Source organism: Crotalus tigris, unplaced genomic scaffold (assembly GCF_016545835.1).
Source record: "Crotalus tigris isolate CLP2741 ecotype Arizona unplaced genomic scaffold, ASM1654583v1 scf7180000024397.1630199, whole genome shotgun sequence".
Classification (NCBI taxonomy): Eukaryota; Metazoa; Chordata; class Lepidosauria; order Squamata; family Viperidae; genus Crotalus; species Crotalus tigris.
The window spans coordinates 246,408-318,496 of NW_024100565.1; the positions used below are offsets into that span (position 1 = coordinate 246,408).

At 40.0% G+C, this 72,089-nt stretch overlaps 2 protein-coding genes across 2 annotated transcripts; one reads left to right on the plus strand and one right to left on the minus strand.

Annotated features, from left to right (window-relative positions):
• Positions 1 to 16,527: 16,527 nt before the first annotated feature.
• LOC120301799 (gamma-aminobutyric acid type A receptor subunit pi) lies at positions 16,528 to 50,628 on the plus strand. Its single transcript, XM_039329433.1, has 10 exons — positions 16,528 to 16,760; positions 23,439 to 23,538; positions 29,185 to 29,300; positions 30,579 to 30,646; positions 37,564 to 37,781; positions 39,918 to 40,000; positions 45,004 to 45,141; positions 46,245 to 46,397; positions 48,473 to 48,666; positions 49,553 to 50,628. Exons 2-10 carry the CDS (start codon positions 23,483 to 23,485, stop codon positions 49,856 to 49,858), a joined length of 1,332 nt encoding a protein of 443 aa, XP_039185367.1. The 5' UTR covers positions 16,528 to 16,760; positions 23,439 to 23,482; the 3' UTR covers positions 49,859 to 50,628.
• A 15,020-nt stretch (positions 50,629 to 65,648) lies between these two features.
• Positions 65,649 to 71,218, minus strand: LOC120301809 (actin cytoskeleton-regulatory complex protein PAN1-like). Its single transcript, XM_039329450.1, has 3 exons — positions 70,033 to 71,218; positions 69,502 to 69,613; positions 65,649 to 65,883 (listed from the first exon to the last, which is right to left on the minus strand). The coding sequence occupies exons 1-3, from the start codon at positions 70,714 to 70,716 to the stop codon at positions 65,804 to 65,806; spliced, it is 876 nt and encodes a 291-aa protein (XP_039185384.1). The 5' UTR covers positions 70,717 to 71,218; the 3' UTR covers positions 65,649 to 65,803.
• Between the last annotated feature and the right edge of the window lie 871 nt (positions 71,219 to 72,089).

A 72,089-nucleotide genomic window follows, 5' to 3' on the forward strand; every position in this document is an offset into this window, starting at 1 on the left:
CCTGGTATCAAGAGAGATCCCTAATGAACAAATAGCAACTCCTTACCTGGGTCAGAGTCAGACTGTTCTGTCCCATCCAGACACTTGCAGCCTCAAAGCAGCAAAGTTAAGGTGACCAACTTTTTTACAATGAAAAGGAGGACACAAATAAATTGAAGAAAAAATATCATAAATAAAAGAAACATTTTATTCATTGCAACAATAATACAGACAACTTGCATGTGCAAAGTTTGCCAGCCAGGTGTTTTGGCATGCTCAGCAGCAATGGGAGTAGCACAGCTCATGCAAAAGTTGGAAAAAAAAAATCATCAAAAAAAGGTGCCGGAACACCGTTCTGAGCGTTCTATGAGGAAAAAAAAAAAAGCCCTGCAGATTAGTCTTCAAATATCGAAAAGGAGGACATGTGGGAGGACACTTTTCAAGGGAGGACAGAACTTACAAAAGGAGGACTGTCCTCCCTAAAGGAGGATGGTTGATCACCTTAGAAAGTACAACATTGATGGCATCCCCTCTTCAATAATGGATAATTGGGTACAATTAACTTACCAATGATACCACACTCAAATTGCTGGATGACCTGTCCCAGTGGCTATGTAGACATTGAAAAATGCAAGGAAGAGTACAAATCCTGTAGCTTCCACAAGTCAGAGTCCACCAATCACTTCTCATTCCTCACCAGAGTGAACGGAAACTGCCCACTGAGAAAAGAATGGAACTACTACAGAATAGTCTCCAAACCCCAGCAAGATACAATGGTTGAAAGCTGCCAAGAGGTTCAAGAAGACATGGGAAGGCAACAATTCCCCTATATGAGCCCAAAATGCAGGAAAGCAACCAGGGCCATCTCAATTCCATAACTGGGCCTGAATAAGAGCCCAAATAATTTGATTCTTATAGGGTGCTCAGGGAGCTGAAGAGCTGATATACTCCAACTGAACAGCTTTCTCTAAAAGAAAGGATATTGGGGGTTCTTGAAGAGCTTGAAGGGACATCTGCCAGCCTCTTAAAGTAGACCAGGTCAGGAAACAGATTCCACAACTTTGATTGTGGAATAAACTCTAGTTGACTGATATAGGCTACAGTAGTAACAGAATCCTGAAAATCCAATTGTGTTTTCATTCCCTGCCTCTTATACGAAAGAAAATTAAGATTAATCTCATGCAGGATTCTTTCTAATGTTCCATCTTTTCCCAGTCTTAAATCCTGTTTTGCTAAACTATCACATTCCTTCTCCAAAGTCATTTAAGTGGTTTCCCATACCGCAACACAGTTTATTTCAAAACTGCTGATAGTTCTCCCTCTCATAAAGAGGTGTTGTCTATCTCCTGAACCCAGATGGTCGTGTCTCCACCTGCCCCTTGCTACAGCCAGGATTTTATAATTTGTATAAAATACAGTTATACAATACATATAATTTACTCTGAGATGAAAACAAGATCTAAAGTATGACCATCTGCCTGTGGTGGGCCATGAACCTCCAGACTTTACTTGAGCTGGTTTTCAGGGCATGGAGATTAAAGTCTCCTGGCATCAAAAGACAGGTTGTTTTGCCTTGCTAGCCCAGATACCAATTGTAACAACCAGGAATGCTCCTGCAGGTGAGCAAGGCTGACAATATATCAACAGGTGTCAGTCCTGAGAGATAGTCCAGGCAGAAAGCACACCCAGATGCACTAATTCTACTTTATTATAAGGTTACATTACAGAATCTTGCAAGTCTGAAAGTATATTTATCCCCCTTGGCTTTTACAGCCTAAGAAACTATAGAGCAGGGGTAGTCAACCTTGGCTCTTTTATGACTCGTGGACTTCAACTCCCAGAGTTCCTGAGCCAGCTAAGCTGGCTCAGGAATTCTGGGAATTGAAGTCCACGAGTCATAAAAGAGCCAAGGTTGACTACCCCTGTTATAGAGGATCTGTTCTGAGACATTTGCCACGCCCACAAATTTTTTGCAGGCTAAGCTGCCTCTTATCTGACTATTCCCCTGGCTGTAGCTCTTTTCCTGCCTCTCAAGGTCATTCTACATGCCTATACAACACGATCCCAAGCTTGTTTCTATGGCCCAGCCCAAAACACAGGCACTCCCATCCTGATATCTCAGGAACAGATTTGTTAATTATAGGCAAAGTTTCCCTCACAATGGAAGGCACCACCATTTCAGCTTTGGCTAAAGGATCCAAAAATGAACTGGGCAGATTTCACACAAAGTAGCATTTGTTACCTTCTCCCAATGAGGATTCAATGATATAGGCCTCAACCATCACCATGTTGGGAACAAAAGTGTTCTTATTGTAGATAAATCTGGCACTGACCATCATTACCTTGAAGCCAAGGTCCCCAGCTATCTGGCTGCCTGGCTCCCTGGATGGCGCATTGGATTTTAAGTTGGGATTGCCAGCAAAGTGAAGGTCTCTTTTCCAGTAAAATAGCCCATTTGGTGCTCCCTGCCATATCTCCCTCAGCCTGCTTATCCCTGTCTATCTCCTGCCAAAGTGGATAAGTACTCCATCAGAAAGGAGCCTTCATATCGCAGCTAGTCCAATCACTGAGGCCTGCTGTTTGAATACTACTTAGCTGGGTTTTACAACCAACAATATATATCATGGGTCTTCAAACTTGGCTCTTTTATGACTTGTGGACTTCAACTCCCAGAATTCCTCAGCCAGTGTGCCTGGCTGAGGAATTCTGGGAGTTGAAATCCAGAAGTCATAAAAGGGCCAATTTTGAAGGCCCATGATATATAAACCTGCTCACATACACATATACTTGCTATAATAAATTAATTTTTCACATTTTTAACCACCTATCTCCCTCAGACAGGGACCCTGGGTGGTGTACAATAAAAATTTAAACTATAAAAGTAATATACAAAAAACCAACACTTAGAACAGTAGTTCTCAACCTTTTTAATGCCACGACCCCCAACCGGTCGTAAGTCGAGGACTACCCAACCGGTCGTAATTCAAGGACTTTCCCTGCCCGGGAGCGCTGCGCATGCATGGTGCAGCCCCCTGAGCCGGCCGAGGCGTAGCTGGCAAGGGGCAGCGATGGCGCAGGGTGACCACCAGCTGGGGCACCAGCTGGTCCAGCCCAAGGGAGGTAAGGCACCCGCCGGGCCCCACACGCACCAGCAACCCTCCCTGCGCCCGCCGGCCTCCCACCTTCCACCCCTGGCCCTCTTTTACTTACATTTTTAGTAGTTGTTCAGCAGGGAGGGGTGGAAACTTCCAGACAGCTCGCCTTCGCTGGAGACAACTTGCAGCACCGTTTGCAGAATGGGACTTTTGGCGAGCTCAGCAGGGCAGAGACAGCCTGGACAATTCCTATTGGCTTTTGAAAGCCAATAGAATTAGACTATTCAAGAGAGTCTATTCTATTGGCTTTCAAAAGCCAATAGAATAAAAGGGAGTAGCACAGCTAAGGAAAAAGGGGAAAAAATGGCGGACTGCGTTGTTTGGCGACCCCTGTGAAATGGTCATTCGACCCCAAATGGGGTCGCAACCCACAGGTTGAGAACCGCTGACTTAGAAATTTAAAGGGAGAATGATTAAACACTGTTAAAATTGGTTAAAAAACGAAGGAAGGTCTCTCCAGGCACCAGCCAGCCCCACAGCTGGATGCTCCTCTCGGCTTCCAATGTAAGGCTGCAGAGCCACGTTTTCACTCCTTTCCAGAAGGCCAGGAGACTGGGGGGCTGTTTTACCTCCGGGGGAGGGGGCAGAACATTTCATAAGGAGGGGGCAACATAACCTCTCTGCCTGACAGGGTGGGACGGGCTTGTCACATTAATACAAAAGTGGAAGCTCTCTACCTCCTAGACACTCTCTCACTGGCATCTGGACACCTGGGCTTCAACACCAGGTGGCTCTCACCATAGATGAGATGGGGCCTCTTGTCTCCTGTCTCGCCTTTCTTAACAATTTCATGGCAGGAAAATCTAGGAGAAGCGCAGTCCCAGGAACTTATTATTAAGTATTGCTCCAACGCCCACTGCAGGTGGAAGGTAGTAAAATGGATTATTACTGCTTGTGTGTTCTGTTAGATTAAAAACTGGTCCTAAATTCTAGCTGATGACCATGAATGAAAATGTCTTGAAGTCCTTCTCAGATAGGGTTTTTTCTTTCTTTCTGAAAATAGCCCATACTTTTGTAAGCCTTTCTTGCCTGCCAGAGGCCTACAGGAGGAGAAACTGCAACAGCCACAATTGGAGAGATGGAAAACAGCATTACACATGAGTAAGTCTCTGTGTATGGGTGAGCATGAGAAGGAAAGGTGTAGTATATTGGGGTATGAGTCAGAATGGCTGAGGAAGGATAGGTGGGGGCTGTAAGGGTGTATGCCAAAATTTATGGAAAGGATCATAATTAAGTTAGAAATCACCAAAAAATATGTTCATAGGACATGGGTTACTATGGTTTACTAATCTAACTCAGTTGTCTCAGTTTACATATATAATTTACCTATAAACCAAACAATTATATTTTAGCCTAATGTAGGGGGTATCCATGTCAGAAAGAAAAGGATAGGCACCACATCATGAATAGGCTTTGCAAATGTGTCCTCTGGGGATGTTGGGTCATCAGGATAAGTAAGTCTGAAAGTTTTGAAGTGTTTTTTAGAGGCTTAACATAACTATTTTGTCTTTTAATTCTCCTCCTTCCCCCAACTATGATTTGAAATATCACTTCTCTTTCCACTTGCATCCAGGAAATTTTCTTTCTTGAAGCCAGGATTGGAATGATACAGAGAATTGATCTTTCAGTGCTATGAAAAAAATATCACAGTCTTATAAACAATTATAGTAAATGTCACTGCAGAAATCTAGTCTGTTTTGGAAGACAAAGCGTCTACTTCCTTGAAATGGACATTTTGGAAAGAAAGCAAAAGCTCTGTGGGGATTGAAAATAGGAGGTGAAATTGTTTTCAGCTTTCCCACACTCAACATAATGTGAGAGAGGCATTTTACTTTTTAATCTTAGTAACCAAAATGTCACATAACAAAACTCTCTATTGATGTTTGGGGGCATATGAAGATTTATTTTGGACATCCATCTTCAAGATTGTTGCCTCCGAATGTTGTGGTTTCTATGGTGTTTACTACGTGATCTCTTGGAGGTCGTGCCTTGGTTTCCCTCAGGCACTGTGTCCTCTGCATATGGTGGTTTGGCCCATTTCCAGATATAGCAAACATACCGACATTGTGAACATGTCATCCAGGGACGGTAGATGAGTCATATGCTTACTTGGACAGAAAGAGAAAGAACAGTCAACGTGTCCCAAAGGTGCTTTTTCAGGAGGCAACTGGACTTTCTTGTTTTTCTTTGCGGACGTTTCGCTTCTCATCCAAGAAGCTTCTTCAGCTCTGACTGGACGATGGGGAATGGAAGGATTTATATTCCTTGCAGACAGCTGGTCATTTGCATTCTTTTAGAGAGTTGTTGAGGCCTTTTCTCCTGAGACTAAAACTGTGGTACTATGTCTGAGAGGAACCTCTGAAAGTTCAAGTACCGTATATGCCGCCGTATTAGGCGACCCGGCGTATAAGACGACCCCCGTATTTATAGCCAGGTCGCATTCCTAGAACGTCGTCTTATACGCCGGAAACTACCAGTATTTCCGGCGTATAAGACGACTCGGCGTATAAGACGACCCCCATCTTTGGCGCCGATTTCAGCGCTCGCGGAAGTCGTCTTATACGCCGGCATTTACGGTAGATAAATCAACAGTCTCTCAAGCATAAAATGATCACAACTGTTTTATCATTTTCAGGTAAGAGATTAAGATATTAAATATATTCTTTCTAATTTTTTTCTACAAGTTTTGTATTGGAGAGAAAGGTTAGAATCCTACTCGTTTGCATCCAAAGATGAAAAGCTTCTCAAAAAAATAAAGGATGCGATTTTTAATGATTTCCCCTCTATATTCTCCAGATTTATCAGGAATCTTTTGGGAAGGATTGTGAGGAGGGGGTTGTGGAGGGGTGAAGGAAAGAAGAGAAATTGATGAAAATTGACCCTCATTAGGCTGAACTAATCAGCAGAAAAGGCTTAATTTGATTCTATGGCAAGAAGTATTTTTGGGAGTATTGAAAAAAACAGATTGATGTTACTAGACTGCTTAGTATTTAATGACTTTATGAAATTAAAGTTCATGAGCCACTGTTTCCTTGAAGGATTCCCACCCAACTAGGTCAAGCAGAATGGGCATGCTGTAGATCCCGTCAGCCAAAGAAGGTCGGTTGGTGGGGACCAGAGGATGGGATTTTTATGTGGTAGTACCTGCTCTATGGAATATCCTCTCTTTGGAGATGGCCCCAACTCTGTAAACCTTTTGTAAGCCCTTAAAACCCCGGCTACGTTCCTGAGCCAGAGATGCTGAATGTGCCAAGGGCCTGGTTTCTTGGCTATATTGCTAAGAGGTCAAATATCTTGCTCTTGTGTATCTTGAATTGGATTTTTTAATGTTTTTTTTACTGTTTTTATGGTTTTAAAATGTTTTTTAAATTTTAATTGTAATATGTTTTATGAACTGTAACATGTCCAGTCATTGACTAAGATGGGTGGCCAAAGAAATTGAACAAATTAAAATAAATAAATAGATAAATAAACAAACAAAAGAAAGAAAGAAAGAAAGAAAGAAAGAAAGAAAGAAAGAAAGAAAGAAAGAAAGAAAGATTTCCAAGCTTCAATTGCAGACTTCGCTGCTATTTATGCAACAGTGGCAGTGACTGTAATTCATCTCACAATTATAGCAAAATAATGCATATGAAACACTTAGACTCTATGCATTTAGTGTTAGTTTGGAGCTTGCAAATTACATTTGAAGATCCTTTTGCCTTTTCTTTCTCATGATGACACCCAACTCTCCGGACAGAATTACCATCAACTAGAAATCGCAAATGGAATTGGGATCAGATCTGCCCTATTCCTCCCTTCTCAATATATCCTCAATAGATGTTCATTTTAAGTTATTTTGGAAGCAGATTTCGGTGGAAAAGACAGATTTAATATGATGAAATAAATGTAAGTTGGAAGCTTATACCACCTGTTTAAAATACAGGAAACTCAAATCAGAAAGTTTAGGGCACCACTAAGGGCTGGAGCTTACTTCGTGGGAATTAAAAATTGTTATGTTAACATGAAACATAACATGAAAATTGTTATGTTAACATGGCCTTTAAGGCTGAGAAACAAATGCCTAAGCATCTGTTAACTTAAAACAAATTAATCTTCCGTGATTATATGACCTCTCTGCAGCCGGCATAAAAGCTGCTTAGCTAGCATGTCCTTGAAGCTTCTGAACCGGGTGGTGGGGAGGAGATTGAGTTGCTGAAGAGAGGAGATTTATTGCTGGGCCTGAGACATTCTAATTTCAGAATGGTATGTAATAGTTTGCAGGATTCATGAGATAGGAGTTCAAATGTTTGGCACCATCACTCATCGTGGATCTTCTTAATGCAATCTTCCCAATGTATGTTACTGAGGTAGCTGATAGCACTATGGGAAGAAGCACTGGTTCAATGTGACCGCACAGAATCACACAGGTATAAAAATGTGATAAATGAATAAATAAATAAATAAATAAATTTTACTTTAATACAGTACTCTGCTTGCATTTTTAAACATAATAGTGATGTCGTAGGATGGAAAGAGCTTACTTCTCCTGCTCACCAATGCTATGCCTGCTAAATCAAGCTGATGGCAAAATCTTACCGCTATTCCAAGGAACTATGGGATGTCTTTATCCTGAAAGCAACAGCTACCTCAATTCTTGAAACGCAAAAGAAAATTTGACATAGCAGTTTTCATTTAGGTGACCCTAGAACAGGGGCAGGGGAATCTTGGCTCTTTTATGACTCGTGGACTTCAACTCCCAGAATGCTGGCTTAGGAATTCTGGGAGTTGGTCCACGAGTCATAAAAGAGCCAAGGTTCCTCTGCCCCTGCCTTAGAACATATCTTAGGAAGCATCTGAAGCACTCTATAATTATAGTGTTGCAATGTTATCCTTTCTGAAATCTTTTTAACTTTCTTTCTCACACCCTTAAACATTTTTAAAATAAGGGACATATTTTGTGAAAAAGGGCACATCATGGAACTGCTAAGACTGCCTCCTTCTGTGAAGCATTTGGATCTTATAGTTAATTCTTTAAATGGTTATGGACATGTTTTATTTCCCATTATTCGTGTGCTCCTTTTTATGTGAGGAAACAAGACAGTTGCTCCCCTCTTAGGGAAATTGGGCCCTGGTTTTGAGAAAGTGCTTCCTTGTTCTCTGTGCCATTTTACTAATACGAGAAGCAATGCAAAGATTCTGTCAAATGTCACGTGTCATCTACTTTGAGTAAATTTATGGTTCCCAGCAGTAAAAAAAAACACCATGGGTGTTAAAAATGGATGCGTTGGTGAGTTGGGTAGACTATTCGCTTCTCCAAATGATATAAATATTGATCATACAACTAAAATAGTTTTGATCTAAAAGCCAAGAAAAGGATTCCACACTCAACTGGCTTATGTGAAAACTATGGAAGTAAAACCTGATACTCAGTCTTAGAAACCCAGTTTTTTCTATGGCTCTCAGAGTGTGGTGTCCGAAACTATTTTGAAGTAAAATGTTCATTTAAAAGAAGAGGGGGATGATGCTGGAGTTCTTCAACAGCTCTCCTTAGGCCTTTCTCCATTTCTCAACTGAGGTGCGCTTCTACTCTTGTTTGCCGAAAACATTATTGTCATGCAATTTATTTGCTTTCATTGAGGATCCCTAACCCTATCTCTAAATGTTAATTCTGAGGCACCACCAAATGTTGCAATACTGATTAGGAGCTCTCAGTACAGATTTGGCAGAGCAGTTGGTCCAGTTCTCCAGCTTTGTCTCCTGTCCTCTTGAATATGTCAGCATCTGCCAATCATAGTGTTGCAGCAAGAGCAGGACTCTGGTGTTCTCAGTTTAGACTGCTTTGCTGGCCCCAGCCTTTATCTCCATTCTGGAATAATACAAGTTTAGCAGAGTGTTTTAAAAAAACCAAATGGGACTCATAAAGGGAACTGAGTCTCTTGTGACCTTTCCCAAGAGCAGTGTTTGGTCCCATTATTTCACTGTTTGTTATTGCAGCAAAAGTGGAGAGGGCAATAGAAAAAGTATTCCCTACAACACCAGCTGGGCTACAGCAAGGAATCCGCTCAACAGCCCCTCTGCCTAATCCTAAAGTAGGTTCCAAAATAACACAAAGTCTCCTTTAAGTCTAATCCTACCATTAGTGCTAGCAAGCAATGTCCATGTAGTGTTCTTTGCAATAGCATGAATATGAAATAGGGTTTTGGGACTTCTGGGTGTTAAGAATAGAATAGGAACAGAAGAAGCTGGTTAAGGATGAGAGGAGAGGGAACGTATCCACATGTGTAATAGGTGCCTCTTTGATCATTTCCTCTATTGGTTCCTTGACTTGGCTTTTGCCACCAGTCTAACATATTTTATAGATTTTGAGGCTGTTGCTCAATATGTTGTAATGGGGGGGGAGGGCTACTTTAACACCAATAATGCTAATCTTCTGAGGCAGAGATGAAATGAAGGAAACATCATGAGGACAGGGGAGGAAATTGCTAGTATCAAAGAAGGTTTGTATTTGAGTTAACTGCAAGTAGAAACACAGCCTCAGTAGTAGCAGACAACTATATCCTCATGAAATAGGAATGATAAACAGTGGGATTCTATGAGAAGAGGGCACAATGATATGCAGATGTCTTTCTTATTAAAATACCAGCTCAGGAGCAGTGTGTCGGTTATCTTCCTCTCCTACTGAAGATTTCCTCATATTTGATAAATAGTGAAGAAGCTTTGGCTTGACGTTGCATAAACTTAGAACAAGGATTGCCCCTTTTCATTTTCACTTCAAAATATTATTTCAATGAACTTCAAATAAAGAACTTTGTCTAAAAAACTCCCACTGTACTATCCTGCAAGTTGGTAGGCTGGGGGAAACAGTTTATATTTTCTAAGACTTTTAGATTACAGTTCCCACAATTCTTTGTTTTTCTGACGCTTCTCCTTGTGTAAGAATCTCCACAGGTTTAGTCTTAACTGAATTGTTCTTTTGCAATACTCCAGCGAAAGTGGAATCATCTGGTGCTCAATGCATGTTCAGAATTATAGTTCCCGCAATTACCATTGGCTGAAAATATTGGCTAGAGTTTGTGGACTGTGTAGTACAAAATATTTTCAGAGCACCAGTTTGGCTACCATTATTTTACCATAGTGCAAGATGGAAAACAGCCTTCTCATGAATGGAATGGTCTCCTTCCATTGCTTCTGGATCTAATCATCTGTGCAGTTGGCCAAAATCAGCCTACCAACCTATTTCCTCTATATCACATATTTTAAAAAATATAGTAATGTAAAGAAATTGCTAAGGTAAGTTTAGGCTTCATACAGTTCTAGATGTGACAGTTTCCATGGTATATGCAAGTATTTCCCACCATTTCAATTCCTGGATTACTTCTCTGAAGGGAGGAATCTTTCAAAACAGTCTGGCATATTTCACTAATAGTAATAGTTTATTGCTGTTGAATAACACCTAAAGAAATTCCTTAGTATTGATAAATCAGTCCATTTTTCTCTCAAATTGCAACTGAAAGCAATATTTGTTAGCTGATTTTTAAAAAACATCTTAAAATAATTTGGAAAATCCATCTCTGTAGCAGCAGGAGTAGTTTTGGTGGATTTTAGGTTCTTATTATTCAAATCACCATGCATAAATTGTGTTACAGGTGGGGATATTAGTTCACACCTGTTAATACACCTGTTAATTAGTGGATCAGAGGAATGTTGTGGATATAATTTACTTGGACTTCAGTAAGGTATTTGATAAAGTAGATCACAGTCTACTACTTGATAAGATAGAAAAATGTGGGTTAGACAGCATCACCACCAGATGGATTCGTAGCCGGTTGACTGGCCGTACTCAGCATGTGGTCCTCAATGGAACTGCATCTACATGGAGGGAAGTGTATAGTGGGGTGCCCAGAGCTCTGTTCTGGGCCCAGTGCTCTTCAGCATCTTCATCAACGATTTGGACGAGGGGATAGATGGGGAACTCATCAAATTTGCAAACGACACCAAGCTGGCAGGAATAGTCAACGCTCCAGAAGACAGGCTTAAGATACAGGAGGATCTGGACAGACTTGAACACTGGGCACTAACTAACAAAATGAAATTCAATGGTGAAAAAAGTAAGGTTCTGCATTTAGGCAAGAAATGTACAGGTATAGTATAGGGCAGGGCTTTTCAACCAGTGGTACGGGTACCACCTGTGGTACATTGGCACCTGGCAGGTGGTATGTGACCATCCTAGAAAAGTGGTAGTGGGGGAGGGGAATGAGCTGAATTGGTGGCAGCACCGCACAAGCCTGAGTGAGTGATGTCTGGAGCTGCAGGGCTGTCAGGGCTCAGCGGAAGCACCAGGATCAGTGCCGCTTTGCAGCTGATCGGTGCTTCTTTGGGGTTGTTAGGGCTCAGTAAAAGCACCAGGATCAGCACCAGGCTCCAGCTGGAGCTCACCGCTGATCCTGGCACTTCTGCTGAGCCCAGAAGAAGCGCCAATCAGCTGGAATGTTGCAGCATCTCCAGGGTCTTGTGATTTACATTCAGATGCTTGGCAACTGATTCATATTTATGATGGTCCCAGGATCATGTGAAGTGACCAAAACCTGCTGCAATCACCCAGCAGACGGGGGAATAAAAACAAAACATCCCCCACCCCCTCTGCCAATCCTCAACAGAAATTCTCACAACAATGAAAACATTGGACAGGAGGAAGAGCATCGCCGGATGGGCAGGCAGGTGTTTTGCTTGGCTGTGGCTTGGGGGGGGGCACTTTTTTCAGTGCCATTGTAACTTCGAACAGTCACTAAGCGAACTGTTGTAAGTCGAGGACTATCTGTACTTTATCACTTTTTTCCTTTTTTTGGGGGGGTCATCAAGTTTTTGACACTTTGCTAGGCGACTGGTGGTACTCAGATGTTGCCATATCCTAAAAGTGGTACAATGGGTGAAAAGGTTGAAAAGCCCTGGTATAGGGGATACCTTGCTCAATAGTAGTAACTGTGAGAGGGATCTCAGAGTCCTAGTGGACAATCATTTAAATATGAGCCAGCAATGTGCTGCAGCTGCCAAAAAAGCCAACACAGTGTTAGGCTGCATTAACAGAGGGACAGAATCAAGATCATGTGAAGTATTAATACCACTTTACAATGCCTTGGTAAGGCCACACTTGGAATATTGCATGTTTTTGTCACCACGATATAAAAAAGATGTTGAGACTCTAGAAAGAGTACAGAGAAGAGCAACAAAGATGATTAGGGGACTGGAGGGTAAAACATATAAGGAACGGTTGCTGGAATTGGGTATGTCTAGTTTAATGAAGAGAAGGACGAGGGGGGACATGATAGCAGTGTTCCAATATCTCAGGGGCTGCAAGAAAGAAGAGGGAGTCAAGCTATTCTCTAAAGCAGTGGTTCTTAACCTTTTTGAACAAATTGTCCCCTTGAGCCAATGAGGAAGTTGTCATCACCCCCCTCCCCCAACATAACATCTCAATCACAACATAGGAAATAATTCTTCAATTTATGCAAACACTTTTTTTGTTTTCTTTAAAATTGTCATCAGGACATATCGATGCAAATAATTTATTTCCAGTCTTTTTCCCATATCTCCCATATTCTGGCCAATGGTGTGCCACTTTATGGGTAAAGGCTGCTGCGCAACACGCATGAAGATAAGCGATGCGTCTTCACATATGTACAGTGTTCTGTACTGAAGCTAGCTGGAGGAACATTTGAAAATACAATTCAATCCACTAATAGCGAGCGATCTGATGTTTTTGTACGACAGATATACAGTGATTCACTGTACGAAAAAATCTCAAAAGTATCCCCAAAACTTCTCGCTCCATCGCCCCCATATCGCCCCCTTTTCGTTACTTCGCCCCCTCATCGTCCCTTTTCATTCCATCGCCCCCCTGAAAAATGAAATTGCCCCCTGGGGGGCAATATCGCCCAGGTTAAGAACCACTGCTCTAAAGCACCTGAAGGCAGGACAAGAAGCAACGGATGGAAACTAATCAAGGAGAGAAGCAACCTAGAACGAAGGAGAAACTTCCTGACAGAACAATTAACCAGTGGAACAAACTGCCCCCAGAAGCGGTGAATGTTTTTAAGACGAGACTGGACAGCCATTTGTCCGAAATGGTATAGGGTTTCCTGCCTCAGCAGGGGGTTGGACTAGATCAGGGCTTTTCAACCTTTTCACCCATTGTACCATTTTTAGGATATGGCAACATCTGAGTACCACCAGTCGCCTAGCAAGGTGTCAAAAACTTGATGACCAAAAAAAAAAAAAAAGGAAAAAAGTGATAAAGTACAGGTAGTCCTCGACTTACAACAGTTCACTTAGTGACTGTTCGAAGTTATAATGGCACTGAAAAAAGTGCCCCCCTAGCCACAGCTGAGCAAGACACCTGCCTGCCCATCCGGCGGTGCTCTTCCTCCTGTCCAATGTTTTCATTGTTGTGAGAATTTCTGTTGAGGATTGGCAGAGGGGGTGGGGGATGTTTTGTTTTTATTCCCCCTGTCTGCTGGGTGGTTGCAGCAGGTTTTGGTCACTTCACATGACCCTGGGACCATCATAAATATGAATCAGTTGCCAAGCATCTGAATGTAAATCACAAGACCCTGGAGATGCTGCAACATTCCAGCTGATCGGCGCTTCTTCTGGGCTCAGCAGAAGTGCCAGGATAAACGCCGAGTTCCAGCTGGAGCCTGGTGCTGATCCTGGTGCTTCCACTGAGCCCTGACAGCCCCAAAGAAGCACCGATCAGCTGGAAAGCGGCACTAATCCTGGTGCTTCCACTGAGCCCTGACAGTCCTGCAGCTCCAGCTGTGTCTCGCTCAGGCTTGTGCGGTGCTGCCACCAATTCAGCTCATTTCCCTCCCCTGCTACCACTTTTCTAGGATGGTCACATACCACCTGCCAGGTGCCAATGTACCACAGGTGGTACCTGTACCACTAGTTGAAAAGCCCTGGACTAGATGACCCCCAAGGTCCCTCCCAATTATTATTATTATTATTATTATTACCAGTATTATTATTATTATACTCAAAGAATGAAGCAGCCCTTCTCTCTCCTCCCTGGGCTCCTTTCTGCTTTCCACTCTTCACTGAAGAAAATCGTACAGATATATATCTTTTGACACACTGATTCTCATATATATGAAAAAAAAATATGGGAATCTTTTGAACCAATAGGAATAATTCCCTCTCTCATTTTGAAGTTTAACTGCAAATGGCCAAGAGTAAATAATAGGGATTAAGCAATAGAGATTGTTTGGCCAACAGCTCAGTTTCACTGAGTTGACGATTGAAAACATGGGGGAAATTTGAGTTTCAGGAAAAACATTTTTCACCCAGTGTAACTACAGAAAACCAAGCCTATATTGTTAGATTGCTATTCTAAGCAGGGAATTATGTCCCTAACCTTAACATTGGAGAAATCAGTCTGATTAAATTAAATTAAAATGGTTAATGCTTATCTATGGAACCTCTTCTCCCTTTGTGGTAGAAAAATCTTCTTGAATGTATTCAGTTGAAATATTCAACATTGAATTCATATTAATATTCTATATGTAAGCATCATATTTGTGCTTTGATTCTGTTCTTATTTTTTTTAACCTGAGAGCCACTGTTAAATACCAGGATAGACACATAGGACAAATTCAAACTCATTGCAATCATAAGTTTTGTGTTGTAATGTGCAAAATTGTTTCATGCAGTATGTGAACAGTTATCACAAATCAGAAGCTTGCAGTCATGTATATTACTGTAGAAGCCAGGCTGGGAGATGATATGTGGGTCACATGGCTACCATTAAAACTGAATATATGCATTTGTTCCGAACACTCTTATCATAACAAACAGCTTTGCGCTTCAAGAAGATCTTCTTTATTCAAGTATGCTAAAGCCTAGACTGAAAGATTCACCCATGGCTGTAATTCTAAGCAGGAAATAAATATTGTTCTCAGTAGCTGCTGGGGACTAGCTTGAGAATTGTAGAAGTGCAAGGGTCTTTGAAGTTAACATTGTTTTCAATGCAAATAATACACAGCTCCCCTTCCCCTCCATTTCATGTATGGCTGTCCAGTGTCCCTGCTTAAAGAGATACACTATTTCTGTAGGGAATATAGCTCCATGATATCCCTGATATAAAGTGAGGATTTTTTTATATATATATCAGTGTCTCTTTGTACCCTTTAATCTTTTCAGAAATACACAGTTACTTCAATTTAGAAAGCCATGACAAGGACAATTGGACTGATGGTCTTCATCCGTGTCAGATTCAAGTGTCCATTGTATTATGACAGTAACAGCTGTAGTATTAGTGTCAGTAGTGAAAGCACCCTTGAGTCAAACTTCACTCGTGGCAACTACACTCTATGTCATTTTCTTGCCAATAGCAGTTTGCCATTGTATTCTTTATCATCATCATCATCAACAACATAGTCGTCCTCATTCTGATAGCAGCATGTAATATGATCAAAAGTGGGTAAGATAGCAAAACACCAAAGATTTAATCGTTGTTGGGATAAAGCACATGGCACTCTGCCCTATTGAGATAGTGAGCTATGAGCCTGTTTTAACAAGGTTGTTTGTATAATGTGTGTGTGTGAAATATGAATGAGGGAGGATCAACATTTCCCCCCTTCAGAATATAGCTCACCAGGGGTATGGCAACTGAAAGACCAGTAACTCACTCACCAGCTATTGTCTTCAATGGCAAGGGGCAATGGTAGGCCATTTTTCAACTAAAACCTGTACTCGATGTGTGAAGCTAATATTTCTTTACTCTTATTATTTTTAGAGTACAACTCAATGCCCATTCGGGTAGAGGGAAGACCCACTGTTTTCACAGGTAAATGTGCATAGCCACTCTTATCGTAAATCTGTCAATGGCACCAGAACAAAATAACAATAGCTGAATAGAGTGTTCAGGTTAGTGACAGACAAGCATTCCATAGGCTGTCTATTAGCCCACCTCCAGTTGATGGCTGTGAGATGTGCTGATTATGACTCCTAGCAGCCATCTGGGGATGATCAGAGTTAGTTCTATGTGCCTCCAAGACCACCATATGGGGAGGAAAGCTTCAGAGTGGTAAAAGACTTAACATATATAACAGTGTGCATATGATAATATAAAAGGGGCAGCAGATCTATGCCCAAGAACAGAACTTAAATTCACCTGCGAACAGTTTCTGATGATCTAAGAGAGAAAAATTCTTTGGGGAAAAATGTTGGGACATCATATGATGAATGGGTAAAGGCAATGGGAGAGGGAAGAGGTGCGGCCATGCAAATAGCGTGACAGGTTTAAGTTCTAAGCAAGCCTGCAGATTGCTACTTGAACTGCAACTTGTGCCCTCTGCGGAAAGGGGCTCCACCTGACTGGGTGGCAACTAAAGCACCAAAATCCATTTTTAAGAAAGATTACAAGCTGATTGATCTCAGATTGAAGTGACTGGAAGCAGATTAGCTGAAACCAAAAAAAAAAGGGACCATTTGTTTGTGAGAACGTCACTGGAACAATCCAATTTATATAAGAGTTTGAAAAGCAGAGACACTTGTACACAGCTTTTTAGTTTGGCTGAAGCTACAAATAAATGGACTGACAGCTCAGGAAGAAAAGTAGACGGTTTGCAGGAGAAGGATGAACTGAACGTAAGTAATTTTTTTTTCTTCCTTTCATCTGTCTTCTTGGGTGGTTTAATTTTAGCTGCCTTTGTTTACAGCACATTGCCCTGCAAGAGCTAATGTATTGTTCTGAGAGTTCTATCTATTTTTAAAGGGCTTCTTACAGTCACAATAGCAGCCCTCTCCAGCGTGGTGTCTTCCCAGATATTTTGTATGCACCAACTTTGAATATTGGTCATGCTGGCTGCCAATGTTAGGAGTTGCAGTCCAATCCACACAAATGGCATATGGAATGGGAAAGAATGGATCACAACTTGCTGCTATACCTCACTGCTGCTGGCTGAGAGAGAAGGGGAGGCAATAAAATTATAGTTGGAAGGGAGAGGAAGATCTGGTGAGACTTATTTCTCTCGTCTCAATTTGTTTGAAGGATAGCATGGTCTTGCCCTTCCTGATTAACTGTAATAACTGGTGGGGAAAAAAAGAATCCCTTGAGTGTGTCTGTATTATGATCAAAAATCAACTCAAAGCTGAACAATGAAAAGATGGTCTTGGCCTTTCCTTGGGTCCTAACAACTGGCCATTCTTTGCCATTGATTCAGATTGCCTGGTTCCCGGTGGACCTGTAATAGATGAAGCAAGATGAACAGGGAATGATAAGGATGAATAGGACGCAGCCTAAAGATATGACAAATGCAAGTAGTCCTCAATTAAGAACCAGAATTGGGACCAGAATTTCTGCTGCTAAGCAAGGTAATTGTTAAGTGAGTTGCACCTGATTTTACAAACTTTTTGAGCATGGTTGTTAAGCAAATCACTGCAGTTGTTAAGTTACTCCCATGGTTGTTAAGCAAATCCTCCTCCCTATTGACTTAGCTTGTTGGAAGCTGACTCAGAAGATCACAAATGGCCATCACACAGCCCTGGATCCTGTAACCCAGAGGTCCCCAAAAACCATGGAGGGGGCGTGGTTTTGTGTGCTGCCTGCATCCTGCGGATGGAGCTTTGCTTGTTTGTGCGGACCAGTTGCTGGCATGCTGCGGCCTAGTACCGGTCCATGGACCGGGATTGGGGACCCCTGCTGTAACCGTTGTAAATGCATGTTGGTTGCCAAGCCCTCGAATTCTGGTCATGTAACTGTGAGGATGCTGGAACAGTCATAAGAGTGAGGACTAGTCACAAGTCCCATTGATTCTCCAAATTCCTTGCAAACTTCTTCCCATGACATCTTGCATTTGGGGAAAAGCAGGAGGATACACCTGAACCTCTTGGAAGCCTGCAGGATGGGTTTTACAGAAAGGAACATGAATCTCATAGCAACCATTAGGATTATGTTAGATTATGATCACTTTATTGCCATGTCTGTTGGATGGCCAGCAGGATATCAGGGTTGATGGGAGAGAAACCTCTTGTAAGATCCAAGAGAACTGGGACAGGGACAGGCCCAAGGAGATTGTCCAACAGCAGGGCTAAAAGTGTTTCTGCTCATTTATGAAAATGAAAATGAAGTCTGAAGTCAGTTCAAATGCTTACCTCCAGGGAGAAGGGTGTAGAGCTAGAAATAGAGGATGAGAGACAAGTCTTTTTGTGGTATGGAACCAGAATATGAATGCTGTTACAAAGGATGAAGCCACACACGGCAAGGCAGCCACCCCCTCACCCCCACAAACAAGCAACCTGTGTTGATGGTGAAGTCTATAGGACAGTGGTGGCGAACCAATGGCATATGTGCCAGAGGCGGCACTCAGAACCCTTTCTGTGGGCATGCGCGCCGTTGCCCCAGTGGAGTTCGCCAGAGTAGCGAGCATGTGATGTTTGGAAGCGACAGGGCAGGAAGTGAGTGAGCAAGTGGCGTTGGCCACCCGGGATGGCGAGGGACTGGCCCCCACCGACTTGGCCCTGGCCACGCTCAACCAGTCTGCCATGACCACTGCAGCCACACCCACCCAGTAGGCCATGCCCCACGCCCCCCCTGAGGCACCATAATACTGATGCAGCCCTGGCACTTTGTGATAAATAAGTAGGTTTTGGGTTGCAGTTTGGGCACTCGGTCTCTAAAAACTTCGCCATCACTGCTATAGGAGGTTTTTTACTCACATTTGCTGTAGGTTAGTAAGTGTCAATCAACTGGCAGTCTCGGTTCCTCAGGGCTCCTGATAAGTCATTCTACATTTTTCAAATGAGCACCACTAGGTGGTAATCCCCTCTCTTCCCAATAAACATATCCATAATGTCAAGCAGGGAACCAGGCGCAACTTGGGCCCAAACAAAGAGACAGAGTTTAAGTCACCCGTTTATTCAGGCCTGGACAAAGGTGGGTCCTCACATGAGGCTGGAAGAACCCCAAATGTGTTTTAAAGCAAGTACAGTTAGTCTTCGGCTTATGGCCAAAATGTTGCAGAGAAATTTGTTAAATGAGTCTCGTTCCGTTTTACGACATTTCTTGCGACATTTGTTAAGCGAGTCACTGTAGATGTAAAATTAGTTACACAGTTCTTAAGTGAGTGTGACTTCCCCATTGACTTCCCTTGTCAGAAGGTCACAAAAGGGGATTACATGACCTTGGGACACTGCAACGGTCATAAATATGAACTAGTTGTCAAGCATCCGAATGTAAATCATGTAATCATGGGGATGCTGCAAAGGTCATTAGTGTGAAAAATGGTCATAAGCAGTGCTTTTTTTGTAAAAAAAAAAAAAAAAAAGGTGCCGGAACTCACACACATCATACAACCCGTCTTGTCTACCGTACAAGGTTCCATCCAAAAAAGGTGCCGGAACTCCATTCTGGGCGTTCTATGACAAAAAAAGCCCTGGTCATAAGTCACTTTTTTCAGCACCGTTGAAATTTTGAATGGTCACTAAATGAACTGCTGTAAGGCGAAGACTACCTATAGGAGTTATAAAAGTACTTGTTCATAGATCACTTAACAATTGCAGCGATTCGCACAAAGGTTGCAAAATGGGGCACAACTTGCTTAGCAATTGTTTTGCTTAGCAAGAGAAATTTTGGGCTCATTTGTTGTCATAAGCTGAACACTACCTACATTTGGGTCAGATCAGCTGAGCAATACCGCCTGTTAAGGCTGACTTAGACATGGCTACTTTCCATGAACAAAGAATGCATTAGCTCAACTTTGAGCTCTTTTGCTTTTCAAATAGTTTCACATATTTCTGGCCTTACTACACACAGCTTCAGACTCCAGGCCTGTTTCCCGATTTGGTCCACCGTGAAGGGCTGGCAATTTCAAAGCCAAACAATCTGAAACAGGGGGCATAAAACTGTCCTGATTTACTCATCAGAGCTTGTTTCGAATCACCATCTTTGGTTCATTCAAAATAACAAACTGATATTATATCAGCATGAGATTGAACACTGATTAAATTACTTACTGCCTGGGAGAAGGAGAAGACAAGGGGCCACATGATTTGAAAGTCTGCCTGGCCACGTGCTAGCTTTTGCATGCTGTGATGTGCAAATCTGGATGAAAAAAATATTAGCTATGATTATGGTTATGGTGGTGGTTGTTTGTTTTTTAAAGAGAGAATTGTGATAGTTACAACTTCTGAAAAAGGACAAGAAAAGAACACTTGCAGATTGGTTGATCTCATTGATTTCTGGAATGTTGATTTGATTTTTAAAAAAATGTTCTCAAGTCTCTGAACAGATTTATTTATTTATTTATTTATTTACTTACTTACTTACTTACTTACTTACTTACTTACTTACTTACTTACTTATTAGATTTCTATGCCACTCATTTCCCCTACAAGAATACTCTTGGCTCTTGAATCAGCATCTTAATATATTTCCCCAACCTTTTTTCTGCAATGTGTATGCATATTTCATGGCATATACAGTAGTTAAAATAGATTTTGTTATGCTGAATATGTTCAAATTATAGTTTGTTTTTAGTGAACATTTGTGATACCAAGCCGCTTTCTTCATTTTTTTAATTGTGTAAATTATTAATCTGGTGTAATCAGAAATAGCACATGGTGCAAACATAAGCATGTTTACTAAAAAGAAAATATATATATCATTTCAAAGGCAACTAAAACTAATACTGCATTCCATATAGCATTCCATAGCTTCTCACTCTCCTTATGGGTCTGAATATAAATTAAGACTATGATGTCTGGGTTAAAAAAAAATTCTGGCCAACCACTAGACAGCTGCAAACAGAAAGTTTTCTGTATCTCTGCACTGCTGCACTGCAGATTTTTGCAGCCTAAGTATGGAAGCCCTAATACAAATCCCATAATTTTTAGCAAACAGCCTGAACAATCAACTCAGTATTAGTTGTGGAAGCTATGATCTAACACAGCCAGAGGGTGTGTCTTCTGTCCCATTCTAGTTCTCATGGATTCAGAAAAAAAAAAAACACCAAATCAATTTAAATCAATCAATTTAAATGCCTAAATAAAATTGGAATGGTTTTCTGAATCATATTACTATCTGAATTGTGTTTTGTTAATGATCGGGAATGCAGCCATGGAGTCATGTCTGTTAAAAGCAGGAATGCATTTAATGGTCTAAACATAAATTTTGAGGGATGCCATTAAATGTTGGGTTTTGGGGAGTGGCACGGGGCCTCCTTTTACAACAACAATAACAGCAACCTTCATAAGCCAAGCAGAGAACGTATGCTAAACTGGCCAGAATATTTGAACAAGGATTCCAACTGGAATTGTTGGATGGTCAGCAAAATGTCTCAAACCAAGAAGAAAATAAGTCTAGTTGCCAGGACTCAACTTCCAGACAATTCTACCTGGATGACTGAGAATCTTCATCAAAGAGCTTTTTTTTCTTTCCCATTGGTCAATATTGAGTAACAATATCCCCTTAAAAAAGAAGAGTGTACAAGCGTCTATTCTTATGTAGTTTGTTTTGAAATTATTATCTCTTTCTTTAAAATGGAAGTAGAAAAAAGAGAACAAAATTAATCAGATATGAGGTGGGATATCAATGGATAAGGTTATTCAACATTATTTTATAACAGTTTTTCTCAACAGTTCCCGGAAATCCTGGTTGAAATTTCTATCCAGTCAAGATTGTACCACAGAAACTAAAGAAAGGCACAAATAGACCACACAGTTCAAGCTCTGGCTCTCAATGATTTGCGAGTGGCATTTGATTTGTTCCTATGATGAGCATTCTTGTGGCCAGATGCCTTTCAGAGATGTTGGTCTACCATTAATGATCTTTTTGTGAAAGAAATACACTCCCAAAAAACTACAAGGGCTTTTCAAGGGCATACCTTTTGAAACATCTGAGAAATACACATCCCCTGAGGTAATCTTGTTCCATTGTTTTCTCTTGCTGAACAAGAAGGTCCTGCACAACATAAAACAAAGGCAACAGGTATCACACCACTCATGGCTGGATGAGTTTAATTTTTTATATTTTCTAGGCCTAAAGCCAAGGGGTCATGTCCACTCCCAGAAAAGTCAACAGAACCACTTAAAAACAGTTCATTTGAATACTTTGTTCCAAATAACAATACCTTCAGAAATGAACCAACAGACTGTGGCAACATCAAAAACCAACTTTCACCCAGAGGCTACTATAAGTTGAGTTGGTGACTTTCCACCTCTTTAGCTGGGTTTGTTTTTACTCCAGACCTTTTGAGCCACAGTTTCCAGCATCCAGTTAAAATTAAGCACCAGATTTGTCTGGAGATGGACTATATTTTTTTCAATCAAAAATTAAAACATTTTTCATGAAATTAAAATGCACAGTTATCTGGAACACTTTCTACTAAATATTTCATCAGTTTCCATAAACATAGCTGCATAAATGCTTCAAGAGTCACTCTCTGCTAATATTAATCTAAACTAAACTAAAATAGATATCAATACATAAAAAATTTGTAAAACAAATATTTAAATACAGATGTATCTTGGAGTTAGATTTAAATATGGAACGCTGATAGTTAGCTAGAGATATTGCAGGTTAATGGAGAAATGCAAATTATTAAGCTAGCACGTAACAAGCTAATACAGTCCTAAAAGGCACTGACTGTTACATATTTATTTATAGAGAAAAAAAAATTCAACATCTACAGAGGCAACGTTTTGGTAGGCCAAGCTGTATGAAATTAAAGGCAACTTTGGAGTTTTAAAAATGCTGCATTAGGCTCAGGTTGATAGTGGGGAATATATCCAAATGTGCTATGTCTATTAATAACTGGCTTGATGGGGATCTTTCAGACATGCAAATTAGTATCATCCTGGCTAAGGTGATAATAAATGTGCCTAAGGTTGTGGGAGGAAGCAAGCAAATATATGTAACCCAGCCACTCATCTCTTTTAAAAATATAAATTCTAGCTGTTGAATTTAAAATTCTTTCTTTAGTATGAAGTATGCAGGTCTCTTAGCTGAAAGACAAAAAAAAAAAAAAATCAGGTGAGATAGCCTTTATATGAGCAAAACTGGATATGATCTGAAGTGTTATTTTATATCAGTGTTTCTGAGCTTTGGCAACTTGAAAATGCGTGGACTTCAACTCCCAGAATTCCCTAGCCAACCTGGCCCACAGATCTTAAAGCTGTCAGGATTGAGAAACACCGTTAAAAAAGAATTATCTAGTGTGGGAGTAGATAGAAAATCTTAGTTTTAGTAAGTTGATGTAATGGCCTCTTTTGCTACTGTAGGGTTTTGCTAGAAAATTAAATTTGTCGTTTCTCTGCTTTTCTTCACAGACTATAACTGAAGAATTACACCCAGCACCAAATAATCTTCACAAATGCACTGCAGTTATTATTTCTCCAGCCTTGTGTGGCTCTTTCTTCTGTGTCAAGGGTAAGTTGAAAAATACATTCAACGGAGGAGTATATTTATTCAGTTTATTCAGATGTATTCAGTTTATACTTTAATGCAAATCTTCCTTATCTTCAGTTCCTAAACATGAGACCTTTTGAAATTCACTTTATTCTGAGTGTTGTGATTCACTTCTCCAATCAAAACATGCATCTAAAATAAATGAATAGAGAAAAGTATGTATAAAAATTCATGGGGCAGTGAAATACACATAGAGAAATATATTATATTAGGGAAATGGCTGCTAAAATGTGCACATTATGTCTGTACTATGAAAAATGAGCAGATTGATGCAAAAGCAGGACAGAGGGTTTAGCCTGAAAAAATAAGATGCTATGAGAAACTACAATTGGCACATTTCTTCATCTTTTACTACAGTTAATCCATTTTGAAATAGCTGGGGTTTGGAAGAAATGACCTAGTCTTCAGTCATTCAGTCTAACCCTCAACCACTCTATGGATCAGCACTCTCCATGCCCCTCTGTCTCACACCGCCTCCTTCAGATCCTCCATGATCCGGGTGTCATCCTTTATAGTGGCTCATTCTCCTTTTTCCGCTGATCACTCCCTGCATGATTGACTTTTCGAATGAGTCAGCTCGAATGACATGACCAAAATATGACAGCCTCTGTTTGGCGATGTTGGCTTCAAGAGATATTTTTGGTGAGGTTCGATCTAGGACTTTTTTCTTTGTTATTTTTGCAATCCATGGGATGTATAATAGTTACCTCCAGCACCACAGTTCAAAGGCATCTACCCTTCTCCTATCTGCCTTTTTCAGACTGCAAGTTTCGCAGCCATAGGTAGCAATTGGAAAAATTATTGTGTTGACTAACCTCCATTTGGTTGTGAGGCTGATGTCTTTACTCTTTCAGATGTTATTCATGCCAGACATTGCAATTCTTCCAAGTGCTATACACCTTGTGATATCAGGGCTACAGTCACCACTTCAGTTGATTTTAGAGCCCAGGATGATGACTTAGTATGAAATATATAATCCAAATAGTTTTGGGGGCCTGCCATATGAGGAGTTTAAAATGTTTTAAGTCAGATTTCCAGATTGTAGAGATTATAGACAAGGATTCAGAAGCATTCCGGACTAAGAATAATGTGGAAAACTCTTTTTTCCCATGGGATAATTTTTTTATTAATAGGAAGATAACAAACTAGTAAATCCCAGTACAGGATGACCCCAAACAACTGTTTATATCAAGGTGGAGGTATCAGCTCACCAGATGTTCCAGCAGCAGTAGCCAGCAGGACTAAAAATGAAATATTCTGACAATTATAATTCTATACACACACACAAACACACACACACACGCTTTGAAATATTCTATCTCCAAAGGATGGGGATGATCCATTTGCTTATCAATGTCTCAAAATACCAATTTTTCAAAGAGCTTGGCTGCTTTTTGAATTAGATCTTTGTTTAATGTGCAATGTATAATGACAACTTGGAAAACAGTGACTGTACATCTCAGCGTGAGTTTAATATCAGGATCCTGGAAAAGCTAATGGCCACATACATACCCACCTCACTGTTCAGATTCTGTCTCCCATTTAACAGGCGTGTACAAGATGAGCTGAATTTTCTCTGCCTTTGCACATGGAAACTGACAGCCATCACTCATGCAAACTCCAGACAGAGGAAGGCTGTAATTCTATAGTCACTTCCTTGTAGTAAATTTAGAGAAGCATATTTCTGAGTAGGCAGCATAGGATTGCCCAGTTCAAATTCATGCCATTTTCAGGCTGGAGTTCTATGCTTATTTACCTCGCAATACATTTCATGGAAGAATAAACTTTCTCAATGTATGTTGAATTCATTTTTAGCTTATGGTGTCATAATGTTTGCCCACCGAGATACGCTAGTCATTCTTTCTTTTAGCTGGACACAAACATACATGATGTTACAGTTTGCAAAAGCCCCATTTTTTTCTCTAGAATAAATCCAAGGTTCAAGTTCCACACTACCATATCCAGATGACCGCTAGAGGGCAGAAAAGAGATAAAAGTAATTCTAGGATGCCACTTAGTGCTCATGCCTATCTTTGCAACCCAAGCTTAGCAAGGTGCATAAACTTCATCTCACTCCATTGCACCACCACTACAATGGAAAGTGCAGGCCTGAGAAATAGAAACAGCTATTTATTTTCTAAAGTTGCTAACCAGTATTTTACTGGTCTGACTACACTTTCAGCTCTCTTCTGATCAGGAAGTATAATCAGCAAAAAAGGTATATGTAATGTTCTGTGCTTATGATTTCCCTATTTTCTCTTAAAATGCAAAGATCTTTCAAAGATGACTCCTTTGTATAGGCACTCCTGTTAATATTTTCTGTTGTTGTTGACATGGTCTTCTGTACCAGGGTCAAAAGAATTTTGCTTTGAGTGACTCTTTTTTTTAAAAAAAAAAAACACCTCTGCTTTTCTGACTTCTGTTCAGGGACAAGGGGTCTTCTTTGGAGGAAGGCACAGTTTGTTGGTGAACCAGCTTCTTAGTTACAAATATCTCAGTCAGGCAAATTAAAAAAAAAACTTTCAAAAGAAGACTGAATATTTCCCAGAAAAGAAAGAATTTTGGTGACTCCATAGCTTTCAATAGTCATGGAATATTGCCAACCGTTGTATATGTTTGGGAACATAAATGAGCACAAGGGAATTTTGTGCTTCATCCCAGTCATGGGATTCACAGAGAGTAGAACCACTGAAATGATTGCTCTGAAACGGTATCTTATATTAGGAATATATCCAAATAGTTGTTTCCATTTGAAAACATGGGAGACATCATGCAAAAAAATCTGGACAGTTTCTTTGTCCAGCGTCCATCTAGGATTGTGTTTGTTGACAATAAGAGCAGCTATTCTTGAGCAGCAAGAAAATCAAAATCCTCCCACATTCCCAATGAAAATATTTTATTGTTCAGATCAAAGTGCTTCCACATGGACTTTGTCCCTGTTTGCTTAGAGATTAGAAGTAAGGCAAAAAGAAGATAATGGTTTATACTGGGGACTGCAGTAGTTCATTTTTGGGTTCTGATTTATTATGAAATGTTTTTATGCTTGCTGTCCATTTGGACACATGCCATACCCTGTCCTAGGCATTTGTGATTGTTGTTGTCAATACCTGAATTCTAACAAGCAGAGCCCTGAACTTGGACAATGGGGAGTCACTTGTTCCATCCTTTTGATTGTTCTCTTAGTCCAGAGAAAGGTGCAAAGTGCTTGCCTGCTATTGTTTCCAGCCAGAATAAGTCCCTTCCCATACAATGGAAACAGTTATGGGTAGCCTTCACCATCTTTGGGATTATCTAAACAGGATGACTCTGGTAAAAATAGAAGCAAAGAGTTCAGGAGAAATAAAGGTGCTGTCAGACTCTTGATTTTTTTACCACCCTAGACTATCACAGTTCTTCCCATACAATACTGAGAACCAGTTTGATGTAGTGATTAAGGCACCAGGCTAGAAACCAGGAGACTGTAAGTTCTACTCCCATCTTAGGCACAAAAGCCAGCTGGGTCACTTCGGGCCAGTCCCTCTCTCTCGACCCTACAAAGGAGGCAATGACTAAACAATTCTGAAACCTTGCCAATAAAACTATAAGGACACTGATTTGGAAGCATACATACTACTCCTACAATGCAGAAGTAACAGGTTTCTCTCATTCTGGACAGCCTTTCCTATCCTACTCATCCACACCCACCCACATGAACATATACACATAGAAATGTCCCATTTTCTACTCTGACTCTTCATCTTATAAAGGGCAAGCATCCTTTGCGTACAAATATGAAGGTTATATTTCAGTCCAATGCTTTCTAGGCTTTGCTCCAAAAACTCTTGTAGCAATTGGCAGAAGACTATCCATTCCTACAATATTCCTATTATCATTTTTTTAAAAAAATTCCTGTTCCTACTTCCCTATTCTTATTACCCAAGATTGTACCATGAGAGAAGGGAAGTGAATAAGTTTATCATCTAAATCAGAGGTCGCCACACTTTTGAGCACTAGGGACTGGTTCGGTGGAGAGAGGTTTTTCCGTGGACCAGAGGGGGTGTGGTTTCATGTACTGCCTGCATCCTGCAGATGGGGCTTTGCTTGTTTGCACGGACCAGTTTCTGGCATGCCGTGGCCCGGTGCCGGTTGATGTACCGGGGGTTGGGGGACCCCTGATCTAAATACTAGATGAGTATTTCAAACTCTGGTCAGAAAGCTACCTAATTCTGTAATAGCTTTGTTTCCCTATGCCATCCTTCTGGTAAACTCGCAAGATTTGTTTTTCTCACCATGCACATGTATACATAATCTGAACTAGACTGTGTTGTTTCTCTGTGTCATGTAATATATGTGGGTATATTCTGTATTTATTTATTTACTTTTATCATATTTATGTAATCTGTATTGGAGGTGGTGACCCTGTATGCAACGAAATTTCACTTTAATATATGCTGATTAGTGCACATTCAAAGTGATAATAAAGCTTTATTGTTGTTGTTGTTGTTGTTGTTATTATTATTATTATTATTATTTCTCTACCTCTTCCTCCTCTCATGTTGAAAATGAATTTCCACTTGGGGATTGTTTTTTGATGGCAGATGAGCACTGTTATGCATTCCAGGCCAAACTCCAGCAAAAGGGAGGCGTTCAACAATAACTCTTGCTTGGTTGGGATAACTAATCCATATCCTCATTAAGGGCTTTTGAAGTTCTTTGTTGTGTTGCATTATCCACTGTCTTAGCCATTATTTTTATCTTGGTGCAGCCAGAAAGGAAGCTGTATCTCCCAATGCAGACACAATGGCTTGATGTTCCAAGCTCAAAAGAACTCAGTATTAATATTTTGTTTGAATTCTTCTCACAACAAGGACACTGAGCCATGCATTCCCTAGATTTTCATAATTAATATTCCAAGGAAGTGACATCTGGAACCTCTCCTCTAATTAATCCTATATTTGTTGTTACTTTTGCTCTGCTTCATTCCTGCTTTCATTTCTCCTTCTGTTGCAATTATCACCTTCCATCCCCTGTTTTGTTTATCTCCTTTTCAAGTGGTTCTACCTAATTAGACATCATGTATTCTGATGAGTCAGTATCAATTACTGTTACTTAATCTAGTTAAGTGGGCAATCCTAATCTGTCAGAATCACAGGTTAAATGCTTTTTCCTCCTTCCCTAAACATTATTTAAAAAGGGGAGCTCTTTTTATTTCAATACACATTTTTATAAAGCAGCCCCTTTTTAATCTCTACAAAATACTTAAGGAATATTATTTAAATTTTGCAGAGTCCATATATGACTACCTTTGATCATAGACTGCTTTGTTGGTGATATTGCTAAATAATGTCTTGTTAAGTTCGTCCCATTTTTTCTTCTACCACCATTACTAATTTGGTGATCAATTATTTTAATATTGTTGAGGGCTAATGTAACATATTGTACTCTTTTTTAGAGAACAATGGGTAAATGCTGCAAATTTATATTTGGTACTTGATATGAGGTGAGAAGCAGGACTACAACTTCATAGCTAAGTCAAGTAAAATAATCTTTATTTGGTTAATGGCCAGCACAAACAATTTTATGGCAGTTAAGCTACACTACTACTATACTATTTTTTTTCCTTTTCAGAAAGTTTATTTTGTGTCAAAAAGTTCACAGCACTGACTATCCAGTTACATCCTACCTTCCTGGATTTGGGAACCTCACTAAGGGATATAACAAATATCTCCGGCCAAATTTTGGTGGTAGGTCATTTCTGTGATTCAGTAAAAACAAAGTACCGTAATCATTTGTCCTTGGAGGAAGAAATTATTTTCTTACTTTGCTACCGAAGAATAACTTTAATATTAGACTTTTGGGTGTAATTTGTTCCTACCATAGCTAGACTATTATTCCTTGCCCATCCCTGAGCCATATGATTCATTTCAACAACTCAAGTCTCAATTCTAATTTAAACTCAAGTTAAAACCTGAAAAGGTTCTTGAAGTGAATGTTTCTATTGGCAAAAAGATTTTGATTCATGCAGTCTAAATGCTTAGATCACCTCTCCACTAAAAAGTACTTTGAACTGATTTGCAAACCTGGCGCTCTCAAACTGTTTGGACATCAAGTGTCATAATTTCCAGCCCATACATCTGGATAGCACCAGAGTGGAGAAAGCTGGGCTAGGATGAGAGAGCATCAGCACTTTTGTTCAGTCACATAGTATGAGCAGGCTGGATGAAGTTTTTAGAACCATCTTCCATAATCCTAACAATTTTTCTTAATATTAGTGCATGTATAGCCAAAGTATGTATTGTTTGGCTTCAGTGGTTAAAAAAAAACATTAGGTCCGTTCCATTTGTCCTTAAATGGATACAGGATGAAGAATCAATAATTTTGAGCAGAACTCTTATTAACAACTGCTCTTTAGGTGTGGGAAGAACTTTAACTTTGCCTGACATTTAAAACAGGGCTCAATCCAGTCACCAATTCTCATTTCATTTCCCCAACCTTCAACTGTGGAGTTAGAAACATATGTTTCTATAACAGTCTGTTATTTTTTCATGAAAATATGGCTTTGTGGATGTAACCTTCCAGGTGTTCTGTGCACAGATAAACATATCCATGAATTAGGGATATATGCCTTTGGTTAATGTAAGGAACCATATATTGATCTGCTGAGCTGCAGGGGATTATCATGGAAAATGAAATAATGGTTATGCTTTAGGTCAGGAGTAGGCAAGCTTGGCTCTTTTATGACTGTGGACTTCAACTCCCAGAATTCCTGAGCCAGTCATGCTCAGGAGTTGAAGTCTGGGAGTTGAAGTCCACCAGTCATAAAAGAGCCAAGGTTGCCTACTCCTGCTTTAGGTTATCTAAGAAATTTCTGTGTGCTAGGATGCTGCTTTTGGACTCCTTCATTGTTCTTCTTGTTCCTTGAAATCAGTGTCTGTTATTGGAGATGTGTGAGAAAAATCTGCTGCACACAACAAGAAATATCATTTCGCTATTATAATGGAACTTTTTTTTTCATTTCCTAGGAAAACCTGTGACGATAGCAATGACCCTTGATGTTGCCAGTATTTCCAGCATTTCAGAAAGTGATATGGTAAGCAAGTAATCCTTACTGTGCACATAAGGAAATAGAACTTCATAGTATACTACTGCAGCTTTGAGAATACAAAGTCCCTTAGACTGCTAATATTTTGCAATCCAGATTGACCCAGAATTAAGTTCCATCACTCTCTAGTAAGTGCACTTAGCACTGCAGAAGTACAGCTTGAGAGTAATTTCATGGCTTTAATAACATTACTTTAATTCCCTCGTTTTTTAAAAATAACATTGGGCATTTATATAAGTGGTAGAGAGATCATTTAAGTGAAGTGGATTTTGTTTCATGTTCTGGATTTGAGGATCACGCTTCCTTCTATCATGAGGAACTTTTTTTAAAAAAAATATTTTATTAATTTTCTATTATTACACTTCATTCGTGCTTAATGAACAACTTGTTTTCTGGGTTAATTTTTTGCTTAGTAATAGAAGTTAAGTTCTTACTCTCTATCTTGTTTTTTCCAGCCATTGATAAGATAAGTTCCATGTTTGAAAATATTTTGTGTCTTCTTTTTCTTTGATTCTCAGTGTAAGTCTATCCATTTCAGCACAGTCCAGTATTTTCTTTTTTTGTAAAAATTTTTATTTTCAATTTTACAATACATAACAATCTTACAAATACTTCAGATAAAAAATAAAACAAATTGATACACACCACATTCAGTCTTGCCTGCCCATTTCCCCCCAAACCGCATCCCACCTCAAACCAACTTACTTCTTTCCCTCTTTTTCTTCACTCACCCCCCTCTCCTCCTTCACCTCAACCTTCCTACTTACTTCTCACCTTCTTCTCCTCCCTTTTGATGCGGTCCAGGGGAAATGCCCGAGCAGTTCCTCTCTCAAAATTAAAACATTAATATTATATACAATAAGACTATTTCTACTTTATCTGAACTACTTAAACTTCAAACCATCCACCCCCCACCCCCTCCCCCCACCCCCTCCCCCCCAACTTCCCAGAGCAAAATACAGGATTATGCAAACATATTAAACATAATCTATTTAAGTTTACTAATTATACAATGAACAAAATCATAAAAACCCTTAACTCTCTTCAAACTTTAACATCATAAGTTTATAAACAAAATCATTACTCATAGAATAAGTGAAACTTTGTAGTTCCATATTTCTTCTGAACATATTCTATCCATCTTCTCCATACGTTAAAATATCTCTCTTGTGAATGGTCCTTTAAATAAGCAGAAATTTTAGCCATTTCTGCTAAATTAGAAACCTTAAATACCCATTCTTCTAAAGAAGGCAGAGTATCCTTCTTCCAATATTGACCCACCAGTAATCTTGCTGCTGTTATTAAATTCAACATTAAAATAGTTTCTTTAACATTAAAATCCACAAAAATTCCCAAAAGAAACAGTTGGGGAGTAAACTTAATCTTCCTTTTAAAAACCTTTTGAATGTTCCACCAAATCATAATCCAGAAGGCTTTAATAACTTTACAAGTCCACCAAACATGAAAATAGGTTGCATCCAAGCAACCACATCTCCAACATTTAGGTTGCAGGTTTGGGTACATACAGGACAGCTTTTTAGGATCCAGATGCCATCTATAAAACATTTTATAAAAAATTTCCCTCAAATTCTGGGCCTGCGTAAATTTAACATTTCTAGTCCAAATTACCTCCCATAGGTCCAACGAGATTGGTTCTTGAATATTCTGGGCCCATTTAATCATACAATCTTTAACTAACTCTGTTTCTGAATCCAATTTTATTAACTCATTATAAATTCTTTTAATATGGGCACATTTCTGATCCTTGATCTGAATTACCAAATTTTCATCTACTAAAGTAATTCCCACTTTCTTATCAGTCCAGTATTTTCTTGATTATCTCTTCATCCAATGGTGCTTTTTCATTTTTCCAGTGCTGGGCAAATACAATCCTCACTGCTGTTAATACATGTAATGTTAAATATACACTTTGTTTATCAAATCTTTCTGGAATTATATCTAATAAAAAAAGTTCAGGTTTAAAATCTATGTGTTTTCCTAACATCTTTTCTAACCAAGTATGTATTTTTGTCCAAAGTATTTTTGCTTTAACACATGTCCACCATGTCTACCACAGGTGATAATATGTACCAGGATTTTGATTACATTTCCAGAATTTACTAGACACATTTTTAAACATTTTTGCTAATCTGACAGGCGGAATATGCTATCTATAAAACATGTTATATAAGTTTTCTTTATATGAAGTTGCCATTGTCAATTTATAGTTTCTTTCCCAAAGATTTTGCCATTTCTCTAATTCTATATTGTATCCAAATTTTTTTGCCCATATTATCATTGTTTCTTTCACTTGTTCATCTTCCATTTTCAAATTCAATATAAGAAATTATACAATTTCTTAATCAGTATTTCATCAGAAGTCAACAACACCTGACTTCCAGTTTGCCACTGCAGCGCCTGCAGATGCAGAAAGGCGAGCTCCGTCTTCCATGCCTGAATTCATCCCCCTGAGGTACCCTGGAAAGGGTCGAAAGTCGCCCTGTAGGGGTGACAAGCAAGGAAGGGATCCCCACTTTATTGCGGGAGGGTGACAGCTCTTCTGCTTGATCCAGGGCAGCTCTCCAAACCAGCGGGGGAAAGACCAGCCATAGCAATATGGCTTGTCACTAAGCTGCTGACAGCCGAAGTCAAAATTACTACCAAGCACCTTTAAAGCAATGTGGATGAAACTGGGTGGGATCTGATCTTCTCTTTAAGACTTTAAATATCTTTTCCTGTAAAAGCTGCCCAAAGTACTTTTCCCCCTGTGAGGAGAGAGAGAAGGGAATTTCTACCCCACCCTCTAAGAACAGCGGCAACTAACTACCCAGGGGAAACAGAACAATGATGATATGCAAATAGATAAGATGCATATTTAGAATATTAGATTTTGTTATGAAAAGGGAAAAAGGAAGAAGTTGAGATAAGGGAAACTTTGGTTACCTACAGCTTGGAAATTATAAATACCAAATGTTAATTTGAATATTGAGGGGAAATTAAAGCTTGGGAAAAAGGTAATAACAGGACATTGATTGTATATAAGGATTGAATGTAAACACAATTAAGATATGTATAAGCTAAAAATTATTGATAGATGTAACAAAGGTGGTTTTACTTAGTTGATAATAATAAGATACTAGCTTAATATGAGATAGTAGATATTAAGGGAAAAAGAGAGGAAATATCTGATGTTATAACTTGAGATTTGTACTAAAGATTTATGTATGTTATTGAATTATTGACTACCCAGCAACCACGTTGCTTTTAAAATGTTTTAATTGTAAAATTAAAAAACTAATAAAATATTAGAAGTCAACAACACCTGATCAAACATTGTCTGGTCTTTATAAAAATGTGTATTTTAACATCTTTATCATACCTTGATTGTATTTGCAGTTGAGGCCATCGTGATAAGTCAATACCCTGATCTTCTAACTCTTGTTTAGAGTTTAATTTTCCATTTGTATTCAAAATATCCTTATATGTTAGAATTTTCTCAAATTTAACTAAGTTTGGGTGAATGAATGCTTCCATCATTGATAGCCATCCTGGGATTTTTGTATAGATTTTGGTTTTATCTTTTCCCATACAAATAATAATGCATTTCTTATATAATGGTTTTGGAAAAAATCTATGGGTTTTATTCTTTTCATACCATAAAAATGCATGCCATCCAGGTTGCAAGTCATGTCCTCCTAAATATAACAACCTTTTGTTTCTAAGGCATATCCATTCTTTTAACCATGTTAGAGCACGTGCTTGGTAGTATAAGATCCAATCTGGTAGTACAAATCCTCCATTTTCTTTAGCTTCTTGTAGCATTTTCAGTTTAATTCTGGTTTTCCTTCCTTGCCAAATAAATTTCAAGATCATTTATATAAGTGGTAGAGAGACCATTTAAGTGAAGTGGATTTTGCTTCATGTTCTGGTTTTGAGGATCACGCTTCGTTCTATCATGAGGAACTTTTTGTCCACACCTCAGTGGAATTGATAACAAATTCAGAGTGGACATTGGGACTGTGATGTAACAGGTTAGGTAAAACAGTTCACTAAAGTCTCTCAATGATCTGAAGAACTGCTACTGAGTAATTATGCACGAGATTTTATTTTTCAAATTTCATAATACAGGAACAATGGGATATCAATGTTGCTTTAGGGCTTGCCCTTCTAGCTGTATCTTGATGACAATTCACTAGCCATTGTTGACAGACATATCTTCATCTCCTTTGTCTTATCTCTAATCCACAGCTGAAGCCACATGCTTTCTCTTTAATTAATTCAGTGTTATAGTGTTGTCTTCTCTCTTTTTCTAGTATAAATCTTGCCACATTCATTATTGTGTGTTTAGAAATAACCAGGGGGCTGATTATACTGCGGTTGGCATCTTTTTGGCTCTACTGGGCTGTTATCAGCAGTATCCCACCCCTCTCTGACTGTTTTAATTTTGGCAGCAGACGCAACAGGCACTAAGCACCCATAGTGAAGCACAGGTTGGGCATTTTATTTACATAAAGAGATCAGTCATGGGGTGGGTGGGAGTTGCACCATCTGATCTGTGAATGGGAGCTTCCTGAAAAAAAAAAAAGCAAGTGAGCCAAAGATTCCCATCTATCCACGGATTTATTTTTTTATCTCAACCCCCCCCCCTTCCTCTATGAACAGGAAGGTGATTGGAAAATGTACCAATCACTTTCCTTAACTTCTGAACTGTAACCCTGTTTGAAAGAAAAATAGAAACTGGCTGTGAGGACAGAGCCAAATAAAGACATTTTATTTCTTTATTGCTGCCTCATGGACCAAAGGAAAACAAATGAAGAGGTCTCCTTAAAAGAGGTGCTTTACCTGCTTCCTTGGCCTGGGGGATATAGGTTTTTTCTACTCTTTTTCTACATAACATTTGTTTAGTCATATACCAATGTATTATATTCAATCAATCAAGAAAACATCATCCACGAAGTGTTATATTGTTTAGTGAAAATCCTAATTGAGACATGTCATGTGTATCTAAATGCCCCAGCATTTAGACTCAGGAAGGAAAGATCCCCCCCCCCCAAGTCTGTTTCATGGGAGTATCTCAGAGTTACTTTTGATCCTACTACATCTATGTTTGTTTATGATGATGCTGTTATTGTCACTAATTTGCAGTTTTATCTTTATTTCATTGCTAATTTGTTTTATAATTTAGTTTGGGGAGTACGACATCCAGAACGGTACCAAACAGTTCCATGAAACAAAATGGCCGACACTTTCAGATTTGAAATGTTGGAAGTTATCTTCTTAAAGTAAAACATTCTGGAGATGAGCCTTGCCTTTAAAACACATTTTTCAGTCTAAAGAAAGTTGTGATCTAATGAGGTTTTGAACATACAGGAAACATTAGATAGCTTGACATAATCTTTCATGAGGCTAACTGTTCTGTTACATCCGAGCTATTAATCAACAAATATTTTCTGCATCCACTTGTGATTCTTATTGTATATCATGTGTATTGTCCAGGTCTCACATAGAACATTATATAGATGTATTCTAGGTCTAGATAAATAATTGAAGTATAAATGACTCAGGGGATTTCACCTTCATTGCAGGGATTAATAATTCACTGCTTTGAAATGCATAATGGTGAATTATCTCAATCATTTAGGTAAACAGGTTTTCTTCCTCACAGCACGAAGATAAAATCTGGAAGTCCACAGTATGTCTTCGGTAGTTAAAAATTAAACACTGAATGCTTTTTCTTTATGCAAACATGCATACAATTGTATGTGTGCACATGTGTATGTGTGAGCATGTGTGTGGGTATTTTATTGATATTTTAGAATTATAATTGATTTTTTCTCAAAATCATTAAAATTAGTAGTGGTTATTTACAGGTTTGTGTATAAATATTCATGATGCCTAATAATCTACCATTTTAGTTTTATAGTGTTTTGTGTTTTCATGTTTTGTGGTACTTAGTACTGTATGAAATTTTGGTTTATGACCATAGATAAATATTATTTTTATATAAAATATTATTTTTGTATAAAATCTGTACAAAAACAATTGTACAGAGAAGGAAACTATTTAAGGAAAAAAAAACTAAACAAGACCATATGTAAACAAAGAAAAACCAAAGAAAAGGAAAATAATAATATATTCAAAAGAAGCAAAAGGAGATTAACTAAAAGAAAATCCAATAATAAAAATACAAAACAATTCACATTTCAAATTGTCATAGGTATTCTACAATTTTAAAGCCTTAATTCATACAAAATAATCCACACATGCCATTAAAATTTCATTTTCAAATAATAAATTGAGCCTAGATCATAAACCTGTAAAACAACCTACTAAATTTTTTCAGCCAGTACTGAAATAAAATAAAACTTGATATTTGAATGCTTCATATTTGACTTGACACAGGACAACCTAAAAATGTAGGCAGACAAAAAGATTCATCCACACCCAGATTGTATCTGCCTCAAAGGTATGAATTTAAACAATGTTGGGTAGTTATGCAATAGTATTTATGGCCTGGAATAGTACATCGGAAACTCTTAGCCCTTTCATTGGAGTTTTTTTTAAAAAAACAGAGTCTGGATAATTATCTATTAGGTCTGTTGCTGTTGATTCCAATAGAGTGCAAGCAGTTGGACTGGGTGACCTCTTAATGCCCCTTCCAATTCTATGGTCTTATAGACAAAAAGAAAAAAGAAAGAATATAGAGCAATTTGAGAACTACATAGTTCAGCATGGGTACCTATAAATAGTACTTATTAAGACAAGGGACAGAATTTGTTAAATGTTTAATGTTAATTCTGGAAAAAATGATGGAACCATTTCTTGTTGAAAGTCCTTGCCTGGTAAATTTTATTCGAATTACAAAAACCACAGTCTTAATTCTCATGATTCACCATCCTTCCTAGGACTATACTGCAACAATATATTTGCGACAACGCTGGACCGATCCCCGTCTGGTTTTTAAGGGAAACCGAAGTTTTACTCTGGATGCCCGGCTGGTGAAATACCTATGGCTACCTGACACATATATTGTGGAGTCAAAAAGATCTTTCTTACATGAAGTTACAGTAGAGAATCGGCTTATACGGTTGTTCTCCAATGGGACTGTCTTGTATGCTTTGCGGTAAGTCTTGCTTGCCTTCTAATACACCAGTTCTAAACAAGGGTCTGTAAATGGATGCTTAGTCCACTAAGATGAAGATATAGTTGGAGAACAGATGGGCTGGTTGGAAAAGTGTGGTTCAACTAACTTTGAAAGGGGTTAATCTTCCCCTAAAGGATCATGTTTGACGCTCCATCAATGTTCTTTTGCATAGAGGGCTTTGTAACAGCTTAGGCTGGCATGTTGGCATCTAGGTCCTACCTGGGTAAAAATAGCTTGATTTCCACAATCTTACATCTTTTCATCTAGATTACTGCAGTCAATACTAGTGAGGGCAAACCTTTTGGGGCTCAGCATGCCAAAAACTCCTAACTTGGTTCTGCTAATGTGTCATACCCATCCACCCACCCCCAAATAAAAAAGAAGCAATTCATATTCATTTTTATATAAAAAATATAGTCCAACCATATGCATGATCTCCAGGATCTGTTGTATGGCACTTATGTGGAAGCTGCACTAGAGCACACCCCATTCTTGCACAAAGTCAGCAGTTTGTATCTAATGGACTAATATCTTGGGTCCTCTTATTTTTGTAAGTGAAGCTATCTAGATGCATGCTAACCATCAAAGGAAAGTCTCAAAGATGCTTTTTCCAAAAGACAACTGGACTCTTGTTTTTTTTTTCTTTGAAAACATCGCGCTTCTCATTGAAGTGGTTTCTTCAGCTCTAAGTTAGAACTGAAGAAGATTCTTGGATGAGAAGTGAAACATTTTCAAAGAAAAAAACCCAAGAAAGTCCAATTTTGGAAAAAGCACTTTTGGGACAACTATGACATGGAAGATTGAGAATCTCCATAGACATCAAAAAAAGTGTAACTTGCAGTTACAATAAGTATTAACAGTTGCTTAATCTTCAAAGCAGAAACATTGCCATCTATGGACTGCTTTGAAGCATACAGATGCCCCATAATAAATGGCAGTCAAAAGGCATGACAAAAATTATTTAATTTCACAACATATAGACAGATTTAACCATAGTTTCAATTGGGAAAATGTTGTTCTGTCCCAGCCTATGTGAGGCCTTGTTAACTCACAAGGAGAAACCCTTCTTCCAACAAGTAGGCTGGAACATAGGAAAAACAAACCCCTTTTATTATTTATTTACAGACCTGCAAAATGTCCAAAGGCAAAGGCCAAACAAACACGATTAAATGAAACTTGATTTTTTCTCAAACGGAAAATTGTTCCAAAGGCACAGGCAAACCAAACACGATTCAATAAAACTTGATTCCTTCACAAACGGTTGCCTTCAACAACCAGCACCTCCCACACCTTCCCTTTTTATTATGCATCCCCAAAAGCGTGGCTTCTTAATACCTTCTCCTTTGCCTTTGGAGCCGTCCTATTGCCTTCCTCTGTCCAACTCTCATTGCCTGTCGGCGTTTGCGAGCATCTATGATGTTTTCCAGCTGTGAATCCTCAGAGTCTGACTCAGCTTCCCAGCACAGCTGTGTCTCAGCCTGAGCACGAGTGGAGGGGCCTGGCTCCTCATCTGATTGTAAGTCTTGGAGCTCAGCAGAGCCTTCCTCTGACTCTGATGGCACTCCAGCCCCCCCCCCCCCTCTGATTCCCCAGACTCAGCTGCCAGGTCCACTGGCTGGTGAGGAATCACAATGAATGTGACAATCCTAGACCAGGCCAAATCCAAAAATGCCAGTGAATTTCTAGAAGCCTGGCACTCTGACATATCAGCCATCACTAGACACATAGACGTTAACAATATCTATAGACTATGCAAAAGAGACAACAGCCCAAAAGAGAACAAAAAGACTCCAGCACCTCCCCAACAATAATTAGCACTCAGATCAGCATAGATTAACTCCAAGGTCACCTTCAGACCAACAATCAAGTAAGCAATACCCCAATCAACAAACTGCCAAAGAGTCATTAGTAAACAGCCCAACCAAAGAATCCCTAAGACCTCCCCCCACCCACTCAGATAGGCAAGACACCAGAATATAAAACGACCTTACTAGCCCTGATGGTGTTACCTAGTTTGGGCAATGAAATGTTTGCAAGAAAACAAGCAAGCTCAGAGAGCACCAAGGACAACCCCTCCCAATAATAAATATCGGGTTGGCTTCTCTCCTTTTGTAGAATCACCACCACTGTTGCATGTAACATGGATCTTTCCAAATATCCACTGGATACACAGACCTGTAAGTTGCAGATGGAAAGCTGTAAGTATCTCATTCTAGAGGAAAGTGAACATTTTTTTCTTCTGTCTGGTCTGAGTTGTTAATGCATAATTAGATTACCAATTTGAACATCTCATTTGTATTTTTGACTGTAAAGGTTTCCACTTATCCTTTTAATTATGGAATTATTTAAAGATTTTTCACTTCATTCTAATGTTACAGAAAAGCATGGAAAGAGCTGTGCCATATTCAACTGGACGGGCCAGCATCTTGACTTTACACCAATCTTTATGCATTCAGCTTTTATGAATGGGCTGATTATGTGCTGGAAAACGTTGCTGACATCTACCTAAAAATAAGCTAAATTGGGGGCAAGTGCTCTTTTGTTTTGCGTCATTCCATATTTTTCAGCTTCTTGTGGTCTTGAAAGCCTCTTTCAGGAAATGTGACAGAGGTGGCAATAGATTGCCATCCTCAGAGTAACATTTCTTGGCTTTGGGTGAGGGCATTCAATAGACTTTTACTATCATTGTTAAAGTTTTACAAAACATGGCCTTATAATAGTTCCTCCCTGTTCAGAGCTACTATTAAGGGAGCAAGTTCTCTAGAATTGCCACCACAGCATTTTGGGGTATAATGAAGAGCATTGATTGATGCTGAAAATTAAAAAAAAAGTCTGCTTCTATAATATACTGGTTTGAAAGATGTTTTCCATTTCAGTCAAGTAATCCTCGTGTGGTCAGTATCAATGTAACACTCATGACCCATTGCAGGATCTGCAACTGAAACAAAACAGCACGTAAGGAAGTAAGGAAATATCTGAAGAAATTCAAATGTAATGAAGGAAATTTTGTCATTCCACATAAAAATAACTCAACAATTGTTAAGATACAGGAAGATTAGGCAAGTAAAGCAATCACCAGTCTTGAAGGGGTTCCAAATCACCATGTCTGCTCTTACTATGATATACCGTAAATGCCGGCGTATAAGGCGACTTCCGCGAGCGCTGAAATTGGCGCCAAAGACGGGGGTCGTCTTATACGCCGAGTCATCTTATACGCTGGAAATACTGGTAGTTTCCGGCGTATAAGACGACGTTCTAGGAATGCGGCCCGGCGATAAAGACGGGGGTCGTCTTATATGCCGGGTCGCCTTGTACACCGGTATATACGGTAGTTAATCAGTAGATTAGTTAGGGTTCAGCTCAGACAGTAATTTGGACCTGTGACTTCAGAGATGTATTGGGACATTTCTGTGAGCTATGACCCAGATGAGATACAGGACAAATCTATTCCTTGTAAATCCTTCTAAAACCGATTTAATTTCCTTTGGGATGAAATTTATTTATTTATTTATTTATGAGACTTATATACCGCTTTAAGTGCAAGCACTCTCTAAGCGGTGTACACCAGTAAGCAATGTATATATATATTTACATTGCCCCCAACAATCTGGGTCCTCATTTTACCTACCCCGGAAGGATGGAAGGCTGAGTCAACTTTGAGCCGGTGAGATTTGAACTGCTGACCTGCTGAACACAGTCAGCTAAAGTGGCCTGCAGTGTTCAGCAGGTCAGCGATTCAAATGGACCAAATATCTTTAGAGATCTCTTCTGCTGTTATCATTTATTTCCAGATTCAGAGCATTTGTTGTACTTGAACTATACTGACTACTGACCCTTATTGGCAGAAGTGGTACATACTCCGTGTTAGAGCTAGATTAGAACTTCTAGCCATCAGAACACTGGCTAGCATCAATTTAAAGTCTTCTCATGATTTGGGGAGTTTTGAAGTCCTTTAATTCACTTCAGTATGGCACTTTTAAAAAATCTGAACAAGGAAGATGGAACAAAATCTTATCAACTTTTACTTTAACCTGAGAAATGACAAACCTGGTGCATGTGCAAGAACATTTCCTTAGTAGCTAGCTAGCTAGCTAGCTAGCTGAGAGTGAGAGTATCTTAGGAAATAGCAATAGCACTTAGACTTATATACTGCTTCACAGTGCTTTACAGCCCTCTCTACGTGGTTTATAGAGTTAGCCTATTTCCCCCAACAATCTGGATCCTCATTTTACCGATCTCGGAAGAAGGCTGAGTCAACACTGAGCTCTGTCAGGATCGAACTCCTGGCAGTCGGCCAAGTTAGCCTGCAATGCAGTATTCTAACCACTGCGCCACCATGGCTCTTAATCAGCTCAATCAAAATCCAGAAAAAATGCACAAGTGACTATTAAATTGACATTTTTTGTTACTGGACTGAGTTGAAATTGAATTACTTGCAATATATTACAGCATTATGTCACAAATTTTGCTCCAGAGGAGGCCATCAATCCGGATCCCTAAACAACCCCATTCTTCTGTTGGTCTAGATGTATTATTTATACCATTTGGATAACAACAACGTTACAGCTAAATTTAAGCAGGTTTGCTTGAACATCATCTGTCTGTCTGTCTGTCTGTCTGTCTATCTATCTATCTATCTATCTAGTTAGTTAGTTAGTTAGTTAGTTAGTTAGTTAGTTAGTTAGTTACTTTTTAACCGCACATCTCCTGCACACAAGGGTCCTGGGTAGTGAATAAAGATCATCCCGATCCTTAGTAGCTTTACTTGTTACATGCCACCTTTTCACCTAAAGGATTTTTTAGCACATTTCATCCAAGAAGCATGGTTTTCCAACTGTGCTAGCACCTTTGTGACTTTGCCACTAATTTTTCATCTTTAAATGTGTCCAAAAGAGGTGGCATTTTCATCTCTTATTTTGCAACTATTACAGCCTTTTGCATATGGAATGGAAGTATTTTCTCATCCTCTTATCAATCCATAACATATACCGACCTCAACTGCTTCTATTTCCTTTCTGACATTTTCTCAATGCTTCCTGCTTGGACACGCACATGAAGCCTGAAGAACTTGAAGACTTTTCTCTTTGTTCAATAATTACTTAAATCTCATTATATGAGGGCCAATTTTTAGTTCCCAGCTACTAGATTGAAGTTCCAATGAAAGCCACTATTATTTTCACATTAAAATCTTATTAGTTTGCATGATTAACTTTATTTACAATGCAGAAAACTAAAACGGTAATGATTAATTTTCTTTTTAATATGTACCTGGTTTTAGCATTAAAAAAAATTGGCACAAAAAAGAGAAAATAATTGGTTCCCCTATCAAACTTTCATATAATATTATTCTTATTAAACTAAATGCACATTGCCAACAAGAGAAACCAGTATGATAAATGTCTAGAATTAATGCAATTTAAATATACTAAATGAACAACCTCTAGATAAAAAACAAGTCATTTATTACCTAGTTTCCCTAAGTAACTGCAGCTATCACTATTATGAGGTAGGCAGAAATTTTGAAAAAAGAGATTTGGATAAATTGTACTAGGAGAATAAAAACCTCCTGTAGTATTAGATACTTGATTTACTCATGTTTGCCTAGGGTAAAACACGGTTTCTCACTGTGGGATATTCATCAGGGCTTTTTACATGACAATATTGTCTTTTTTATTGAATGACAGACCCACACATCAATGACCAAGAAACTAAAGTATTTGCTTGTTTATTGCACTGATTTTAGGAGAGCTGTGCACCTCTTAGATTTTGCAATAATTTATGTCTGAGGAATGAGGAAAGGGGCAGACTTGTCCCAATATCTGAATTGGTTAAACAGTTGCATCCTAAGCCTTTATTTATTTTGCTATAGAAATAGCTATTTTAGATGGATTGGGAGTTTCATTCAAAGTATTTATCCTCATTATTAAGAGGGCAAAAGCTACAGTGTGAAATGGCCTGCAAATCTCTGTCTGTCTCTGTCTTGGAACAAAAATGACGTCTGTAACAATTATATGGATGCTCTGCATTTTCAGGAGAGACTCCTTTGGGGGGGGGGGAGAGGAAGGGGAAGGGTGGTAGGGAGGGAGGGAGGAAGGAAATTTCAAATGACAAGGATAACTGGCAGTCCTCTTTCTTCCCTTGTTGTTCTAGCCTAATTTTCATAGGCAGCAACTCAGCCAAGTGATTTGTTAGGGGTGCATTCCTGTACCAGCTAAAAATGAGAACTGAGCAATTTTCTGTTCATTTGCTCTGAAGCAGCAACGGTCAGAGGAGCTATTAAAGGTGCCATGCTAAAGGAGGCAAGGGAAATATAGGAATCATCCTGAAAGAGATTGGCAATCAGGGAAAACTCTAGGTATAAATAAATAATTTATTACCTTTGAATCAAGGGAAGCTATAGAAGAGATAAAAGAACATGACAGCTCCTGGACCCAATCATCTAGGAGGTTCAAGGAGGAGTTATTCCAAGACTCAGAAGGAATGCACGGAATCTGTCTGCATTTTGTGTTTTCCATTTTTCTATGAAATTGTGAAGAATTTTTACTTTGTCTTTACCCTTGAAGGTAAATTTCTCGCTAAGTGCAACTATTGCTGTTGCTCCATCTTAAACTTACAATTGGTTTGATAATTTTCCCCTTCCAATGGATAATCAATCTGAATTAATTACCATGAGCTGGCTTGAGATCATTATCTGCACTCATGGAATACTGATTGCCCACTCCTCTCAAGATAAAGGCAGCATCAAAAAGTAGGAGTTGCTGAGGTGGGCTGCTGGATGTGGCCTTCCCATCTGCCAGCTCTTCTGAATCCAATTTAAAATGCACCTAGGTTTGTGGCATTCTTGGTGTTTTGTGAGGATGCTTCTCTTGCAGATGTTTCATTAATTGGCTAGGTACCATCATCAGTGCAGTGAACTGGTAATGAATCATCTGCAGGAAGACAAAACAAGCTCACAGAATATCAAAAAGCCCAACAACTCAACCTTGAGCCACATATATTCTCCACTATGGTATTCAATACTCTGGAAAATTACAACTGATGTCAAGGAAAGAACATGGGTATGCTTGCATATTTGCAAGAGTAAGGTTCTCATAAAATTGCTAATTGGCTTTTGTTCTTTTTTGCCAATAGCTGGGATGATCCTCACCGGTACTCAGCTCCTTACTCAATGACTTTTTCTTCTTTTTAATGTTATCATTAGGGGGATATGATGAAAATGATGTACGTTTCATGTGGCTGAGGGGAAATGATTCTGTCCATGGCCTTGAGAATTTGCGACTCTCACAGTACACAGTGGAACATTTTTACACGCTTGTAACCAGGTCGTGTCAAGAAACAGGTAACAAATCAGCAGTGGAAGTCAAAGTAGTGTGGAGAAGAAGGTTTATGTCGGATATAACTATTTTCGATGCCCTGATCACCCTTGAAGCTTTTTCTGACAATGACAGTACAGTTTGCTGACTAAAGTAGCCTTAGAGCTGGAAGAAAAAGATACCCAATCCCAACAACACAAGCTGTGATACTGAGAACTAATTGATGGCACCATATTGTCACATCCCATAATCTTGCTTCATAGTTTACCAAAATTTCTGCCCTGCCCTGAATTGCTAACTTCTCACAGTGGATCTCTTTTATAATAGCCATTTTGGCACTCAGTATGCCAAAAAATCTGACTTGGTATTTGTATATGGCCCAGCTGATTCACTGCAAAGATCTTTCTGTGATAGGGTAATTCTGGTTTGGTTGCATTGCATGAGCTTTGATTCTGATATCAGGTGCTTCATCAGCTTTTGCAGAAGGACTCTTCTTCTTGAAGCCACGTGATTCGGAGGTGAACATTGCAATAAACATAGCATTGTAGAAAGGCTCCACTCTGGGCATCCAAATTTAGGGTGAGCTCTTTGGTTTGCTTGTGGCTTGTCACCTTTTCTTGCTTTACATGCCATGCTGAAAACAGCACTGACAATAATGCTAATCTTAAGGCTAATATCACATTTTAGGAGATGTAGGCAATAGATCGACAAGCCTTCTGTTCTACCCCGGTTGCATGGCTGTTGTGATGGTAGCCTTTAAGCTATTTTTAAGCCAATTGGCTGTCATGGACATCTCAGTTTGACAGCCAAGGGTTCCTCTGGAGGGTAAAGAGGAGATTTATGAAATGGTCTTCAAAACTCTCCTCTCATTTTGCTGATCATTTACAAGGAGAAAACCAGTGCCAGCAAAGCCAAGTTATATGAACTAGTTCTGCTCTGCTCCCTCTGTTTCTGCAAGATACCCTATCAAAATCATATGCTCAGCCTTTACAGTTTACACTACCTTATATTATTACCACGTCACTAGAACCTTTGGAGTAATCTAGCGCCTAGTGAGAAGTAGCACATCATTTCCTTCTCTGAAAGAACAGTATAAGAATATATTACATTTTTTTCTTTCTTGGACCAGGCATTTATCCAAGACTGGTCTTGCAATTTGCGCTTAAGAGAAATATCCTTTATTTTATTCTGGAAACTTATGTGCCAAGCAGTCTACTTGTCATTTTATCTTGGGTTTCTTTCTGGATCACCCTGGATTCAGTTCCTGCAAGAACATGTATCGGTGAGTGACATAAAAAAGACTCACTTGTTTTATAGATGCAAAAATGAGAGGTGGACTGAGGAAAACTTTGCTTAGTTAAAAACACAGATTATGTTAAATGTAAGAATTTATTTATTTATTTATTTATTTATGAGACTTATATACTGCTTTAAGTGCAAGCACTCTCTAAGCGGTGTACACCAGTAAGCAATGTATATATATATATATTTACATTGCCCCCAACAATCTGGGTCCTCATTAAAACATTACGCTAGCAAAATGTCTAGAGCTAAATGAATACCCAGCAGAATTTCATATTGGTGGAGTTTCCATTTTTTTTTCACATTTTGGATGGGAAGTTGAAGAGGCAGTAATTATTTGACTTTGCATCTAGAATGTAAAAATGATAGATATTGCATGATTTGGTTGGCATCACCTGATGATTTTGACTTTGGCATGGTTTATAGGTAGAATCTCATAAGCTATAAGTTGCCCAACATCATTAACAGGGTATCTGAAAAAGCAGTATTGGATAAAAAAACGTAAAATAAAAATTTTAAAATACTATTCTATGTCAATCTTAAAGCAACATCAAAATATGGGATATTATGTATTTATATTTTACACTGTCTTCTGAGGATGCTCAAATGTTTTGGAAATTCATTATCAGATATTTTTCAAGCAGGAGATTAATAATAGTGTCAACTCACTGAAAATTTCAAATTTCACAAAAGATGTATCTCCCATCACTACATTATTGCTCATCATTAATGTTTTCTGTAATATTAAGAATATGATGTTCTAAGACAGTGACAGCGAACCTTTTAGAGACTGAGTGTCCAAACTGCAACCCAAAATCCACTTATGCATCGTCGAATGCTGGGTGGGTGTGGCCCATTCGCTGAGCGTGACCCATTGGGTAGGCGTGGCTGCGGTGGTAATGGTAGACTGGGTGGGACTAAAAAGTTCAATCAATCAATTCCAACTTTGCAAGACCTTTTTTTTCCCAAAAAAGTTGAAATTGACTGATTGATTGAACCTTTTTTTTTTTTTTGCACACGGCGGCGGAGGCCTAAAGCGAAAAAGTTTTATAAAACACAGCTAAAGGCCTAGGACTGGGGTGATGGTGCACATGCCCACAGAGAGGGCTCTGAGTGCCGCCTCTGGCACCCGTGCCATAGGTTCATCACCACTGGGATAGGATATTCCTTTTCCTTCATATAAGAAGGAGTAAAATTTAGTAATGCCCTTGCACATGCTATACTTATTCCAAGACCCTTTGTATTACTCTTGAAAACAAGTTGAATTGTCCTTGAAGGCTAGATAGTAGAAAGGTCTGACTGAGGATGGATAAGAAGATGGAAAAATGGAAAGAAAGATGATAAAAAGACAGAAAAAGAAAGAAAGAAAGAAAGAAAGAAAGAAAGAAAGAAAGAAAGAAAGAAAGAAAGAAAGAGAAAGAACAGATATTTTATTTTTTGACAACGTCACAGTTTGAATGGAGATTTTAATTCATCCTCACTTCTACAGTGTAAATGCTATGGGGAAAATCTATTTGGTTATGTGGCTGTTTTGCAGAACTGTAGGACAGCTGTCTCCTTCTTCCAAATGCATGACATCCCTTTTTTTCCCTTGTTTTTTTTCTTCCTGGGTCTTCATCCATTTGAGGAAAAAAAAGGGAGAAATATTTTCTGCTATCATCTCATCAAAAGCTTTCAGGATTTAGCAATGTGGCGCTCAAAACAAAATCAAAAAGCATTCTCACATATCAAAAAATACCAGGTGATTATGATTATCCATGGCTTCTCATAAAAAGGTACCCATGGAAGAACCATCTACTGTGTCAAACTTCAGACCCCCCCCCCCCAAAAAGAATATACTAACGAATGAAGGCGAATATACATGTACCAGGATAATGTTTGCAGGATGCAATCTGGGTCAGGCACCGGGACCAGAGGTTTTTTTCTTCCAAGGTTTTGGAGAGAAGTTCTCTGAAAATGGGCTCCAGCACAAAACTGACCCAGATTGGATCCTGCAAAAGTGTTCTCTGTTCTTTTTTATTATTATTATTTTAAAATTCCTATTATATTTTCTAGGTGTGACCACAGTTCTCTCAATGACAACTTTGATGATGGGGTCCCGAAAGTCAATAACAAATGCCAATGGTTTCATAAAAGCCATTGACATTTACCTGGGCATCTGCTTCAGCTTTATATTTGGGGCTTTGGTGGAATATGCAGTAGCACATTACATCACATCACATAAACATGCAGCTAATGAGACCCAGAAGGTAAACCTTATTCAGTCGGATTATGTAGCGAACAAACATTTTCAATGGATGAATGAATGGGTGGATCGCTAGAGACATATATAGATAGATAATTATATATGGATTTGTTCCCTCTAGGAGATATGACAGTAAAGCAATTGGAAAAGCTGCATTCAGACTTTAACATTAACATTAGACAGTGGATTTGCATAGTTTGCTGGGGGGAGGGGGAAGAGCCGGGGTCTCCTTTCCTCCAAACCCAGAAATGGTTCTTGAAGAAACAAGTCAGACTATAAGAAAGAAGGTGAATACTCTCTTTAGTTCAGCCTATGACCTTTCTTTGGGACCCGGAAGTCAGGGGATCTTCCTTCCCTATACAAATTGAGTAGACTAGCAGCTGGTTCTTATTCCAAAGCTTTGGATGGATCATTCTCCTGCCTTGCCCATGAGGAGAGCAGGTTGGTTTAGAAGATGAATATGGTGGAGTCCCATGGACTATGAAGCTCAATAAGTAGCCAAGGCTATTCTCCCCTCTTTCCTGCCTGGTTTCAGAGTCCAGGCAGAATTAGCTAGAGGATCATGGCATGTTTTTGTGAGCAACAATGCTGCTTGTGGTGTTACGAGAGAATTAAATTTATTCAGGTAAAGAGATTCCCAAAGTTATGTTTATATTTAGAATCTAGATTGAATACCTAGACAATACCTTTTGGGGGGGATTCTTCTGGCCTTAGTACGAGTGAATCAGAATTTGGCTTTTGCTAAGACTTCCATTGTTTGTTAAAATCCCAAAGTGAGGTTACATTATCAGCAGTCATACTGTTTTTGAAAACTGCTTATTTTTTTAAGTTTAAATTTGCTAAGTCACAATATACCTTTGTCATCTAACTGTAACTGTGGTCTATTCTAGACTTTTACAAAAGATTTCACCAGAGAAGCTGAAAATAAAATCACCATTGATATCTTCAATACATCACTCACTGCCAATCTCAATCAAAAAATAAATTTTGTCCATATTGATAATGACTTTTGCAACAGCTTACCCTTGAGCCCAAAGGATAAAATTCAGTGCCTCTTGAAGAACAAATTTCAGAAATTCACCAGCTATTTCACAATTCAAAATCCAAGCAAGATTGATCGCTACTCGAAATGGTTATTTCCTTTTTTTTTCATGTTAGTCAATCTGTTCTACTGGGGCTATTATTTGATTTTATAGAAAAGAACAGAAACTGGAAATGGGTCGGCACTATGGATTCAGGATTTTACTTTCAATTCATGTAGATGTTTCCATGGATGTAGCAAATGCTGACAATTTGTTATGAAAGGGAAATGAACATTCCTAAGAACCTGTCATCTAGTGGCTTGGGTAGATGGCTTGTCTGTTTTCACTTCCCACCATCCCAAAATGTGTCTGCACTAACATACTTTAGATATGGCTCAAAGTATGATGTCTCTGCCCTTAAGTAGAGAAGAGCAAAAGCCACAGACTGTGGGCCAGGAATAATACTGCTTGTCTATGTTTCTTCTCATGTGCAGATTAAACACCAATGAAGATTTGTTTCTGATTAAAAGTCATAGTATTGTTCTCTGAACCATGTCAAAATTAGCCAGTATACCTTGTGTCTTACAGTTTAAAGATATAGGAAGCTTAGTTTAGATCAGAACTTGATATGGTATGGGATAGGACAAGGAGTTAACTGATTATCTACAGTTGCAATCCCAGTTGGTTCTTCCATGCTTGCTATTTGTATCATGAGGAGAGCAACCAGGGTTGGCACAAATGGGAACTCTTTTCCAGGGAAAATAACAGGTACTGGGGACCCAATGAAGCCTGGAATGCAACAGAATCAAGAGTTAAGCCCCATTACTTTAATGCATGTATTGGAGTGGTTCAGTCCAAGCCGGGAATAAACAACATGGCGACTGCTTTAAAAAGAAGGTTGCAGTTTATTGAAGAGGAGAGCCAGGCAAAATAATGGCTCTGGAAGAAAAAAGAGCGAGCACATGTAGGGAGTGGGCTTTTATACCCTCTGGGGCTCTTGAGGTTGTTTCCTGTTCCTGTTTGAAGCTTTGTATTTCCTGTATCATGTATTTTGACCTGAGTCTGAGTGTGCCCTTTTGGCATCTGTGAGTTAATCCTATTATGTCCTCTCTTAGAGTTTGGTATGTAGATTTTAGGTGTCTTTGTCTTCTTAATCTTCTAGCTTCAACCTTCCTGAATGGTTTACATCTGCATTTCTACAGAGTTGGTTTCTGCTTGGGGGAAGGAGACTTGGGGCTATTAAGAAAACTGGACATGCTTTTCTGGGGCTGTGCCATGAATAGGATCCAAGGCTTTGAGAACTATTGTATATTTAATATAGGCTCACAATTGGATAAATTTTCTAAGCCATTTACTTTGGCGACTAACCATTAAGCTGATCAATTATGTCTAATTCAAGAAATGTACTGCATATTGTGCAGTGAATAAAATAACTAATGCTCGCCATATAAAATAATGGATGGGGTTACTTGATTTCAGAAATTCTCTGGCCCACCAGAAATTCTCCAGTCACTTAAATATATTCATTCTGCAAGCATGGTTAATACTGATATACAGAATTTTAAGTAATGAAGTAGGTAGCTTAGTATATTTTTTGCATTCCTGTCAATCCAACATAGGTTTCTACCAAAATAGGGCAACTGGACTCTTTAGATTTCTTTTTTTAAAAAATAATTTTATTGAAGTTTTTGGCAAACACAATAAACCTAATACAAAGTAACTAGAAGGAAAAAGAAAAGTAAACGAGAGGTACAGGAAAGAAAAAAAGAAAAAGAAAAAAGAAAAGGTCAAACAAAGACAATAATAAAGAAATGGCTTCCAAAATTCATTACACTGAGCATAAGCTAATATAACTTTTCAATCTCTTTTAAAATTATAAATAAAAAATCCTCTTCTTCCAATAGCCTAACTTTTACCTACTTTTTTTTTTGCTTTTTACCAATTGTATATTATTTTATACTCTTAAGTCTCTGTTTAAAATTCATGAAATCCAAAGAAAATAAACTCACCAGAAGTCAAATTAAACTCTCTGTTTTTAAGGTCTCTAATATCCATAAAGTAGTTAGACTGAATATTTCCAAATGTGATTAGAAATGAGCTGGCTGATTATAACTTCCTGAAGTGACAATATAATTTCTAGTTTGGGCTGGTGGAGAACGTCTAGGCTACATATCAGTTTCCCTAATAGGTGTTCACTCTGTGATTGGTTCAAACTTTTCTGCCTACCCCTCCTATCAAGAGAGTTAAATATAGGAAACATTATGGATTTTTTTGTAATAACATTTTATTGAACCATTTCCCTACAATCCACTGTGAAAATCAAAAGTGCCTGTTTGAAAATCAATCACTACATAAAGTGCAACATTCAGGAAACCACCCCAAAATAGACTTGCTATGTAAGATGAATAAACACATGTTCTAGTAATGACAGGGGACTTTGTACACTCTGTCATTTAAAATATTTGTTATATAAAATGTAGAATGGATTTTTTAAAAAAAGTGACGATACTTGCTCTTTACATTATCTCAAATGCCATTTTTTCTTTGTTCACCAAAGTAAACCTCTTTAAATATTATCAGCGTAGTATATTTCATATTTATGTATTAATAGTTGACATACTTTTCATTGTCAGGAAAGCTCCCTACAAAACAGACCAAAATAAAAAATGCTGAACAGTTCTATGCCTAATAATAGAATCATGAAAATAGAAAGGACTGCTAAGGTCATCAAGTCCAACTCTCTGTATGGCTAAGGAGGCAACCGATAAATGGGAAGGTTTCACCTACTGATGTGAAACTCATACATTTTTCATGGGCAATTACAGCCTGCGCCAATAGCTGATCCATCCATGTCATGCATTTGGAGGGGAATACATAAGAATAAACAAAGAATCTAAAAGCTCAATCTGCATAAATCAAAGCTGTGTCAATCACAATACCATTAAAGTTCTGCCACTGGCTTAACATCTTGTACATTATAAAGGTCTTTCGATTGGGATAGGGTAGAAAAAGACTTGGGGACAAAAACGTTCACAATCCTAGCCCACTGTTATCACTGCCGTTATCACCAGCAAGCGAGCTAGCATTGAGGAATTGAGATAACAATGTCCAAATGGGTAGAATATAAAGCATAGAGTTCTAATTTCTGTTGGTCCATCTACTCCAGAGTTACAGGTGTGGTTTAGTGATTAAGAACTAGGATCAGGGAGAATCTCAGCCATAGAAGTTCACTGAGTGATTTTGGACAGCCCCCTTTCTTTCTCTATGAGCCCATCCCAATTCAGGGTGGTTGTTGTGGGGAACAACTGCAGGAGGGGATGCTATGTAAGGTGAACTCGAGCTCCTAGATCAGTGGCCCCCAAACTCTTCAGGTCATCAACCCCTTCATGAAGTTTCAAATTGTCCATCAACCCCCAAATATTTATTACATGAAAGTAATGTAATATTACCTTAACTAATAGTATTACAAACAATAATAATAATAAATATTGGCATTGACAAAATCATCATCCGTTGGTTGCAAACGGCAACTTTACATGGAACAGCTGACATTCTATTTAACACTATCAAACAACTTGCTTATTCTTGGGAAGGACTCAATAGGTAGATAAAAATCCAGTCTAATTATCTGGCTATTGGACTCACCATAATAATTAATATTATTACTCTCCTATTGCTATGGGTATTGAGAATGTACTGGCTCTCCAACAGAGTTCAGAGAAACAAGGGGGAGTGGGAAGGTCACAGACACACAATACAAAGGACTTTAGTAAACAAGATAATTCCTGTCCGTGAAGCTAAAACAAGATCATGGTGTTCTGGAATAATGTAAGCCCAGAGCAGTAACACACAGCTGACAGAGCCAACTCAAGCCATTCTCAATGGTGGCTGACTATCCAGCTCTGAGTAATACTTGTTTTATCCCAGCCTGTAGTCATCCTTGTTAAAGGCACAAGGACCAAACCCCTGTTGAGAAAATAGGCTGGAGACTCAAAACAAAACAAACCCCTTTTAATATGGGTAACCAACCTGCCAAATAGTCCAGAAACAAAAGCAGCAAAACACAATCCAAATGGAGGAAATTGTCTACACGAAACACAATGCAAACAGAAAAGTAGTCACCGGCAATACTAACAGAACATGATCCCATGAAGTACTTTGCAACGGTTGCCTTCAGCAACCAGCACCGCCCACACCTTCCCTTTTTATACAGCAGTCCCAAGGCGTTGCCTCTCAGTGCCTTCTCCTCTTCCCCTGGAGTTGTCGTATTGACTGCTGCTGATCGGCTTTCGGTAATTGCCAGTGTCTACAAGCATCAATCATCATGTCCATCAGGTGTGAGTCCTCCAAATCTGACTCATTCTCCCCACACAGCTGAGCTTCATCAGGAACACGACTGGAGGGCTCAGGCTCTTCATCAAACCGTGAGTCTTGTAATTCATCAGAGCCTGCCTCTGACCCTGATGGCCCTTCAAATGCCTCCTCCACCTCCTCCTCAGATTCCCCAGACTCAGCTGTTGGGAACACAGGCTAGCACGGAATCACGACAATACTATCTTATCTTCTTCAAGACGAGGGACTGGCATGGAGCTCTACATGGTTTTTGTTTCATTGTCCAGCTTTTATTTAGACAAAATTTATTCAAATCTAGCAAGACTTCAGTGTTCGTTTGCTTGTGTATCTTGGTCAACAAAGTTTGACATTAATGGATACGTCAAAGTAATTTTTTAATATTAAAATATAGTTTTATTAGTCACATGCTGAATATCACTATGTATGTAGCATAATTCAAAAGAATCTGAAGCTTAATATAATACAAGTGGAAGGGAAGAAATGAATATAAATACAATTTCCTAAACAATTCATGTAGACGTGCAGTTCCAGAGGAATGTGCTTCACAAATGTGTTGATGGGGAAGCATCACTTCTACTGATAACAATGTGAATGGACTTTTATTGGAGATATTTGTTGTTTCATCTTCTAAAGAGAGTCGTCATAAGAAATTTCATTTACTCTATAATTCCTGTCCGTGAAGCTAAAACAAGATCATGGTGTTCTGGAATAATGTAAGCCCGGAGCATCTGAAACAATGGTGTTTCTTATTTAAGTGTTAAAAATGAAAATAACAAAATGGAATTAAAATGCACTTGCCAATTATTCAAAATTAAAATCTGACACACAAAGACACACATACCTTCACCCAAATCTGATTTATTCCTCTGCCAAGTCCTTGTTACTTTTGCTTGGAATTCAGGATGCCCTTTATATGGAATTAAATATTGTGATCCATTAATGCTGCCATGCACCATCTAAATTTTTTGTGCCACTTCACAATCTTATACAATGGTAGAGCGATAACAACATAATAATTTTTAAAAGGAAGAAATCTTGCAAGTGATCTTCTAAAATTTACTATTCACCCAAAATTTTATTTTTTTCCAGTTTTAAAAAATATATTTTAAATTTATTTTGAGGTATTGTGAATATAGGGACTTATGAGCAATGGCTTGCTCCTCCAATAAGAGATTCAGCTTCACAAGGACCAGATCAATTAGAAGGGATCACTAAAGTCTACAAAATAACTTGGGACTACTTCAATGCACTCTACATGGGGCTACCCTTGAAGATTATTTGGAAGCTGCAATTGACACAGCAGTGCAAAGAGTTCTGGAGGGTGGCCTACATAATACTGCTGTTGCGTGAGCTGCACTGGTTGCCAGTATGCTTCTGGGTCCAATTCAAGGTGTTTGGTTACCACCTTTAAAGCCCTTCACAGGACCAGGTTATCTGAGAAACTGTCTCACCCCAATGGGATTGATCTACTTCACTTGCCATGGCAACAGGGACATACAGCAGACATCATCAATCAAGGAATTTCAGCTGACAGAATCTGGAGTAGCCATTTTTTTTTTTTTTGCCATGGCCCCTTTGAGACTCCATTCTGCTGAAAGTAAGGTTCACACCCATCCTTTTGGCCTTCTAGAACAGTGGTTCTCAACCTGTGGGTCGGGACCCCATTTGGGGTCGAACGACCATTTCACGAGGGTCGCCAAACAACGCAGTCCACCATTTTTTCCCCTTTTCCTTAGCTGTGCTACTCCCTTTTATTCTATTGGCTTTTGAAAGCAAATATAATAGACTCTCTTGAATAGAGTCTAATTCTATTGGCTTTCAAAAGCCAATAGGAATTGTCCAGGCTGTCTCTGCCCTGCTGACCCCACCAAAAGTCCCATTCTGCAAATGGTGCTGCACCAGTTGAATAGTCCTCGACTTACGACCGGTTGAGTAGTCCTTGACTTACGACCGGTTGGGGGTCGCGGCATTAAAAAGGTTGAGAATCACTGAAGGACCTTAAAATCTGACTCTGGTGGTTGGCCTAATCAATTCAAGGCCCAATCAAATTTTCATCTGGGGATATGAGGAACAAAGAACAAGCAAAACTGACAATTGATATGGCTTCTCCCATCCTTTCCACAAACATCATGCAATGCATAACAGGAAGTGACCTATTTTGCTATTACTTCCATTCTGTTATTAAACAATACAGTGCTACACTTTTTCCTAATCCTTTTTTTACAACTATGTCAGTAACTACATTTGAGTAGAAATGATTGTACCAGGTAAGTGGGCATGCCATGAGACTCAGTGTTAGAGATGTTCATGCATGTATTCATTCCCATCTGTGTATTTTCTTTTACAGAAATAAATAATCAAACAAATTCCAAGTCTGGTAATCCTAACATGGGAGAATAAGACATTTCGGTAAAATTAATAAAATCAATAGTGGTGGGAATTATCCCTACAAATCCCATGTGCTGTGTCTTATTTCCAGTTGTGCTCTCTCCCAAAATGATATCTCCAGTGATCAAGTTGGAGTGTCATTTTAAAAAGGATACCTCTAAAAATTTGGGGAAAAATTATCCTTTCAAACAGTAACCACACAATGCTTGCCTATTTTTTTTTTAAATTAGTGCCCAGAGTGTAATATGAGGAAGGATAATTACGAAGACAGGGAAAACTAACAGAATTATTAGAAACCTGAATTGTCCATGAATATTTCAGAATACTCCTGGAAAAATGGAAGCAGTACCCCTTATCATTTTACAATGTCTTCACATGACTCAAATTCTCCTTTCCTGATGATGACATGAGCATTATGGTCATGCCTGTTTTTACTCCTGCATGACCTTTCCCAAATCCAAGCATTGGTTATAGGTAAAATGTGTTTTACAGCTTCTCCAGGAAACAGTTCACACTTTAGCTTGTGAACTAGTAATTGCCATGAGATTTTGGAAGCAGAAGAAATTAGTAAACGAGTGGTGAGGATAAATGAGAGAAGAATCAGAAGTGATTGGATACCCATTAAATGTTCTCCATGGAGCCGCTGTATTTAGAAGCAGCTTTCCATGCCAATTTTACTTTGAAGATGCATAAATTTTATAATTCTCATCATTAGTGCTATAAGCATGGTAAGGAATAAGTTAATTTTACAGTAATGTGATTATTAAAACCATTAGTCAAAGCCAGGGGATCCATAATTAACTTAATCTCCAGCATCAAGTAAATGATTCTACTGTGTGCTTTAAGGAAGCAATTGTTCACTGTTATGCAAAATACACCAGAATTATTAGACTATAAAGCTTTGTAATCTTATAATTAAATTATAAATTTTACATATTTTAATATCCCACTTTATATATTTTAATTGTTTTCTACAGAATATTGAAAAGAACTATAATTTTATTTTTCTGTCTTTTAGCTAAACTAGAATGTTCCAATATATAGAAACTTTGCTACTTACTTCCTGAGACTACTAGTTGTCTAGGTTGGATTTAAGTAATAAGCTGTTGAGATGATTAACAGAAAGATTTTACTGGAGTAGAAAAAAAAATAAGGCCATCTTCTGAAAACAGAAACAAGATGGAATCCAGTACTATAAAATGTACATTGTGGTATATACAATATGATTATTTCACAGAATATAAGAAAGAAGCAACAAAGAAAAAAGAAGTTGAGTTTTATGTATCATGTAGTCACTTTGACCTATTCATGTCACATGTTGTAAAGACATATGGCCTTCCCTTTCATATGCTATGTAGGTAGTATTCTCTTACTCCCCGGTAATCCCAAATTACAGGAATTATGGGTGAGGAAAATAAAACAATATTTATTTAGAGTTCTTCATGTTTTGGGGTTCTATAATCTTCCAAGACTTGAAATGGATATCTAACATTAGAATCATCATTAAAAAGACACCAAAACTGTTCTTCCTGTGTCAACTCAAAAGTTTCAGATTGCCACAGGAGCTGTTAATACAATTCTACAGAGGAATTATTGAGTCTATCATTTGTACTTTTGTAACTGTTTGGTACAGCAACCAAACAGAACAAGTGCAAGTTTCAATGGATAGTTAAGACTACAGAAAGAACAATTGCAACCAGCCTGCCTTCTCTAAAAGACCTATATATTGTGTGTGTCAGAAGGACGGCTGAGAAGATATCTACAAACCACTCACATCCTGGACATAAACTGTTTCAATTCCTTCCCTCAGGCTGCTGCTATAGGGCATTGCATGCCAACACAATTAGGCACAGGGGTAGTTTCTTCCCTCGTGCCATCACTCTGCTGAACACCTAATTCTCACAGTGCTGTCTAATGTCTTGTTCATCTGCCCATGTAGTATGGTTGTAGTATTATTATTTATCCTTATTATCTTCTATACTACCCGCTCTTTTTGGTATTATGATGATGATGATTCTGTTGATTTGCATGTACACTTGACAGCTTCTGTACCAGAGACAAATTACTTGCATATCTAGTCACACTTGGCCAGATAAAGTTTTCAGTTCGATTCAATTCAATTCAATTTAATGGATCAAGGAGGAAAGCAACCTAGAACTAAGAAGAAATTTCCTGACAGTTAGCACAATTAATCAGTGGAACAACTTACCTGCAGAGGTTGTGAATGCTGCAACACTGGAAGTTTTTAAGCAGAGATTGGACAACTGTTTGTCTGAAATGGTATAGGGTTTCCTGCCTGAGCAGGGGGTTGAACTAGAAGACCTCCATGGTCCCTTCCAACTCTGTTATTCTATTCTATTCTATTCTATTCTATTCTATTCTATTCTATTCTATTCTATTCTATTCTATTCTATTCTATTCTATTCTATTCTTTCAAGTCACAAGATTTCTTGAATGGGTTTATAGCTGATTGTATATACTGGAATGAAGGACAAGCCAATCATGAATGGGTGGGAATCCTTGCTTTACCAGACTAGAGCCAAGAAGAGCTGGCATTTAAGATGCAACAAAGCAGAAACTGTGCTTTATTTGCAATATTGATGCCATTGGGGGCTGCAGAGCTGGTAAGCACAAGCAGTCCTTGTGAGGCAATGGAGTGCGAGCTCAATCCCGACACCTTGGAACCAGGAGAAATCTGGTGCTAAGATCATTTTTAAAAGCCTATAGGTCTTCTATCAACCAGTTTCACAAAACCAGCTGGAACGTGACAAGTTTTGTTTTGCACCTTCTGAGCCATGGTGGTGCAGTGGTTAGAATGCAGTACTGCAGGCTGGTTTTCACACAACCGTTGCAGCATCCCCATGGCCACATGATCAGGCACTTGGCAACTGGCATGTACTTATGACAGTTGCACTGTCCCAGGATCATGTGATCACCTTTTGTAACCTTCCTAGCTGGCTTCCAACAAGCAAAGTCAGTGCGGGAAGCCGGATTCACTTAACAACCTCATGATTCACTTAACAATTGCAGTGAGCTGCTTAAGAACCATAGCAAAAAACATCCTAAAGGGGACAAACCTCACTTATCAACTGCCTTGCCTAGCAATGGAAATTTTGAGCTCAATTGTGTTCCTAAATTGAGGACTATCCCTATGTAATGATTCATTTTTGGTAGAAATTATTTTAAGCTGGGGTAGGTAAACTTTCAGAACCCCAGTTAGGGGACCAAGTGCTGTTGTTGGTGGAGCAATGATACAAAATCTTGCATGTTTGCAATAGTTTAAGATTGTTGCATCAGTCCATATATTAAAAAAGTTGGCCACAGGGTAGCTTTGGATGGCTTAGCTTTCTTTGTTTTAAATGTTATAACATCTCTATTGGGGCATATCCTAGTTTCCATCTATTTCTGACTTTAAAAATGGAAGAAACAACATCACTAATTTTCAGCAATTATGGTTAGACTACTTTTCAAGGGCCACATAGGGAGAGTTATGAAGTAGAAAGGTTGAGGCCCTAGATAGATGGGTAGTATATAGTTTGATTAATTCTGCAAAATAAGATCTCTGAAATTCCTTACAGTGTTAGGCAGAATTAATTAGACCACACAATAGGATGAAGTTTATTTTATTATATCAGGAAAAAAAAACCCTCTGCATGCATCTTTATGGCATGTGGGGGGAAAACAAAACGATAACTGAATGGTCAGATGAATTATTAATCTGCTGCCAACTTTATAGTTTGATGTGCAAATGATTTATTTTTCAGCAACTAGCATAAATTTCTTCACAGAATTCCACATAATATGACAAGCTCCTTGGGAGGCATCTCAAAGAGGATATAGTACAGTTCTGCATTGAGACATGAAAATAAATGACTATGGAATAATGTAGGCCTTTTCGCGAAGTTGAGTGGTTTCATATCATGGCCAGGTATGTTGGTCTTCAACTCTGGTATTTCCTAATTAGAGGGGCAACAATATATCTGGAAGCTTCCAGCTCAGAAAAGCTGATACATAACACTTCCTCACTACCACATGCCGTGCAGCCATTGTGCTGATTTAAAATATGTCTTGATATGATGACCTGCAATTTTAGGAAAATGTGGCTGTAGGACTATTGTAGTTTGAAACTTATCATTTAGGCCTGGAGCAGTGGTTCTCAACCTTCCTAATGCCGCGACCCTTTGATACAGTTCATCTTGTGGTGACCCCAACCCCCCATCCAGCTGGCCAGGGAGGGGGGGCAGGAAGGCCGCTCCGCCCATCCTGGTTGGAGAAGCGCCATTCCTCTCCCTCTCTCTCTCTCTTCTCTTTCTCTTTCCTCTCTCTCTCTCTTTCCTCTCTCTTTTCCTGTTTCTCTCTCTTTCCTCTCTTTGTCTTTCCTCTCTCTCCCTCTTTCCTCTTTCCCTTTCCTCTCTTTTTCTCTTTCCTCTCCCCCTTTCCCTTTCTCCTCTTTCCTCTCTCTTTCTGTTTCCTCCCTTTCTCTTTCCTCTTTTCCTGTTTCTCTTTCCTTTCTTCTCTCTCCTCTTTCTCTCTTTCTTCCCTTTCTTTCCTCTTTTCCTGTTTTTTCCTCTTTCCTTTCTCTTTCCTCTATTTCTCTTTCCTCTCTCTTGCCATCTTTCCTCTTTTCTCTCCCTCTTTCTCTCTTTCCTCTCTTTCTCTTTCTGTTTCCTTTCTCTTTCTCTCTCTTTCCTCTGTTTCACTCTTTTTCTCTCTCTCTCTTATGGCAGCATTATCGGGGATCCCCGCCGCCCCCAGCCCGGCCGCCGCCCTCGCTGGGACTAAGCGCTGCCCAGCCTCGCCCTCTGCCCATCGATGAAGCCGTGGTGGGGGCTAATGCCACGCGGTCCCTGCCAGCCCCTTTGCCAGCCCGTCTGCTCCCCCCAGGCACACTTCTTGTCCCAGTGCCCGCCTGAGCCACCTGGGGGGCGGCAAGAGGAAGAAGGGGAGGAGGAAGAGGAGGGCAAAGAAGCCGCCGCCAGCGCCGGGCCCCTACCATTGCTGCATCCCCTTCTTCCTTACCGGCAGCCTAGACTCCAGCGCGCCTTCCCGGCCAGTGGGGCCAATGGTCAGGCTGGCTGGGGATCGCAGGGGCTGGTTTCCCTTGGGCCATGGCTTGCGGGAGGGCTGGCCCACTCAGCGGAGCCTCCAGTGGGCCGCTCCCAGCAGGGATCGCAGGGCTTCCCCAGGCGGCTCCAAGGCCACAAGGCCCTGGCCACACTTCTCCCAGGGGGTGGGACACCTGGGCGCAGGGCCAATCAGGAGCCCTGCAGGAGGTAAGTCCGCCTGAGAGAGAGAGAGAAAGAAGGGAAGCGAAAGTGCCTCTCTGTCTCTCTCTCTGCAAATGGCAGAGGAGGCCATGCGGAGATAGATGCGGAGTGGTGTCTTGGTTCCTAAGACCATCGGAAATATGTGTTTTCCGATGGTCTTAGGCGACCCCTGTGAAAGGGTCGTTCGACCCCCAAAGGGGTCGTGAACCATAGGTTGAGAACCGCTGGCCTAGAGAAAAGCGGTGTGGTGGCCTAGAGGTAGAGCTCTCACCTCACAATCAGGAGGGTGTGAGTTCGATTCTAGGTAGCAGCAGATATTTCTCTCTCTGGGCACAAAGATAAAATATCTGGTGTGAACTCCGCATAGGTGTCAGGAAGGGCATCCCCAACAATAAAGCCTCAGCTCCATTCAATCACCCCAACTCCATTCCAATGCAAGGGATTACAGGGTTGTTAACAGAAAAAAAATGTAGGCCCGGTTTACAAAGACATAATCTGGGGCAGCAATTAGCTATAACATACTGTACATTGTGTAAATTGTGACAACACCTGGAAAACGTCATTTGCCTTGCTAGATTTCAGAGTGTCCCATATCTTGAACGGCTCTGAATGGTGTTATATTTTTGTATAAAATAAGGAAGTACAGCAATAAATATCTAATATATGTGCACGAGTATTTATAAATGTCTATGGAGATTCTTAGTCATCCAGGTCATGGTTGTCCCAAAAGTGCTTTTTTCATGAGGCAAGACGTTTGAAGACGTTTCACTTCTCATCCAATAAGCTTCTTCAGCTCTGACTGGATGGTAGAGAATAGAAGGATTTATATTCCTTGCACTCAGCTGGTCATTTGCCTTCTTTTAGAGAGTTGTTGGGCATTAGTTACAGTATTCCAGTGGCTCAACCATGACTGATTGACAGCCCCCTGTACTATCCTTGGTTAAGAAAGGCAAGGGCTGAGTGGTTATAATTCTTTGCAAACAATTAAAACAACTCAATTCCACCCTGATCAAGTTCCAAGGGGAAATGGAAGAATTGGGCAATGGAAGAAATAGATTGATTGGATTGCCTTTATAATTTTTTAAATAACTCAAGGCAGTGAACATACCTAATACTCCCTTTTCCTCTTATTTTCCCTACAATAACAACCCTGTGAGGTAGGTTGGGTTGTAAGAGAAGTGACTGGCCCAAAGTCACCTAGCCAACGTTATCTAGAAGTGCCCAAAGTTGTCAGAATGGAGAATATTGCCTTCTATTTTTTATTTCCCAATGTTTTGCACACTTTCTTCCATCAATGTTCTTATCAAAAAAATGTATTAGGACAGAAGGTGATATAACTACACAAGGTCTCAGCGGCATTTAGAGTCTTATGCCTGAGAACCCTGGGTAATAAATGGGACAATGAACAGTAAGTTTATGGGATTATTTTTTAAAATTCAAAAACAGCAGCAGTCACATAATATAATTAGTCCAAATATATTGCATTAGTAATGTTTACACACAATGGCTTAAGGTCACCAGGGTTTGCAAGGGAGATGTGCATTATTCCATTAAAAAAATCTGTTGGCAAGATTTTTTTTCATCAAATAAAGTCATTCTTGTTTTATCTAGTCTGGTTGTTGGCCTAGCGAGAAACTGCTCAACTCATCACATGGCTGTTGTCCTGTTCCTTCAGCTTGGCTATTTCAGCTTGCTAAGCTTTGATTTCCTTGCTATGGTTTAGGAACTGGCCCCTTCACAAATGGGTGTCCACTAGCTTCTCCTCCATCATGGCCCCAATCTAGTTATGGTACAGCTGGGAGACCCAATATTCTTTCTTTTAGCTCTAAAATGTTCCAGGGACAGCATTTACCTGTTTGGTTTTCAGTAGAAAGAGAAGACAAGGGAGAGAATGTGACTAGATAGAACCATATCATTGGCCCCATATGAGATTTCCAGAGAAGACCACTTCTGAATAAGGCCCTATTTTTTCTGCCTCTATTGCCTGCTTAGACATAGAGATACAGGCCTAAATTGCCTCGTTCTTAGTCCAAGAAAGAGAAAAAGAAAATATGTCTTTCCTTTCCCCAAGGCTCTCACATGCCAGCAATTCCAGAGCAGGTTGCCTACCTAAAGGCAGCAGTGAGCCTCACACAAGTTTTCCAAGCAACAGACTCTGGAAGCTATCTTATATATGACATGCTTGAAAGTGAATCTCATTACTTGTTATTTGGAAGAGTGGTTATCAGGACATATGGGGGTGGGTTATTAAGCCCCACACAATAAATAAATAATGTCAAAGAGCTAGGAAGAACCCCTTTCTTGAAATATTTTGGTTGACTGACTTACTGATGGATTGATTAATTGATTATATGCTATCAAATTGGTGTCAGATCTTAACAGCCACTTACACAGATTTTTTCCATACAGTCCCTAATTTGTACTCCTGAAGGACCCACAATTACTGGAGTTACTGAATACTTGGAGAAACCATGAATTGCTTGCAGCATGAGATAGGCAATTCTCTGGAGATATCATTTAAATATTGAGGCCATATCATGAATGTTCTTTATACACTTGTCTGAAGACCGCCATTAATCAATATTAACTTAATTTACAATAATAAAAAAATCTGGAACTCTTAAGTTTATCCTGAATATAAGTCCTCATTCCCAAATGAACTCCTGCCTCTATTCTTTCATGGTTCACACTTGCCCTATACAAGATGTTTCTTCCCTTCCCTATTGTGGATTTTGTCATAAAATGGCTGCCACAAAAGGCCTGATTCTTCAAGCCATGAATGGAGATTCTGCCATGAATGTGTATGGAGTCCAAGTGGAGGTCAGAAACAGTCTTGAAAATCAAGATAAATTATGTTGAAGCCTGCCTGGCCCTTTGCTTTGCAGCAAAACAGCTTCTTTGGGGGAGACAGAAGGAAAAATGTCTAAAAATAATAGCTTCCACACAAACTATGTTCATTGTGCATATCCTACCTAGCTGACCACAGCAATAGTTTTCATTTTGCAATGTTCACTTTCCCAACTGGTGCCCGATTAATGGCAAGAGGATCGATTTTTGTAAATATTCAAAGGAAAAATATTCCCACAAAATATTTTTTATTTTTCCATATCTCCATAATTGCAGTGGCCCAGTCTTTTACACATTTAATCAGAAAGTGTGATTGAAATCTGCATAGTGATTAAATTAAAATGTGTCCTCCCCAAACATAATGATTTTAATAGCTTGATCAAAATGAAAGTTATAAAATAGAATTTAGTGCCCAAGCGGAATTGCAGCAAATCACACAGTTTACAGTTATAACTGTCCTTCATGCTGGGTTCAAAATTAACAGCCATCATGGGGGGGGGGGGGTAAAAAAAAATCTAAGCATGCTTAGAAACAGATGGGATATTTTGCTTCATTGCGCAGAACAGAGGTAACAAGAACCAAAATAATGTTTTGTGCGGTAAGTTTTAAAAAATGAAGTTGGTCATGCTGTGGCAAAAGGATGTTGAATTGATGGCCCACTCAGTTTCATTTCAGATTCCAAACTTAATTCATGAGTATCAAACTACTCATCATCTCCCTCATATTCTCCCTCAGTTTGACCCACAACAGACATATTGTGAGGTTACTTATATTCTGGGTTCTTTAAAGAAAAAGCACAATGGGCTTTAGGATACATAGCTAGAACCTGTGCTATTAAACAACAATAGCCATAATATAATTGTTTATGATACTTTCACAAAAAGCAGGTTTTGGGGTATAGGCTTTAAATAAAAGGTTACAAGAGCTTTGTAGCTTCTTGTTTGCCTGTGCATTTTTACCCAGATGGAATCACCACAAGGTACTTTGTTAGAATCAGCTTAAGACATTTTTGTTTCTGGTTGAGTTAATAACAGTAACAGATTTGTACATACATAGAAAGAATAAGCTATACAAATTGCTTACAAGAAGGAATGCTTAAGAAGGAACTCTTTTTGAAGCATTAAAGAAGCCTCATTATTTACACAAGAATAGGAAAGATAAGGGGCGTTGTCTTACCTGAACGCCTTTTCTCAGCATGAAGATGTAGCATCCACCGATTGGGTAATCAAAGCCCTCCTGCTCAGATTTAGACTAAGACCAAACTTTAGCCACGCCTCCCTTGGGCGCTCCTTTCCCAGTTTTGTCGAGGCGAAGCATTCATTAGGTCCGACACAGTAGCTCCTCCTGAAAAAAATCTGCCTAGACTAAGTGTTAAGGGTGGGTGTGGATGCTACATCTTCATGCTGAAAAAAGGTGTTCAGGTAAGACAACGCCCCTTCTCCAGCATGATAGATGTAGCATCCACCGATTGGGACATACCAAAGCCACCCGTGTCCCTGTCGGGAGGGAAGTCTAGGCTTGTGGCTCATGCGTAGAGACTACCTGCTGCAGAACCCTTCTGCCGAAGGATGCGTCTGAGGCAGCGAATTTATCAAGCTTGTTATGCCTTATAAATGAAGAGGGGGAAGCCCAGGTGGCTGCCCTGCAAATTTCCTCAATCAAGGCCTGAGTGGACCAGGCCGCAGATGTAGCAGCGCTACGTGTAGAATGAGCAGTGATGTGAGGAGGAACAGGAAGAGACTGAGTCCTGTAAGCGTGAGAGATGCAGGCCCTAATCCATCTACCAATGGTCGAGGATGATACTTTCAGACCCATGGAAGAAGATTGGAAAGACACAAACAAGGCCTCCGATCTACGAAATGCAGCGGTTCGCTTCACATAGTGATGCAAAGCCCTGCGTACGTCTAATGTATGCCACAATCTTTCAAGACGGTGAGAAGGTCGCGGACAAAAGTCCGGAAGAATCAGATCTTGATACCTGTGGAAGCTAGTATTGACTTTCGGAATGAAAGAAGGGTCCAATTTTAGGATCACTCTGTCATCCAGAAAAACACAAAGATCCTCCCTGATCGAGAGTGCAGCAAGTTCCGAGATGCGTCTTGCTGAGGTGATGGCTATCAAAAAGGCTACTTTCAATGAAAGGAAGTGTAGTGAACAAAATCTGATGGGTTCAAATGGTGAACTGGTAAGAACCTGCAGAACCCTTGGCAGGTCCCATGTGGGATATCTGTGTACTACAGGGGGACCTGTATTAACGGCTCCCTTAAGGAAGGCCGTAACAGCTGGATGATGAGATAGCTGTACCTGATCCCCACAAATGAGGACTGTGGATAATGCTGCGATCTGCCTACGGATGGTATTGTGAGACAGTCCCCTGTTTAGTCCGTCTAAAAGGTAGTCCAATAATATCGGAATGGTGGTAGCCAGTGGGTTGACCCTCCTGGTGTTATACCATGCACAGAAACTTTTCCACGTGGCATCGTAGATCCTGTTAGTGGAGGGACGTCTGGAGGCTTGAATTATAGCAATCACTCCAGTCGAATAGGACTGTCTAATTAAGCTCTCCCTTTCAAGTGCCAAGCGGCTAGTTGAAGCCACTGCGGGTCCGGATGTTGGAGCTGACCCTGACTGAGGGAGATGCGATCTGCTGGAATCTTCCAAGGTGGGGAGATCGATAGGTCCACGAGATCTGCAAACCAAGGACGCCTTGGCCAATGTGGGACCAGCAAGATTAATACTGCCCCCTCTAATAGGAGTTTCCTGATGACAGCTGGAATCAGGGGAAGTGGAGGGAAGGCATACAGAAGTCCCTTGGGCCATCTGCTGCGTAGCGCGTCCGTTCCCTCCGCCCCCCCCCCCCGTGACGGAAACCGCGTGAAATACCTGGGAAGCTGAGCATTTGCTGGCGAAGCAAACAGGTCTACCTGAGGCTGCCCGAACCTCTCCGATATTTCCCTGAAGAGGTTCGGTTCCAATCGCCACTCCGAGTGGTCTATCGTCGCTCTGCTTAGAGAATCTGCCTGACGATTCTCCTCCCCGGAAATGTGTTCTGCTCTGATGGATTTCAGATGGGATTCTGCCCACAGACCCAATGCTAGGGCCTCCTGCATGAGGGACCAAGATTTGGTCCCTCCCTGTCTGTTGATATGAGCCTTGGCTGCGACATTGTCCGTCATTACCAGGACATGATTCCCCTTCACTATGTTGGAGAACTGGCAAAGAGCCAGGTGTATTGCCCTGAGTTCTAGCCAATTTATATTGTGCGTGAGGTCGTGCTTGGACCATTGACCCTGAGCCATATGTGTCTGCGTGTGCGCTCCCCAACCGAACAGACTGGCGTCCGTGGTCAGGATAAGTCTGTGAGGCTCCTTGAAGAATGTCCCCTTGTGTATGGCTGGTGACCCCCACCATCTGAGTGACTGTAGAGTGTGGTACGGAACTCTCACCTTCCGTGTGGAGGCACTCATGTTCCGCTTCTGGAAGGGAAGCAGGAACCATTGTAGATGTCTGGAATGAAGACTGGCCCACGGCACTATTCCTAGGCAAGAAATCATCTTCCCCAACAGCTGTGACAACTGGACAAGGGGAACTACCTTCTCTCTCTGGATCCTGTGAACTAAGGATCTGATACCGTCCCTGCGTTCCTGGGAGAGGTAGACCTTGCATAGGTCTGAATCTATCACCGCCCCTAGATGCAAGATCCGAGTGGTAGGGGTGGTGTGGCTCTTCTTGAAATTTACTGAGAAGCCGTGTCTCTGAAGTGTCTCTATTGTAGTCTGTAGATCTAGTTGAGCAGTGTGGAATGAACTGGACTGGATGATTATATCGTCCAGGTCACATTGTACTCTTACCGGTATTAATCTGAGATGTGCCGCTAATACTGCCAGTATCTTTGTGAATACCCGTGGTGCCGAGGATAGACCGAAGGGAAGTGCCCTGTACTGATAATGTCTGTTTGCATGGCAGAAGCGGAGGAATCTGCGGTGATGTGGTCTGATAGGAACATGAAGGTAGGCTTCTGTCAGGTCTATGGAGGAGAGGTAATCTCCCTTCCTGACACTTGCTAGAATGGACTTGAGGGACTGGATTTTGAACTTCCTGTAGATTAGGAAGCGGTTGAGTCCCTTTAGATCTAATATTGCTCTCCATCCCCCTGAGGGCTTGGGAACCACGAAGAGAATGGAGTAGAACCCTTTTCCTTTTTGTTCCGGAGGAACTGATTCTATGGCTCTTATTTCTAATAAGTGTGATATTGCTGTGTCTACTAGTTCGGCCTTGTGTGCGTGTCTTGAGGCGGGGCACTGAAGGAAACGGTCTGGTGGTATGGACTTTAGTTCTAGGGCTAGACCGAATCTTATGGTCTCTCTCACCCAGGTATCGTTTGTGGTGACCTCCCAAGTGTCGCTGAACAGGGTTAAGCGTCCGCCTATGGGAGGGTCCAATCTGGCATCACTTAGACCTTCGGAATGAACGGCCTCCCGCCCCCCTGAAGGGTCGCTTGGTCTGGAACTGACCCCTGGCTCCTGAATTCTGGCGGTCCTGTTGGCGATCCTGTCTGGGGGAGAAGGATCGGGAACCTCTGGGCCAATCCCAGGACTGCCCTGATCGAAAGGGCTGCCTCCATTCCCAAGAACTTCCGGCCCTGAAGGACTGCCTGCGAAATTCTTGTTGAGGTCTCCTATCCGTCTTCTTGGACGGATGAGCTAAGGCTTTTCTCTTATCCTTCCCTTCAACTAGGTACGGCAATAGGATTTGGCCAAATAAATTCTTGCCACTGTAGGTGTCTGTAGCAAGATGCCATCTTGACTTTAGGTCAGCCCTCCACTGTTTGAGCCACATGAATCTGCGGGACGCAACTGTGGCTGCAATAGATCTGGCCGAAAATTTGGTGGAGTTGAGGGAAGCATCTGACATGTATTCCGCCGCTGTTACTAGTTTACCTAGAGTATGTTGTGCGCGTACCTGGTCTGGAGGAATTAATGCCTGTAGTTCCCGGAGCCACATGATAGAAGTTCTCGCGAAAAAGGACGAGGACGAAGACGCCCTGATGGCCCAGGCAGAGGCCTGGTGAGCCCTGCGGAGAGAAAACTCAAAACGTTTATCTTCCACCTTGAGATGTTCGGCCATGTCTCCAGGAACAGTGGATGTGGAGAACAAAGATGTTAATGGAGCGTCCACTTTGGGAACCTCTAGAAGGGAAGAGAATGCAGAAGATACATTATGCAATCTCTTTTCTGTGCTGCTAGGAGAGGATAGGGTGGCCAGTGAGGTCCACTCTTTTTCCACCGTCTCGTGGAAAACAGCTGGACAAGGAACTTGTTTTTCCTCTACCACCTTTCTAACAAACAAAGGGTTTGACTCTTGCACAGCCAAGGTAGATGGCTTGGGTTCCTGCTCCGAGACCAGGTTGGCTGTTGTGCAGGCTTTTAACAAAAGAGATTTTAATAGGTTTGGATCAAAAAGCCCCGATGTTGGGGTTGGATCCTGATTTACCTCCTCATCCTCAGACATAGGTCCTTCAGTTGTCACCAGGTCAACAGATTCAGTCTCCCCAAACTGAGATGAAGTCTCAGAAATACCTGAACCCGCTGACTGGGGACGTCCAGTGCGGTCTGCGGGCAAGGGTGGAGAAGGTGAAACCTGTGAGGGACCAGCTGCTAAGGAAGAAGACATGAATTGATTGAAGGCCTGGTGCATAAAGCTCTGAAACTGTTGAGCCCATAAGGATCGCTCAGCTGAAGGCACACCAGCAGCGGTGGTCTCAGGAGTATGCGTACTAATGTTAGCAGGAGAAATGGAAGGCCCTGGCAGAGGGGATATAGGGATATGTTGTCTAGGGGCAGATAGACTGACCTGTTCAGTTCCCCCTTGAGGAGACCCTGCCCTGGGGGCTTGATAAGACGGCACCAGTGAGGGCTCATAAGGTGAGCTGGCCAGAGAAGCAGGGGGAACCAATTCAGCTTCTCTGGACCTGAGCCTTTGTGCTTTGGAGAACTCTTGCTCCAGTGCCTGGTGTCTCCTCGAGGCCTCTCGCTCAGCAGTCTTGGAGGGTTCTTTGGTTGATAAATGCTTGGTTTTAGCTTTTTTCCTTCCCCCCTGTATTTGAATCAGAGGATCTGCGTTTTGCTTGAATGGGGGGAATATCAGAACCCTGCAAAGCCTGAGGAGACTCACCATCTGCCATTGTGCCCAGGCTTTCCAGGTAGGAGAAGCCCTGGGGTGGGGGTAACTACGCAGATCAAGTTGTCCGGGAGGGAAGCTTCCCACGCCCTAAGACAACCACAATGGCAAACAGCCAGAACAGCTGTCTAAAACTGTCTGCTGGGCCCTGCCGGCACAGCGCCGGGAGCTAAACAGAACAGGTCAGGAACCCCACAATTTAAGATAATAGGTGTTATTATTGTTATTATTATTTTTATTTTATTTTATCTTATTTTATTTTACTTTTGTAATAAATCTCTGAGAAGCAATGCGTCGAAAAAACAACAGCTAAACCCCCAAGAGGACCCAACGCAGTGAGTCACTAATGCTAGGCCTGAATTGGAGGCAAACAGCAACCTTAAAATGGAGACCACGCCCAGCACCAAATTCAAAATGGCGGCCGCAGGTCTTCTTTGTGCCTAAAAATGGCCTCTCCTCTTAGTCAGAGCTGTAAGACAGCTTCTCCAGCCTCATCTTTGAAGTCCCTGTTCAGGCAGGCAAAAAGACGGAGGGAACCACACACACTTCCCCCCTTACAGCTATAAGGCACCACAAACTACTTGCGATTCTGCAGCCTGGGGGAGTCTCTGTGCGATCCTGGATAGAGCCTCGTGGCCACGAGGCAAGAGGGAAGCTCTGGTAATCGGCTGAATTCTCCAGAAACGCTGGCAATAAAAATTGTTATCAGACACAAGGGAAGCCTCCCTCGGTGTGCTGAACAGATACTCTGAGCTGAAAACTGCCTCAGCTGCAAAGCTCCGAAGATCCACGAGGCCAATTAGGCCCTCTGGAAAGCAACTCTCCAAGGTTGCTAATTCACTATCCTTTACTAAAAAAACAAAAAGTATGTAAAGAGTACACTACAGGAAGCTATATTAACAATCCTAATGCTACACTATTTAAACTAACAATTGCTGAGGAGCTAACAAAACTGTGTCCTCTCTGAGCATAGACTAAGACAAAACTGGGAAAGGAGCGCCCAAGGGAGGCGTGGCTAAAGTTTGGTCTTAGTCTAAATCTGAGCAGGAGGGCTTTGATTACCCAATCGGTGGATGCTACATCTATCATGCTGGAGAACTTTTGGAGATGCCTTTGAATAACATGTTTATCTCATGAGGAGCAGTTTCTAAATTTTGCTTGTGAGATTAGTGAACTACTGTACCTAGTGAGTCATGGGTAGAGTACTACAAGCTGCATGAGAAGCCTTTCCTTAGTGTACACATGAGCAGAAATGAAACACGTCTAAGTTCTACTTCAAGTGACTGGGAAAAAAAAAAACATTTTCAGGAATCTCTGAGAATATTGCAAGATCAAATATGGGTTGGTCACCAGGACCAGAGGTTTACTCT

Bases quoted from the DNA above. Each gene is read 5' to 3' on its own strand.
- LOC120301809 (XM_039329450.1), bottom strand. From the start codon at position 70,716: ATGGTGAGTCTCCTCAGGCTTTGCAGGGTTCTGATATTCCCCCCATTC. The intron at 69,614-70,032 runs GTAAATCAGGAT...TTCTCTCCGCAG, and splicing joins CTATGTCTGAGGATGAGGAG to GGCTCACCAGGCCTCTGCCT. The intron at 65,884-69,501 runs GTACGCGCACAA...GATTTTTTTCAG, and splicing joins CATTAATTCCTCCAGACCAG to GAGGAGCTACTGTGTCGGAC.
- LOC120301799 (XM_039329433.1), top strand. From the start codon at position 23,483: ATGCACTGCAGTTATTATTTCTCCAGCCTTGTGTGGCTCTTTCTTCTG. The intron at 40,001-45,003 runs GTAAGTATCTCA...TGTTATCATTAG, and splicing joins TAAGTTGCAGATGGAAAGCT to GGGGATATGATGAAAATGAT. The intron at 48,667-49,552 runs GTAAACCTTATT...GGTCTATTCTAG, and splicing joins CAGCTAATGAGACCCAGAAG to ACTTTTACAAAAGATTTCAC.